The 71555-nt window shown below is 39.5% G+C and overlaps 5 protein-coding genes across 7 annotated transcripts in view; 3 read left to right on the plus strand and 2 right to left on the minus strand.

Annotated features, from left to right (window-relative positions):
* Positions 1-6190: 6190 nt before the first annotated feature.
* Positions 6191-27624, plus strand: kcnn2 (potassium calcium-activated channel subfamily N member 2). The gene is made up of 9 exons (XM_053339967.1): positions 6191-6961; positions 7311-7406; positions 17531-17949; positions 18262-18403; positions 18589-18699; positions 18789-18916; positions 20884-20892; positions 23839-23908; positions 27349-27624. The coding sequence occupies exons 1-9, from the start codon at positions 6191-6193 to the stop codon at positions 27622-27624; spliced, it is 2022 nt and encodes a 673-aa protein (XP_053195942.1).
* A 3298-nt stretch (positions 27625-30922) lies between these two features.
* On the plus strand, positions 30923-37299 carry drg1 (developmentally regulated GTP binding protein 1). The gene is made up of 9 exons (XM_053339753.1): positions 30923-31095; positions 32710-32833; positions 32968-33143; positions 33245-33314; positions 34110-34279; positions 35014-35144; positions 35717-35884; positions 36010-36132; positions 36954-37299. The coding sequence occupies exons 1-9, from the start codon at positions 31057-31059 to the stop codon at positions 37051-37053; spliced, it is 1101 nt and encodes a 366-aa protein (XP_053195728.1). The 5' UTR covers positions 30923-31056; the 3' UTR covers positions 37054-37299.
* Positions 37300-42580: 5281 nt separating this feature from the next.
* stard7 (StAR-related lipid transfer (START) domain containing 7) lies at positions 42581-48544 on the minus strand. 2 transcript variants are annotated; one of them, XM_053340321.1, is made up of 9 exons: positions 47679-48544; positions 46724-46887; positions 46494-46543; positions 45975-46085; positions 45749-45831; positions 45545-45644; positions 45366-45450; positions 44869-44911; positions 42581-44800 (listed from the first exon to the last, which is right to left on the minus strand). In XM_053340321.1, exons 1-9 carry the CDS (start codon positions 48131-48133, stop codon positions 44680-44682), a joined length of 1212 nt encoding a protein of 403 aa, XP_053196296.1. In that variant the 5' UTR covers positions 48134-48544; the 3' UTR covers positions 42581-44679. The 2 variants fall into 2 exon arrangements, with proteins under 2 accessions (XP_053196296.1, XP_053196295.1); XM_053340320.1 differs by having other exon boundaries at positions 42581-44911.
* A 3320-nt stretch (positions 48545-51864) lies between these two features.
* slc20a1b (solute carrier family 20 member 1b) lies at positions 51865-64554 on the plus strand. Its single transcript, XM_053339743.1, has 11 exons — positions 51865-52200; positions 53246-53958; positions 54426-54566; positions 55498-55583; positions 55877-55973; positions 59601-59720; positions 60990-61271; positions 61528-62140; positions 62305-62490; positions 62583-62667; positions 62893-64554. The coding sequence occupies exons 2-11, from the start codon at positions 53613-53615 to the stop codon at positions 63046-63048; spliced, it is 2112 nt and encodes a 703-aa protein (XP_053195718.1). The 5' UTR covers positions 51865-52200; positions 53246-53612; the 3' UTR covers positions 63049-64554.
* Positions 64555-69505: 4951 nt separating this feature from the next.
* The window catches only part of pcyox1 (prenylcysteine oxidase 1), a 5665-nt gene continuing 3615 nt past the window's right edge, over positions 69506-71555 (minus strand). Inside the window, exons 7-8 of one of the 2 annotated variants that reach the window (XR_008323466.1) lie at positions 70731-71555; positions 69506-70624 (exon numbers count right to left, since the gene is read on the minus strand). The exon at positions 70731-71555 is cut by the window's right edge and continues 565 nt beyond it. Coding sequence is in view for 1 of the 2 variants with exons in the window: in XM_053339660.1 (XP_053195635.1) it covers positions 71450-71555 (106 nt within the window). In the remaining variant the exon portion in view is untranslated. The other variant, XM_053339660.1, reaches the window with a different exon arrangement.

A 71555-nucleotide genomic window follows, 5' to 3' on the forward strand; every position in this document is an offset into this window, starting at 1 on the left:
CAATTAATTTCCAGCACAATGGAGACGAGTCACATTGGAGTCTGAATTTTCCTTTTTCTTTTTTTAAAAAAGATTTTTAGTATTTGAGTTTGACCAAATTTTTTCTTAACATGTTTAATTAAATAAAGTTTGCAGTTGAGGACAAATATCAGAAGTTCTCATTGGACTCAATGTAAAATTGATAACTTGTAAGTTTATTTTGTGGCATCAATTAAGACATGAAGGGGAACCTCCAAGCCTGGCAGTAGACTATAATTGTTGCCATGTTGTATTTACTGTGAGAAAATTAGACCAGTGGTTAGAGCATGGTTTGCTATGCATGATCTAGTGAGCTTCACACTATAGTGTGAGACACTCAGATAGTGAATTAGCCATCAATACAAGTGTTGGAGGCAGGAATCCCTGATCCTGGTCCCTGCTTCTTCCAATTTTCTTCAGTCACAAACTGGACCTCAAAAGTATAATAATGTGAAAACACTGCACTGTGGTCATATATAAAAAGAGGAAATTATCTATTACAGTTCAAATAAATCATTTTTCTAATGGTGGTAAAGTGGTTTGCCTTGACTGAAAATATAGTTTAAGTTAGATTAACTGAATCATGTTGATTCAACTTGAATATTTTTATGTAAATATCAAGTTGAGCAAAAGTTTAAAAAAAGAGAGTGCTGTCAGAGCAACTGAGCTGTGAGAATACCTGTAAAAATATATACATACTTACTATATACAGTATGCACTATATAATACTACATATCCTTTAATAAAAGTTACAAAAATAAATACTCAGTTGGGTGGAGTTTGACTTCATTACTAGTGTTAAAAAGCCATTAAGTGTTCATCCCAAATATAATAATAATGATTAATAATTATGTGGTACACAAACAGCACAAATAGCCATGTAGATATGGACTTTTAACAACCACAGACAAACAAACAAAAAAGTCACATCAGTGTATCAAACCACACATCACAAGAACACTAAATACACAATATATTTCTGCTATGACATGAACTTTATGCCGAGAAAAGGCCTTCACAGCAAAGCAAAAGATCAACATTTTCTGGTGCTTTTCTTTTAATACTTTAATAATTTATTTGGTGAATAGACAGTGTGAATATTTGGCCACAGAGCTTTCAAACTGTCAAACAACTATGTGACCATTAAAGTTCTGAGTGAAGTCATTTAATTCAAACAAGACGTACCTAGCAGAGCAGAAAGTTTTGTGAGCTTTTTAAGACCCTTAGTAGATGAAGCACAGGTCATGAAATTGAGGTCTTTCTAAAAATCAATGTTGAAAAACAAAAAGGCAGCCAAAGAAAAAAGTTTGTTTTTTTGTTTCATTACTTACAGGTATTGCACATAACCTTGAATGTCAGCTGCCTTGTTGTCTGACAATCAGAAGTATTCACACGTAGAAGCAATGGTAAAATAATACTCTGTTACATTGCTTTCAAAGTAAATGTATGTATGTAAGTATACTAAACTTCAGCTTAGTCCTATGGTTTCCCAACTAAGGGGTCAGGCCCCTTCCAACAGGTCCTTAGATAAGTCTGAAGTGTTGTGAGATGTTTGATGGGCTTCAAACTGTATTATGAATAAAATCATCTGAGAAGCTTAGAGGAAAAATCACTTCTGGCAGAGCAGCTACAACTCATAGACATCTGGAATATCACAAGAAGTCCCAACTAGACAACACTAGACAAGCCAAAAATGTTGGATACCACTGACTTAATCTTTAGTGATTACCGTACATTGCATTTTATGAGCTTTTTTAATGTAAAATCCTAATGTGAAAAGTAACCATAATTATCAAGCCAATGGTCTAAACCAAACCATTGGAGATAAAAATCTGTCTATAAAAACTGAGTGTGACACATATTCATTCAGAAGTTATTTTAGCTGATTTAAAAAAAGACTCAATCACGTCTGCAACCACCAGAATGGACCAACCAACGCTGGATGGCAGATCATACTGTATAGATCATAAACTGGATGCAGTCAAACAATGTGGCTAAAGAATGGCTGCTGACAGAGTTAAACAAAAACAACTGGTATTGTTTTAAAGTGCTGTAAAAGTACACAGATAAAAGATCGAATAGACTGTACACCTGTGATTGCTGCAGATGTTTATTGATAATGTCAGCCATCTCATTAAGTCTCATGTTGTTCAGTCTTGTAGCACTGGTGATCATTTAAGGGTCCAGTGATCACCTGGCAGCCCTACAGAAAATAACATCACAACAAAGGGGAAGAAAAACAGGGCAATATCTGCTGTTTTGCACTTTATCAGGATGACAAGGATGTGGACAGATGTCAAAGGATCAATATTGATCTGAAATGTCATATGACTGCAAATCATTTGAACTGTTCAATTAATCATTCACTTAAATAGAAACATAGTTGACAACATGCTTTGCTGTCCCCTCATTAATTGTATAAGACAAAACCATCATTTAGTATTTTAGAATAATTTACGTTCTTAATCTCAGTTGTGGTTTTGACCCCCCCCATCTTGAGTGTCATCTGTGGTTTTAATCATCTGAGGCCTTGAAGTTATTAAAAACAAATCCCAAAGCAAAATGAAACCTCTGCGCACAACATAGCAAAAGCAATTTCTCCCCTCACCGTCATGGGAATTTAAAAGCGATCAATGTTTTTCGAACAACTGAAGTTTCTTCTAATAAACAACGTGCAGAAATTTGTCATGGTGACATTACTGAAAGATGTATTAATAATGTTCAGAGCCACAGTGCATCTGTGCAGGTGCAAGAGTGCCTCCGATATGGACAAAGGAAGTGGTACTGTACACTGTGGATGATAAGACTTTGAAAAAAACATAGATGTTTAGATGTTTATATTCAATCAATGTGATATGTGTTATGTAAAAACAGGCTGTTCATAGTGTAGGCTCACCATAAGAATGAAGCTACTGGGATTGACATGGTCCTCTCTGGTTCTTGTGCTCCTTCCTCAGTCTGCTTTTCCCTCCACACCTGCCCTGCATCAGGTCTCATAAGCCCTGCCCTGCTCTTAGTGTTCTACCCATTCACTCATTAGCTCCTCAGTACATTTACTGGTCTCAGTCATTCATTACCCTGCCAGTTCGTCTTTCCTATAATGTTGCACATATGGACAATGTATACTCTGATCCTCTGTTATCTGCTCCTGCATTGCTTATAGTTTGGACCTTCCGCCTGTTTTTCACCTCCCACCTTTTTGGACATGTAAGCATTGTTTTATCAAAGCCTTTTTTTTCATCCAACCTTTTCTGCCTTATGTCTGCATCTGGGTCCTCTACCTTTCTGCCCTATCCTCATTCCTGACCGAGGTCAAGAGTATTCTAGGTGCTTGTGGTCTTAATGGACCAGCACCTTCATCCATAGGGAAATCTCCCCTGAGCTTCTGAGTGTTTGTTTCTGTCAACTAAGCAGGCCACTCACTTTGCTCCATACCTCACTCCACATTTTTTTAACTACTTGTCAAGATGATCAAAACACAGTCCACTAGGTAGACACATGTAGTTAGGGGGTAAAGTGGTGCTGACTCTGTAATTGTGTAGGCAGCGTTATGTTTCCCTTTCAAGATACATCAGAAGGAGAGCAGAAAGAGCTGCAGACTCACAGCTCTGATGCAAACGATGTATTTATTTATAAACTTAAAAGTCTGTTTCTGTACACTTCTGCAGGTCATTAACTTGACTGTAGAGTCTATAGGTGAGTCAAACCAACGACAACAACAACAACATAAGCAGAATATACCGTACATAGATAGAATTAGTTATTACAGGAACCAGAAAGCAATACAGAATCTAATTTCTTTCAGCTTAACCATAACATTTTGTGTGTTGGAGACATGTCAGTAAGCTTGATTAGGATGCATGATTGAATCATTTATTGACTTAAATTCTATCTAAAATTATGCATCCAAATATTTGTTCTATACCTTGTATGTGATTTGACACATCTGTCCTAAATATGTAATTTCATGTTGTGTTTTACAGTTTATCACTCTTTATGATATTGCGCTTTAAAAATAAACCTGACTTAACTTGATGAAATTAGTTTTCTGTCTTTAAAACAGACTAAATGTACAAAAATGACACTTTATGCCAATTTATGAATAAAAAAGTTCTCTCTTCCCTCCTCATTTTATCTTTCTTTAGGTGTTTGTTTTCACTTGTCCCTTCTTAAAGAACATCAGTCTATTGGTCCCGTCAGTCCTTTCCACCAATAGGGGGAGCATCAACATGAACCACAGACAATATTAATACAGTATGTGTGAATGCCAGGCATGAATGCACTTAGTACATAAATCTCTGATGAGAAAAAACATTACTTGGATGGGATAAGTGACCTTCTGCTGAGCAGATTGAGAGCATGTTGTAATGTTTTCTATACCTTTGTACTTTTCCTATACTCTGATGTATATTCTTCTTCTTCAGTGTCATGTATTATTTTTCACATCAACTCGAGCATTTCAATGGTATTTACCTAAATGAATACATAGATAGATAGATAGATAGATAGATAGATAGATAGATAGATAGATACATTATTGTATCTGTGTATAAAATCCTTCGATTCAATTACTGGGAAACCTGGACAGAGGGAAACTCCTCACATAGTATATGAAGAAAAAAATACAGGCTGCTTTGGGAGGAAGATTACTGGAAAATAAGGACATAACTGGGGTGTATTCATCCAGGTAATAGCGACTAGAAAGATGACAACTCGCGCTTAAATGACGCTTAAAACCTCTCCAGCAGTGTGTTCTGTGGCCGTGTCCCAGAGCATACTGACACGACTCAGAGATCGTCTGAATATGATGATGCGCGTCTATCCTGTCGGCGATACGTGGCTTGAATTGGTGTAGACTTCCTTCATTCATTGGATTCTCACACCGAGAGAAAACGGAGCTTCCGCCTCAAGGAGGTGGGAGGTGTCACGTGGTACGTGGATCCAGCCTATCGGGAGTAAGTGCGCATTGCGATCCTGTGCAGAGAGATTGTTTTATTAAAGGGTTGGTGGTGATCAATGAACGAGTGGAGCTGTCCACGGTGCTGAAAGTTAGTTTACGGTGGACTGACTTTCAGCACCGTGGACAGCTCGGCTCTCAAATTACCTAACAGCACAAACAGACCACTATAATATAACGTGTCTATATTTTAAACTCCAGTTAAGATGTGCCCTGTCGAACTTTGCAGATGTTTAGACTGTTGGTGTTTGCTGGTTTCATGGAGGATGTTCAGATAAAAGGGCAACTTTATGACTCCACTGCGACTGAAGCAGAGAAAGCAACCTGTGCAGCTCTGACTAAAATGCCAGTGCAAATACAAAAACATAACTCCAATATAGCCTAACAGCACTAAGACTAAATTTGTTGCTGCTGCAACGCCAGGACGTGTGGATGATTGGGTTTCAGCCTTTGGTTTATGCCTCTACAGCTGCTCAATCTCGGGCAGTTGGCTGTATTTCCTTGGGGTGATATAACTCTTCTACTCCATTAATAACGCAGCCACCAGCGGTCACATCAATCTGTGGCTGCAGACACAGGCCCATAGGTGCTACAGGCCTGCATGGTCACATGGCCAGCGGCCAATGAGCTGAATGAAATCAGCATCTTGTAAATCAAGGGTGACAGCGAGCTACGTGTGTTTCCTATGAAGTCAATAGCCTATATGAGGAATCAGTCAGGAAATTTATGAATAGGCCTGGCTGACAGGTGTTGTGTGCAAAACTGAAATTACATCTGTGGGAATGGAGATGGGTATTGGTGAAGTGATGTTTAGCAACAAGAAAGGGAAAACACACGTATTATACTTTCCATTACTGTCTTTTGGCTGCGGGTTTAGAAATAAGTGTTTTTATTAAAAATGTCAGGTCTTTGTGAGAGAATGTGTGAACATGTAAAAGTGCAGTTGGATCCCCCCTTAAAAAAAAAAGCAATAATCAGTTGTTTTTGTTAGTCCTGATCAGGAAAGGCTGGGCTTTTTATCCCATGGTTGCAACCTTTTCATGACGTCGAGCCAGTTGTTTTGGTCCCCTCTGCCCAATCGGAGGCTCCGCTCACATTCTACCGGAGCCGAAATGGATCTGTTCATGCAGCGGCTCTGTCCTCCCGTAAGTACCATAACGCCCTTCGTCGGGTGCTCTGTGGTACCCGACTGCTGCTTTAAACAGCAGCACTGACATGGAAACCCCATTGCAGCTGCAGAACGATTTCTTTCCAGAGCAGCAGTTCCAGCACTGTAAGTACCAGCACTACTGCGGGCGGGAGGATCGACTCAGCAAGCAGCACGACCAATGCTGCACCTGCAATAACTGCACCTGTGATGCGAGAAAAAGCCTCGTCTTTCGCGGGACGTCGCCGACCACTGTGGGAACTTTAAGGACACCTTCCGAAACGTCTTCGAGGCAAGGTTGCCAGTACAGCGTCTGCGAGTTCACACCCTCTAGTCATGGTAGTTCATCCAGACATCATCATCCTCACCATCAGCAGCAGCATTGCCGCGATCGGCAGCGGGGCAGCCTGGGCAGCAGCCACAAAGACAGTAACTCCTACAATGAAATAGCCATGAGCAGCTGCAGATATAACGGCGGCGTAATGCGGCCGCTGAGCAACTTGAGCTCGTCCCGCAGAAACATACACGAGTTTGATTCCGAGTCCCAGCCTTTGCAGCCCATCTCCGCCGCAGATGCGTCGGACACTTTAGTATCCAAGCCGGAGAATAATTCTACCACCCTGATGCCTTACGCATCGGGAGACGGAGGGGGAGGCTGCAGCCACAGCAGCGGTAAATCGGGTAAAAAGAAGAACCAGAACATTGGGGAAAAGCTCGGACACAGGAGGGCCTTGTTTGAGAAAAGGAAGCGGCTCAGCGACTATGCTTTAATCTTTGGGATGTTTGGGATCGTTGTTATGGTTATAGAGACTGAACTCTCATGGGGAGCCTATGGAAAGGTGCGTATCTAGAGTTAATTCAGGTGGCATGTGGCTGACAGAGCGATCCTTTTACATAAAACAACTTCTATCAAAATTGTTCAATTAAAGCAGCCAGGCAAGAAAAGTATGGGCTCACTATTAAGTGTCCCATGCAGTCAGTCACATTGTCCTGTCACTTACAGGCCAAAAAGGCCCACTGTTGTCCAACCATGAAGGGGAATCCCATAGAAGATACAAGATATCACATGTCAGCAGAAGAGAAATGATTATTATTTATACATATGTGTAACAGTTGGTTTGCCATGTAAAAATGTGATTTTATGCTATGTTGTGTGTTGTTGGCTTTAGTGTTGTCGCTCTCTTCCAGGAGTCCCTGTATTCATTAGCTCTAAAATGCCTGATAAGCCTTTCTACAATCATTCTCCTGGGGCTGATTATCATATACCATGCAAGAGAGATACAGGTAATGTGGAAATACATTTTCTCACTCTTTTTAATGTCTATGTTACTGAATTGGAAGGGTCTGCCATAACAGCAAATGTCTTATCACATTTAGTGAATGCTCAATTTGATATAATGTGTCCACACACTTGTAAAAGTGCAGTTTTTAGGATGTCACAAATTGGTTTGGTAGCAGGAAATCCTCCTGAGGATTAGATAAAATTATTGATTTAGCAAAGCAAATAACTTCTCCTGAAAGCAAGTGAAGTGTTACATTTGAGTTGCTCTGCAGAGTGGGACTCATTTAATAATAACAGGAGCATTTTGCAACACTTCAAAGGTTTTAACAACTCTATTTGATTTCTTTTTTTAATTCCAAGGATAATATCATTTGTTAAAAAATTTGTCGTATAATTATGAATGTTTTAGACTTAAAAAACAACCTGTGACTGCACAAATGACATTAGAGAGTTTTGTGCAGTTGATTGAAGTGGGTGCCATCATCATTTGAACCCACGTTAACAGTTAATTATATATTCTGATAAGATTTAAGGACTCCTTGCAGTGGTCAGTGAATGAATATAGATTGTCTGCCTCCCCCGAGATTTTCCAACACTTGGTCAGTTTTATGACCTTGCCTGTGAGCATTGTTGCATTACTTACAGTTGTGCTTCAGTACCTGTGTCTTTGTTGAAAAGCCACAAAATTAATGATGTCACTTTCAGCAGGGTGGATGTATAATTGCCAGAACATTTTCGTGTGTCCAAGGCTTTAATTTCTGTCTTTTTTTTTTTAATTATTACTTTATTAGACTTCAAATGAAAAAAAACTTGAAAAGAAATACAGCTCAAGCATTTTTCTGAATCTTGAATGACGCCACATTTAATCATGTTAATGGTTTTTCTTACTTTTAAAACGAGATGGTGATTTTCTTTAAAGTGCCTTGAGCTAAATTGTAGCTGATCCAGCTGTTTTCATCTGCTCTCCAGTTTTTATCTTTGGTGTTAAAAGTTGGATTAGCTATAGTGTATTAATCAGTCTTGTTGGTATGTTTAACACTTACAAGTCCCAGGGAAGTATCAGTCACTGAAACAGCCCAACAGTAAAATGTCTCACCCCCTTCAGATGTCTCATTGTAATCCTTTCTTTATGAGGGATGATAGAAATGCACAGACATCATTACCATATTTCAATGCCTAACAGAAGCATTTTCATTTCCCATGTTCGGTTCCCAGTAGCTGTTTATAAATTAGAAAGCATACGTTTGCTTGAGAGTATCACATTCATTCTTTCCTCCCTCAGCCTCCACACCTTTACTCTATTACGTGTGTAAATTATTCCATTCATAAACTGGGCTTTTTCACCTCTACCTTGCACTAACTTTCCTCAATGCTAAATAATGTAAGTATTTAGTTGTGACTGCTATATTGCAAAGGTGCCCTCCTCATCACAGCAAGTTTATATTAGTGACTTTCTAACAGATTGTGTTAAATTGATAGTTGTGCCTCAGTGGTATATTTATGGTCCCCTCTCACAATAAACCAGTTAAATGCTTAGGCACTGACATACTTTTAGTCACCATGCTGGTGCAATTTTTTCATATACTCTTAGTATCATAATATTTTTTCAGTTAATCCACTAATCGATTGCTGTAAAATATCAGATGACGGTGAAAAGATAAGATAAGATATTCCATTATTAGTCCCACAGTGGGCACATTTACATCATTGCAGCAGCAAGTGGATTGCAAAAATAGAAGAGCATCAACAATAAATAATAAGTAGGTACACAAACAGTACAACAAACAAACAATGATAGTAAAAACTGTAGTTTAAAACATTTTTTTAAAGTGAATATACACACACATTTGTAAATATATATATGTGTGTGTGTGTGTGTGTGTGTGTGTGTGTGTGTATCTATACATACATGGAATAATCCTTTAATCAACTATTTGTTCCAACTTAATCATGTGTATTGAAAACTGTGATAAAATGTTGACAATACCAAGTTTTACAAAGCTTGACTCTTCTATTTTACACCTTCAAAATGGCTGTAAAACCACATTCTGTCTTTCATTACACATGCTGAAATTCTGATTTTAGCTCCAAAACAAGCTTTTCTCTCCATTCTTTTAATTGTCAGTAGCTGCGCGTTTACCCACAGGAGGGTTGTTCATACCTCTTTGATCCAGACTCTTCTGACAGTCACATCAATATCCAAAAGAGTTTTCAACCCAGATCTGTCTTAATGATAAAGACATTTCCTCATCTGCTGACCTAGAAAACTTTATTAAGGCAACTGTTTGCCTGAGAGTTGATTACCACAATGCACTTATCACCAGATATCCCCTCTCAGTCATGATTTATGTACAATTTATTATGTATTAATGTAGCAGCCTGACTACTTTCATGAATCAGAAAGCATCATCACTTCACTGCAGTCTTACTCACTCCCTAGTGCTTCTCTCGAAATGTACAAGTTGATTATGAGTTCCCTCTTCTAATTCATTGAGTAGCCTTTGGAGTTCCTGGAAACTGACTCTGTCTTACTATTTAAATCGAGTTCATAGTGTTTATACTTCAACTTCCACCACACCAGCTGCTCCTTTCCTTCCCTGCCTTAAGGGCTTTTGTGCCTGTTGTTGCTAGTCTGTCATTACTTGGTTCCTGCAGGCTGACATATGTGCCTGCACACACACACACACACACACACGCATGTGCACGCACACACACACTCACACATTAATTCTAAATCTATCTTGCTAATGACTAATGACACACAGAAACACACTCGCTCTGGGATGTGTGTCCCTTTCTCATGTATTTTGCAATTCTGATATTTTCTGCTCACTACAGCACTTTGGACAAACCTGTTTAGCTGAAAGCATCTGATAAAAATGCAATTTGACTTCATGTGTATTAGGTCACAGCTAAATTTAAAAGACACTTCAAAGGTGGACTAAGACAAACAGGCTTTTAAGCCTCTAATATTCAAATAACATAAAGTATTAGGATTATCCAGGACTGAATAAAGGCTTAAATAGAACCTCAGAGATGGAAGGTTAAACTAAAGATTCACTTTCTTCAGTGATAATTGACTAACCACATAGTGAAGACAAATGCTCTGTTTGTTATTTAAACATAGATACTAGTCTGACAAGTATAAACTCAAAAAAAAATTTAAAAAGCTGCTTTCTAAGTGAATTGTTCATTATGTGTTAGAGAGAGAGATTTAAAAAAAAACATGCATGCGGTCAAAACTACTAAAAAGCTTTTTTTTCTTAAAAAAAGAGTCAATAATCAATTATTGAAATAGTTAGCGATTCATTTTCTGCTGATTGACTAATCGTTGTTGCTCTAGTTAAGCTAAAAAAAAGCCTTAGCCTCCTATAATGCAACCTCTTTTGTTAGACCCCTCTCTGTGACAAGTAAACTGATTTTAAAATTGGGGTTTTCCATTAAACCAGATCAATTTAGATTTATAACACAACTACTGACTAAGTGACACCATATTTTGCATTATCGGTACACCAAATATACTTTTAACACTCTACCCACTATTGCGTTTTTAATCTAGCATCCATGGTTTGTACCACTGACTTCATTTTATGTTAAGGATTTTAATGTCTGTGATATTAGTGTTGCTATTTCTAAACTGCACTTTTCCATGTGGGAGGTTGTGCTCCTGCAGTGAAATAGATTATGCATGCACATCCATGTGTACTCACAGATGCCTGTCAGATATAGAGGCATAAGTCACAATGATGAAATATTTCCCTACCACTTCTATCCCACCTTAAAACTGATTTACTTGTCAAACTCCAGTAAAGTTTGTGCCCTTTCATTTTTATAGGGTTTAACAACAGGATGTTTTTCTCCACAAAGTGACTGAAAACTCAAAAGGTCAGGTCAGACAGGATAGATGTTGTACACCAGCTGTCATTTGAATTGTTTAGGGATACATCTGCCGTGCTCCAATGGCAGTGATGGGTGACCTACTGAGCCAAGTGCATTAACAGAGAAAGACAATATGTCCATGTTCTGGGAAATGTCCTTAGATTTGTCCCATTGTCCACGGGACCATCAAGATAAGTAGTATTAGTCCTAATGAACACTATTAATGTTTGATTTTCTTTTGTACAAAGTGATGTTTTTCAGGTTTCTATGATGCATGTAAAGCACATACCTATTTATACTTCTCTTTGAAATGTTAGCAACCTGATTCAGTCCAAATGATGTCTTTTGATGACAGCTGGTGATCCGCCCGAGGAAGTTTTAGACTTTTTAGTTTAGTTGAGTTTGCTGTGTTGGCAGGAAGCACCTTACTGTACAGTATAAGTGGAAATGGAGAGGTTAGAGTCGGCAGCATCTCCCTGACTTTGATTTGTCATTGTCAAAGTCTTATATGAGCTACGAGCTGGGAACATCTTCTTGCTCTCGCTGCTAAGATGGTTGATGAGTTCACCTTATTCCCCGGCAGACAGAAACTGACATTTTGAAAGATTTCTATTGTTCTCACATCAAAGGCTCTTTGCCGAGGGGCATTTGTGTTAAGGCCATTGCTATGTCACTGTGCCTTATGATGACAGTTTTGCTGAGTTGTCTTAAACTAATGCAAAATGCTTTGGGGGTTGTTCTTGTCTTTGATGTGTACTTTTGAGATAAAAGTCAAAGCTGATGTTTCACAGTTGCACACTATTCAATTTTACAATCTGCAGAAAAGATAAAATAACAACACATAGCCCAAAATGTGCCAGCGAACCCTAACAGAGCCAAACTTGGCCATGCTTGTCAGACCGCCCCTGGGTGGTGTGTATGTGTCAGAGATATGGTGTAACTGCAGGAGACGCTCTGCATTTCTCACAGTGAAATCTGTCCTCTGCCCAAGAGTCCAGACTGGAGTCAGATAACCACCTCTGGCTGCTGACCTCGATGTTTTCACTGAACATACAGGCTTTCAAGGACAGAGACGCTTTCAATGAGTCAAGATCCCCTAAGTGTTACTTATTGATGGTATTTACTAAACCATGACTCTAAACATGCAGATGATTTTAGTTTATTAATGTGTGCATCTTGGCCGCAACAGCAACACTCCAAAGAAAGACCGAAAGATTTATTCAGGCTTTTACTTTTGGCTCAAAGAGTTCTTACTCTCCTTGAGTAGAAAAATGTATATGCAAATGTGCAACGTAATTTCAGAAACAAAAGCAAACTGAATCTGCAACAGCTTCAGATTTACTCAGCAAAGTGGCCTCTTAGTGGCTCGCTTTGATATCATAAATAAAGCATTGCATTAATGTCTAATTGGGCTGAACCTCTCAACCTAATTCACTAATGAGATTGAGCGATTTCATTCTCAGTGACAAGATATATGTTCCCATCTCCACATTACACAGATTAAATATTGAGCCGGACTCCATTAGTTATATTGAGCGTAGTGAAACCAGTAACCAACCCAGCTAGCATCGCAGGTGAGCTCATCTGAGGCTGTACAGTGAAGATGCAGGACAGCGGCAGGCACGCGATGATCTTAGGACATGCTAGGTTGTCCTGCCTTTCACCCTGACATAAATGAAATGTCCCCATGCATTCTTAATTATTCAACTCTGTCAGAAAACAAGCAGTTGGATTTGGTCTCATTTAGAAATGCTTGCTGTTTTGGCTTTTTGTTCTCTGATATCTGTGCTCTTCTGTCATTGTGACAGCCAATTTGGGTTTTAGACCATGAGAATGAGGTCAGTTTTGGAGAGTGAGGACATTTTAGTCTCCTATTACTCCTCCAAAGAGCTGTTTTGAGGGTAAAGACTTAAGGATAGGGTTAAGGATAGGATGTATTCTCATGTGCACAGAGGCATACAGTGTGTGTGCGTGTGCATGTGTGTGTGTGTGTGTGTGTGTGTGTGTGTGTGTGTGTGTGTGTGTGTGTGTGTGTGTGTGTGTGTGTGTGTGTGTGTGTGTGTGTGTGTGTGTGTTGATAAAACGGGATTATAGGAGCAAGATAAAAGAACATGAACAATTCATGAACAATGACTTAGAGGGTCATAAAAGGGTAAAACATTTCCTGAGGAGGTATCTGTTCATGCAGATAGTTTTTCCGTGGGTTTTCCAGAGTAACAGAGAGATTGTTTCAGGGAAGAGATGCTGTTGATGCTGTACATTTTTTAAATGTAAATTTTCAACACAAGTTTAAATTCTAAAAGAAGTAGGCAGGAATCTCAGAGAAAGCTATCCCAAAATTTGGACAAATAAAACCCATTGCATTGTAGTATATCTCTATAGTTAAGTGAGAAAATATGTTTGCAATTTGGAAGGACTGACTCTTTAAGTAACCAAATTAGCATTGCAAAGTGGCAAAGTGCAAATTAGCAGCATTTGTCAACTCCATTTATACTCTATTCCTTATGTTAATCACATCTGAGTTAGTTACAACTTGAAGAAATGGTTTTACGACACAATTTCTTTTGACATATTAACACATTTAGCAGGTTTTGCTTCCCCTCCTAGATTCTTTTTTTCACCTTGCCGTAGTTGAAGGCAGTGTTCTTGGTTTTCGGAGGAATTGTGAGGAGTATTTGATTCATCGCGCTATGACTCTAAGCGTGTCTCATTCTATCTTTTTTGCATCTGTGTGTAGGATCTCTTGATTTTTATGACTTCAAACGTGTAACAAAACAACAAGGCAACAAATTGATTTGATGGACGCAAATTAAATTTGGTCACGGATAATTTAGCCTCCTTGCAGCTCTGCTAGTTGTGTCATGTTGCTTAAAATACTGAATCAAAGTGCTGATTGTCAGACCTCTGCTTCGCATGAAAAATGCCTCGTAGACATATTTTTAGCTGTGATTAAATTAGTTAAAATCATCTTACTTGAAGTGTTTAAATTATTTGTCAACCTTGTATCTAATTTAAACTTTTCCTGTCTCATCAGCTGTCTGTTTTAATTTCTGTGTACCTTGACATGATTTCCAACACAGTTTTGAGGTTTCTCTCCTGCAGATGTAGTTTCCCCAACCTCTCTGTCATAACTGCTGGTTCTGCTGCTAGCATGGAATATTTGATGCTTGGAGGTAAAGAGCCTTTGAGTATTGTATTTCAGGTCATCCATTACCATAATTGCTTTTAGTCACCAAGTAGGCTTTCCTTATGCAACCTGGGTTTAAATGTTTAATTACATTGTTTTGAGGTAACAAACTTTGTAAATGCTTTTGACAGGACAGGTTTGTTGTTTAAAACGTAAAATAAGACGCAGCTTGTGCTGTGTGCAAACAATGGATTTAGCTGTTTTCAGAGCCTAATTCTGTAAGTAAGAAACCGAAGCGGCATGGAGTCGCAGCTTGTGTTTCCGTGTCTACATTACACTCGCTTGGAAAGCCGAACAAGACGAGCTGTGGTTAGAGTTACACACTTCTCTGACAGATGTCAGTTTGTCAAAAGAGCTCAGTGTCACTCATTTGATACGAACAATTGCAACTGAAAATTTAATTTGTGTGTTTTCTGTGTTTGGGGTGGGGGGTGGGGGTGGGGGACTTTGATTGTAGCTTTTAAATAAATACAAACAAGCTGAGCAGGCTTTGTGGGACGGTGTGTTCAGGGACATGTGTCAGTTGTAGCTTGTTGTGTTTTGGTTGTAATGTGCCAGCTTGTTGAGAGCTGATATTTCTTGTACAGTAGCTGCTGGACATATAGTAATTGGCTCAGAACAGGCTTTAATGAGCGTGCTGTGTTTGCTGTTGTGGGTTCAGTGAAGTTTGTGTGTTGAAGTGAAGCAGGCAGCTGCAGTGTCAAAGTGCCTTTGAAGCTGTCAAATTGTACTATGTGGAGCATCCATGTATGTCTGTGAGGAAAGTGGCAGTGCACAGCATTATTGATTTTTCTTTGTGCTTTCTTTGTCCTTGAGTTGAACATGTTGAATAGGAGATTTCTTTTCGCTGTAAGATATATGACTATTTCATCAATCCAATTTTATGTAACACATCACAGCTAAATTTACAATCTAGGTCACTGATCCCATTAGCCCTCCAGGATTGGGACAGTTTTTACTTCTATGAGAAATTCCAAATTAAAGTAAATGGAGACTCATTGGCAAGATGCCGAGTCGTGATGTGTGCCTCCAGTGTGTGTTCAATATTATGAGCATTGTATTTCTCACACACTTAACTGCTGTTATTTTAAAACTGCCTTTTAGACTGATATATCAGCATATTTCAGACTTGGACAATTTAACCTTAGAATACATGAAATGATTTACTATTCATATTCATAGGTAAATACTAGCAGGTATTTGTGGAGAGGGAAATAAAAGTCATGTAAAAGCCAAACTGCACACTTTAAACCAGTTATTCTCAAGCTTTTTCACATGAATCCCTAAAATAACACAAATTAGACCACAGACCCCCATCAGATAAGATTTTTGCTTTTAGGTGTTTCATTACAGAAACCCATGACCAAAATAGTTCTTTCATTGAGTTATTTATGGATGGAATTATAGTGAAAAAATGAATTATTCCTCTATTCGTTGGGGACCCCCTTTGAGAACTGCTGCTTTAAACATTTAAGATGAGCTGAGCCAAAAGATAAACTGTGTCACAGTCTTGCTCTGAGAGATGCTCAACTGTAAAAATATTGCATACATGCCTATTTTCATTTTAAAGCCTGAGGAGCCACTGGACATTGTATAATTCATTACTGAGCATATAAGGGAGATTCTCGACGAAATCTAATCATGTGCAGTTTTTCTTTTCTTTACTTAGAAAGGCTTCTGCTCTCATGGCAAAAACAGGCCGCCAGGAAACCTGGCACGTATTTGCTGACAGCAGCATTTTGTGAAATATCTACTGCCAGTTGTGACGGCCTGTACACCGGCAGAGGACCTTGAGGTGATTGAGTGGATATAGCAGAAGCTGTTGTGGAGGAATTTCAGTGTGGCGTGTCAAAGAGAAAAAAAAACTCAGACAAATTCAGGGGACGCTAATACAGTTTGATATTGCAGCATTTAATCTGAAAACCCAATATTTAGCAAATATGAAACTCAGTGGGAGGAGTAAGATTGAGATAGTGAATCTGCAACCATAAGCGTTATCAGGGATCACTGTGAATGAGCTGGTGATGGCTGTCATGGCCTGGGCCATTAGTTCAGGATGAGTACACTTAACCGTGAATCTTGGTAGATAACTGTAGATTGGATTGAAAGTGATGAAGAGGAGGAAGGGGAGGAAGAAGAGGAGGTGACAGCAGCAGAGGTGACCACATGAGGGAAGCTACAGTGTATGACAGAGGACAGGGTGGTGTGAGGAGTGATGAAATCCACCCACACTCATGTCCCCAGTGAAATGGCCTACCTTCTGGTCGGGGTGGCCAGGCGATCAGAGCCTAATGCTAATGTGGAGGCGGCAGATGTTCTCATCAGTACAGTGCTTTGAAGTTGAAAGTGCTTACTGCATACTGCTAATGTAACGCTTATTTTTTTTTTTTTTGTCGGGGAGTCTGAAAGTGGTGAGAGAAACAGAGGAAGGGAAATTTGTGGCAGAATTCAATCCTGAAGCAGAAGAGGCACACATGTAGGAAACTATTTAGCCTATTTCACTGCAAATCAAATATACTTTACATGAATATCCATTATTTGTAGAATTTAGCATTTTTGCTGGCAATTTATTGCAGTGATTTTGATACTTTACAGAAACTAATGGAAACAAGTTACGTAGAAAACATTAAAGCATATAACAACATGATATTCATTAGATTTTTTGTTTGTTTGTTTGTTTCAACAAATACATGTTTCAGCCTTGCAGTCTACAACCTTCATCAGACACCCTTATAGGCATCTAGGGCACATTTTGGACTTAATAAAGTGACTGCACTTCTTCCAAAGGTTGTTGTGAGCACAGTGACTTGGATCAATAGTATTTTCTGGAAAATGGACACAAATAATTTTATGGATATATATCAAAGTAGTAAATGGGTAACAACCCGCAAAAAAAAAGTTGAATAATGTGATTCAAAACTGGGATTTAATGACTCGAGGCCATTTGTGACTTATTGTTTTAATGGGTTTAATGATTTCCTGTAGCTTGCTGTGTCACCATGATGAAAATGTTAGCAGGCTTTTACCCTTCATCAGTCTCTCCGTGCCCTTTCTTTGCAGTTATTTATGGTGGACAACGCAGCTGATGACTGGAGGATAGCCATGACATATGAGCGGATCTTCTTCATCTGCCTGGAGATCCTGGTGTGCGCCATCCACCCCATCCCAGGGAATTACACTTTCACCTGGACAGCACGCCTGGCTTACTCTTACGTGCCATCCAAGACGGATGCAGATGTGGACATCATCCTGTCCATCCCCATGTTCCTGCGGCTGTACCTCATCGCTCGTGTCATGCTGCTGCACAGCAAGCTCTTCACGGACGCCTCGTCCCGCAGCATTGGTGCACTCAACAAGATCAACTTCAACACACGCTTTGTGATGAAGACCCTCATGACCATCTGTCCCGGCACTGTGCTGCTGGTCTTCACCATCTCGCTGTGGATCATCGCTGCATGGACTGTGAGAGCATGCGAGAGGTGCCTGGATCAGTTTCTCACGCTATGCTATACTGCTCAGCATGAAACATAGATAAGGCATAAAAATAGATAATGTACACACTTCTTAGCTCTTTCTGTGTCTGAGCATTAAGATATAAAGCTTAACACATGCTGTAAGAAAAGATTAGAGCTTTAGTGCTCTGCAGTATTATGACAAAAAATGTTATATTATCTACTGCATGGTATTTCTTTCTTTTTTATTATGATAATTACTTGTAAGGAGAAGAAGGAGTGCACCAGTGTCTGCAGGTGCATGAAAGATAGTCAACCTACGTTTATTATTTATTACAGGTACCATGACAACCAGGACATAACCAGCAACTTTCTAGGAGCCATGTGGTTGATCTCAATCACGTTTCTTACCATTGGATATGGGGATATGGTCCCAAACACATACTGTGGGAAAGGAGTCTGCCTTCTGACTGGCATTATGGTGAGAAAAGCAGACTGAGTGCTTCAATTTTCTCTGTGAGAACTGACAGGAAGCATTATTGTTAATGTGAAAGTAACTAATAGGTTGCTAATATTTAATGAGTGGAAAAAACTGTTGACAAGCAAATCAAATAAGTAAAAATCGATATTGTATATTTGTGCCGGTCCACTCCTATTATTTCACAGGGTGCTGGCTGCACTGCCTTGGTAGTGGCTGTGGTGGCAAAGAAACTGGAATTAACCAAAGCTGAAAAACATGTTCACAATTTTATGATGGACACCCAGCTAACAAAAAGAGTAAGTGAACCACTATCAGTTATACAAACATCAACAGATATTTCACCATCTGTATTCATGACTGAACAGCTCTTCATTTTGCACTTTAGGTGAAAAACACAGCTGCGAATGTTCTCAGGGAGACATGGCTCATCTACAAGAACACCAAACTAGTGAGGAAGATGGACCATGCCAGAGTCAGGAAGCACCAGAGGAAATTTCTCCAAGCCATTCACCAGTAGGTACCGAGCTCTGAACCCGCCACTCATGTTGGTCTAACACCTTTTATCCAGCAGTGTGTTCATTTCATGTACCGACTCAACACGAACCTGAAATCTGAATTGTTTGACACCTGTAGCAAAAAAAATGTGCTCCCATTACTGAAGGATCCTGTACTTCATTTTCACATGACTTGACTAACTTAAAATTTACAGATGTGGTAATGAGTTGGCCTGACTCTCAGTTGGTTCTGCATCATAAAGAGTGGTAGAATATGCAAAGGAACTATATAATTTATGTAAATTGTATTCCCAGATATACTAGAGGCTTGTAATGCATTTATATTAAAACAGGGTTGGAATGGTCGGTATGAAAGAGACATAATTTATCTGTGTAAAATGGCATTTTCTCTTATTGGCATTTGGAAAACTTGCTGTGTGAAATATTCTCAAGTTACAGAATTCACAGCAGTATATTGATCTTTCTCTCTCGCCTTTTGCTGTCAGACTGACTCTTGTGTGTCACTTTAGCTGTGAGTCAGATGTCCTGACCTGAGGGGTGACACATCTGGGTTTCTACTTTTCTGCCGGCTAGTCAGACATTTACCTGTCAGCTAGTCTTTTAGCGGGTCCCCGAAGACCCCTGAAGTGCTATCTAACAGTATTGATTTTAGCCTCACCTCATTCTTGTTTTTCTTCAACCTACAGTGCTTACAAGCACATCTACTCTGTGGCTTCTTTCAGTAACTGGTGATCATCTCTTTTTTCAAAATAGGAAATTAGATGTACAATGATTTTGTTTTGATGTAGTCAAATAAAATGTCCCCTGTTTGTATGTTTGTTTGCTTTCTGTAGTTTTATGTATGTATATGGCTCTTTGTGGTTTCCTGTGTGCAACTTTGATTTGCTCATGAATATTTTGAACATACATTTATGTTTTAAAGACATTAGGATGTTTAATTACAGGGTAGAGAGACACATAAATTGTCTGTTGCTGCTGCAACCCACATCCAGATTTGTGCTGTATAATAGCCTTTTTGTTATGGTTGCTTTGTCAAGTCATTATGTCCTTGCTGTCGCGTATAGCCGATTTGCAGCGGTGTGATGACGAAGTCTCATGTCCACCTCCTGTTCTCTAGGACAGCCTAATAATGGAAATCCCTTGGAGCTAAAGCTAAATCTATAAAGATCCAGATTCAGAGGGAAAAAAGTCACGTCTAACTCTGTGTGCAAGGACAATTACTCAGCATGGTGTCATGGTGTTATAAAGATTCTGTTTTCTTCACAAGGTAGTGGGTTCACAGACCTTATCTCGAGAGTTTTAAGTATTGCCTGTGGCCTATATGCAGGATGTGATGATAAAAATCTGTATTGAGTTGAATATAGGTCAGGAATCAGCCTGACAGCAAGCAAATCACTGAAGTGGAGGGTTGGAAAAGAGTCGCAGCCGTCTTTGACCTGTTGTTAGGCAATAGTAAATCTCAAATCAAATATCATCCTGCCTGTTTCCTCCAGTCAAAGCTGCAAGACAGCATACACTGAGGTCTGCATCAGTCACAGTCTACGAAGTTAAAAGGTGTAAACAGTTGTTAAATGGGGTCATAGACGCTTTGAGGCTCTGTCTGTGTTGCCGAATGTGTTGGTCAGACAATTGACATTTCAGGAAGGTTGTTTTGATTCACTGTATTTCTGATAAGCAGGAGTAGTGTGAATAAATGGGATTAGACTAAGAGAGAAAGCACAGCTTCTGCTACCAGAAACGGTCCAAACACTACAAGGTAACACTCTGGTTGCAGGAAGATATAAGTCAAGAAGAACTCTTTGCTGCTGCTCAGAGGTGAAGTGACAGCGTAGAGATGAGGGTTACAGCAGCCAGACTTTAGCAAACAGATTTTACCATCTGAATATGTTTATCTGATGTTGTAATAATTCATTTGTCTACTTCATGTTTCCTTTTTTTCCTGTTTGTGTCGACACAATGCAATAGAGCTCGAAAGTAAGTGTTCGCCTCACACGTAGATACAGACCTGTTGTGTGCATGCTAACGAGAGCTTGTCTTTGAACCCAATAATGTGACTAAAAATTGCACTCCCTCATTTGATAAGTGAAATTCATGCCACAAAAAATGTTTGTAATGATAGAAATGTTTCACATGACACAATGTTGACTGATTGTTTTATTTAAGCTGCTGCAGTGGTTTTTTCTCACATTTTCCATTCAATTGTCAACATTTTGTTGTTGCAATCAGCTTTAAATAAAACCAACACCTTTTTTAATATTGAGTAGACACACACTTCATGTTGTGAATACACCCATAGATGCATATAAAGTGAATTTCAATTATCAGTGATGGAGGGTGTTTTTCTTTCCATTTCTGCATGGATGTGATGAGAATTTGATCTTTAATCAGAAAGCCACTGATTAAACTCTAATAAACTGTGCTTTCACGTGCCGAAGGATGATGATTAGAGCTCTACAGGAGAGAGACCTCCAGTAGCACAAGTATATAATTCATAATATCCTCTCAAGTCATGTTATAAAACTTAGCGGTCATGCTCATAGAGATCAGGGCTCAGGGTCATCTTTCGGCGTGTGGAACCATTGTTACGCCTGTTACTACATTTGCAGCCACATTTCCTCCATTTCCCTGTTGGATGACACACTAGCAAAGATCCGCATTTATCATGGCTGGTAAACAGCATAATAACAAGGACATACAGCTGTCATCAGTCTCTATACTAAGACGAATTTGCAGATTTTGTAATCAGCACAGCTGAAACGCTCTTTAAGTCATTTGGATGGTGCATTTTACTACACCACAGCAGGCATGATGTTGCACGCACGCAACCAAATGTCTTTCATTATGTTTCAAGCCATAACAGCTGTTAAGTCAAGTGTCTCAGTGCAGCTTGACCACCCCTCTGGGATGGCCGTCACTTTCATCCACAAGGTTGAAGTGGGAATCGTAGTGAGACGCAGAATAGGCAGTGTCGCTTGTTAACTCAGAGATCAGTGGACTGATGAAACAGGAGAGTGACCTAATAAGAAGGTCAGGGTAAAGCCTCCAAGCAATCCTGTTTGTGCCTGAGAAGCTGCAACTGTGACCGATAGCATGAAGCTGTCAATAGGGACAGACCAAAAAAAGGCTGCAGATTGCTCACCCTGTCCTTTACAGCACAAGATAAATTAGCATTTCCCTCCACAATGAGGTAAACAGAGGTCATGACAAAAGAAAGCAACTCACAGGGGTAAAAAATATGGTGCAGCACTAACTGAAATTGCTTTAACAGATTTAGTGGGGTATTGAAAGTCTTAGCGTAGCTGTTTTCCCCTGATGAATAGCAAGCAGTTTTAGAAAGCCCATTGAAAAGCTGAACTGCCGAAGAGGAGTGATTGAATGAGGGAAAGGGATACGTGCAAAATAAAAGCGAGGGCAAGTAAGCTTCGTTGTCTTGACCTCAATCTGCCCCATGCTTCGACCCTATTTGACAGCTATTGGTCATCCAACTGTGAAATGAATAATTCTAACAGGTCTTACATCAACTGCAAAGCCATTTAACATTAAAAAATCTATTATCTTTCATTACTTCAAATAGACTGCCTCCTTTTTGTCTTTCATGTAATCAACTGAATAATAAAAGTGCTATTTTGGAATAGTATCCTGTACTTGTCTGTAGATTCTGCTCTGTATGAAGCATTTCGGTCCTCCGTTGTCAGGACATCTTCCCTTGCCTGTAGTTTCCTTTAGTGACTCCTGTGGCACCCTCTGTCGGTCTAACCTCATCTTTGCTCCACATCTGCCTTTCTTCAGGAAACAGAGGAAATAATCCTGCATTGCATGAGAATGGGTATATCTGGGGCTAATTATCAGACTCCCCAAGGGCCCCTTGAATCCCTTCTCGATCTTCATTACTGTTTGCATTCGATTCACACAATCTAATGATCACCTCACACTCAAAGTGCATCAATGTCTCAGTTCTAGAAGGTTTCTTTATTAATGTCTCAAAATCTGAAATGTTGGCAAACCTGATATCATGATTTGTTCTGTGTATTGCGCCCAGTGTAATTTAGCATGCGTGGGTGATTCAGGAGAAAAAAAACTCCTTTAATATCTGGAAACCATGTGTGGTCGACACTCTACAATACTGCACAGTTGCTGTTTTTAAGCCCCCTGAGAGGATGAGTAAAATCAGGCTTTAGAGGCCTAATTAAACAGATAGCAGAGATAACAGGAGATGTGAATTATTTAAGCATGTTGTATGGTTATTTTTTGCAAACTTAAAAGAAGGCTTATTGGTTGATAAAAAGTGGGCTATATCGCAAGGTATTTCAAACAGTCATGGGGAAGATAATATTTTTTACTTTTTAACCAGTAATGTATTATTTTATATTCATGATTCAAAATGAAAAGGATTTCTTCTTCAGGTCAGATAGCTGCTGTCAAATAGTTTAATATTAATCTCTGTGCTTCTATAAAACAGTGTTTGATATCTATATCTGTGTTAACACCTAAATAATTCATAAAGTTAAACAGAGAAAAGTTGTTAAAGATAAAAAATTGGCTGTTTTTGGTATTTTATAATTTTATATTTCAAATAGCTATTGGACTTGATAAATGCTGTTTACACTGCATTGGTGCTCTGATATGAGTCCTCCTCACACCTTTAGTATAGTTGTATGTATTGGTTGAGTAGGAACGTACTGTAGAACCGATTTCATTGTCCTCAGTGGCAGCCCCCTCCCTCCTCCCTCCCCTCTTTTCCACTTGCATGCAGCTCAACCAAACAGACTGACCCCTGCAATCCCTGCATTCTCTACACACATCCTGTGCATGGCCTAGGCGTGCTCTCTCTCTCTCTCGTGTATGCCTTGTGTGTGCACAAATTCAATGATAAATTCTGATAGCGTTAATTTATTGGGTTCTGAATGGTCTTGTGTTCAGATTGAGAAGTGTTAAAATGGAGCAACGCAAGCTGAATGACCAAGCAAACTCACTAGTGGACCTTGCTAAGGTAAGCTAGACTAACAGTTCACTGCTGCATTGCACATTAGGATAGACAACTATCCTGACAAGTTTCTCTCCTGTGTGTGACTGACTTCAATGCATGCTAGTTCACTCACTGGATTAGTTATGTTTCATAATATAATCAAAGTCTACAGGTGTCAAATAAACAGACAGGCCTTTCACAAGGTGATAAAAAATAAATACTGTGCGTGTGATAATTCTGTTTGTATGCACTCACCTGAGATTCTGATCTTTTGCAATAATAACGTCATTTTATTTCACAGAGTATATTAAAATCCCCAGGACATATTCACCTGAAAATTACTGAATGAAAGCAACCACAAACCCTTTTGTGTATGCAAAAAAACCCAGTGCTGTTTTTTACTTGATGTATTCTGTGATGTTTGTCTCCAGATGCACTAAACAGAAGTTGACAAACCTTAGGGAAAGACCAGGCAGTGCGCCAGCCTGACACAGCAGAAACAGTAACCTGGGAAGGGAGACACACTGTGATCTGATGATTCAGCCAGAAGTAAAGACAGAGAAAGAGAGGAGAGAGAGTGCTTTGACATTCAAAAGTACACCACAGTCAAACTGGATTCAGGCCAGCATGTCATGAAAGGTATTAGTTAATATTGCCCAATCGCCTCATGCTGTAAAACAGCAGTGACAGTCGGGATGTGACATTGGATAAGATGGCTTCGAGCCAGTGTCACTCACACAGCTGGCTCTTTAATCATTGTTATATAAGTCTGTAGCCATAAGAGGGCAGTGTATAGCTTCAGTTGTGTCTTCATGCTCTCAGTGGAAAGATTGAACCAAATAGACCTGAACATACCACTGATTACACAACATTAAAACCACCTACCTAAAACTAGGTCCCCCTTGTGCCACCAAAACAGTCTGACCTGACAGTGCATGGACTCCACAAGATCTAAGAAGATGTTATCTGGTACCTGGCAGCAAGACAGTAGAAGCAGATCCTTTAAGTTATGTAAGCAGCACATCCCACAGATGCTCAGTGGGTTTGAGATCTGGGGAATTTTTGGAGGCCAAACCATTCCTGAGCAATTTGTTTGCAGTGTGGCAGGGTGCATTATCCTGCTGAAAGAGGCAACTGCCATCAGGGAATACTGTTGCCATGAAGGGGTGTACATGGTCTGCAACAATGTTTAGGTAGGTGGTACATGTCAAAACAACATCCACATAAATGCCAGGACACAAGGTTTCCCAGCAGAACATTGTCCAGAGAGGTAAATAATGCACACACACCACATGGTGATTCATCAGACCAGGCCACCTTCTTCTCCATGGTCCAGTTCTGACACTCATGTGCCCATGGTACTTTCAGCAGTGGACAGTGGTTAGCATGGACACTCTGATTGGTCCGCAGCTACACAGCTGCATACACAGCAAGCTGCGATGCACTGTGTTCTGACACCTCTCTGTCATAGCCAGCATTAACTTCTTGTACTACATTAGCTATTTTGTGGAATTGGACTAGATCAACGCCTACCTGCATCAGTGAGTCTTGAGTGCACGGGTTCACCCGTTGTCCGTCCAGTTGATCTCTGGACCAATTTTGGTAGGTACTGGCCACTGCATACTGGGAAACCCCCACAAGGCCTGACATTTTGAGATGCTCTGACTCAGTCATCTAGCCATCACAATTGGACCCTTTTCAAAGTCGCTCAGATCCCTATGCTTGCCTATTTTTCCTGCTTCCACATCAACTTCGAGAACTAACTGTTCACTTGCTGCCTAATACATCCCACTCCTTGACATATGTCATTGTAAAGAGATAATTAATGTTATTCACTTCATCTGTCAGTGGTTTTAATGTTGTGGCTGATCAGTGCATCATTGCCAGCTGCATTGCTACTGCAATGTCATGTGAAATTCCTGAGATCATAACATATCCCCTTAACCCATCATCTCTTCTGCAGTCTAATATAGGATCTGGTTTCAATCAGTGTGATTTAGGAGATGCAGTATTTGGTTGGATGTTACTTTTTTGTCCTCAGCATTTTCTTCACGTTTGCCTTTGAGGCTAAATTACATGTCCTCGAATTGCAAAAATTGCCCTCTTAAAGCTCTTACTTGAAACTATATTTTCCACTCTCCTCTCTCTCTTTTTCTCTCATTCTCTTGTTCAGAAATGGGCTGATAGTGTGAATTTGCAGTTTTATTATATGGCTGAAGTGGATCTATAATAACCGTATATAATCTTGCTCCATCAGTTCCATCATCCATCTGTAATATTTGTTCCCTTGTGGTTTAATAGGCCTAGCATTTTATGCCTTCACACAGACTTGAGGTAGTTTGGTCCAACATGCAGGCATGTGCCTTTTTTTAAGTTAGAGGAAGTAATAATGTATAGGATGATGTAGCCCACGTTTAAGAGTTAAATATTGCATTAATCCCCTGAAAAATCTACACATGACAATCAACAAAGGATTAGATAAGTGTTAACGCAGGTGCAGTGAAAGCCCTGTTTCCACTAGCTGCTGGGTTGAGCGATGTCAGCGCTACTTTAGTCCTCACTGATTCACATAAACAACCTTTCAAATTATTTCCACCTCAAATCAGAAGAGGACAAGGTAAGTGATGGATGGCTTCGCCTCCAGGCTGCCAGGGATTATAAGTCCTCCGCTGAGAAACCACCCTCCAGCAGCATCACTCCCACTCCTCATCCAAAAGTGACGTGTTGTTGAGTGTTTTTGAAGACTCAGACCTCAGAAGGAAAAAAAAAAAAAACCCAAACCATACAGTATATTTGAGATTTTAAGGTTTTTGAGAGGATGCTTAATGCATCAGAAGAGCAGAAAGCCTCATGCAAAGTCAGCAGCCCCCTTTCCTGTCTCCTCAAGGTCATAAGATAATGTACTCTGGTCTGAGTGGAAACATACTTGTAAAACGTTCATATAAAATCTGCCCTTTTACAGAAAATGTGCTGGTTCTCAAGGTTGTACTTGTTTAGCATAAAAACCTATGATCCTCTTTGACCTCTCACAATTTGTCACAATAACAGGATTTACTGTTCCTAAAAATCAGATTCTTCTACTTTACTTTGTGTTACTGATAACTGACATTTTCTCAGCTATTGATATTTTGCGTTAGGTGCTGAGATAAGTTATTTTGTGACAGGTGATAAAGACATGATGTTGGCTGTTTGATTTATATGTATGTTTTGATTTTCGGTTATTTATAGTAGGTCTGTGGTCTGAACTGAACGCATTGACAAAGTGGTTCTCTCTTGATGTCAAGCTCACAAGCTCTCCCATTTCTTTTCCTTTTCAGGATGATCTGATAACACTTTCAACTGTATTTAAGAATCAAAGCAGCCATTGTTTTTATCTATGTATACATTTTGCACACGCATGTTGTCAGTCAGAAATGAAATTGGAAAACAATAACGTTAAGTATGTTTCCTCTCCCCTGTTCCAGACTCAGAACATCATGTATGACATGATATCGGACTTAAATGAGAGAGGAGAGGACATGGAGAAGAGGATTGCCCTGCTGGAGACAAAACTGGAGACTCTTCTGAGTAACTTGCAGGCTCTACCAGGACTCATCAGCCAGGTCATCAGCCAACAGCACAGGGACTTCCTGGAGGTGCAGCTCCAGCCTTATGATAAACACAGCCCTGAGCGCTCACAGTCAGTGTCCCGACGGAGGTCGTCCTCCACAGCACCGCCCACCTCCTCCGAGAGCAGCTAGAGTCCAAGGGGAATGCCTCCACTGAAGACTTTTGCCATCATATGGCCACGTTGCATTTATCGTAAAGCCTTATGGTTTCAATAAGTATTATCCAAATTCTGATGACAGAATCCAAGATACTGGGGACAGTGCATTTTAATGGATAACTTCATGCTGTTATTTGTTTTTTATTACCTCAAAAGATGTTGTTATCCTTGCTCTGGTGACATGACCACAAATAATGGCGCTTCCCTCAGTAAAAACTAAAAGGCCTATCGATGGGGCTATGATAAGAACTCTTCTCCATCTCTATGCAGAGGTAGCCAGTTTTAGGTGGCAAGGTTACCAAGTGTGAAACTATTGCACTAAAATAGTGCTTCTCACAGACTTTGTGCTTCTGCCGGCTTGATTCGGTTGGCGTGTTCCTCAAAGCAAACTGAGAAACCACTGAGAAATCAGTCAGGGAGCATGGCAGTGATATTGAGGAAGAGTGCTGTGTTTGATGGACTGGAGTTGATATGACAGCAGAAGGCAGATGAAAATCACTCCTACACACTGTCACTCAGAGATAACTTAAAAAGCTTGAAATGAGGAAAAAAGCATATATCTTTTAGGTTAGAAACAGCATCAACTATAGCGGTTTTCTTTTGCAGAGTGCCCCCGTAGAATGACTATTTTTGGGGCAACATTGCAAATAATTTAATCCTCTAGTCGAAATGAATGCATCAAAATCTGTACTTGCACTTACTTTTTAATCAATGCACTTCAATGCTGACTGACGTATGATATAAAGATGCGTTGCTCATTAAAAGAAGAACATTTGAGATGTTTGGGCATGGGTTTATTATTGTCGATTCTCAAGTTGTAGCTAGTGTTGATGAATCAAGTCAAAGCCCTTTTTTCTGTTTTTCACAAGAATAATTAACATACAGGTCTACAGAAATGTATTCAGTGTTCACAATCTCAGTAATTACCCCTTGTCTTGCTGTGTCTCACCTCCTGTCCTTCCTTCCAGTGCTATTTATGCTTGCTGTCACCCCAGCTGGGCAACAACAAATGCTGAACAACAACTCGCTGAAACCGTATCTACCTTTTAAAAAGAAAATGCCTATTTTTATATATTTTGATGAGGACAAGCACACCTCCTACAATTCAACAAACAACAATGGGGATCTAAGAAGCGACAGATTAAGCATATCTAGCATGTGGTTTAAATTGTCTTGGACTGGAGTTCAGATACATACATAGTCTATAGGTTCTTTCCTGAACTTAATTTTAGACAGATTTTTTTAAAGTTATATTATTCTTCAGATTGCATTTATTTTTTACAGCAAATGTTTTAGACACCACTGTTGGCTGAGCTGGAAGTGCAGTACTTAAGAGCAGAACTGGTAAATCTACCTTTAGTGGATGGCATTTATTAGGTTGTAACATGTTAATGTCAAAAATCAAATCATACTGTTTTCATTTGATTCAGTACCCTCCTCTGCCTTTCATACAGTTGATCTTCACGTCAACTGTGTGAAAAGTCCAGTATACTTTCTAACCATATATATTCATATATGAACATTGTTGTCAATGCAGCCTTTGCGAGGTTCACAGAGCATAGCATGGGTCAGAGGACATCTGGTGGTCACTTTTCAAATCAGCAGCACTGATCTGGTTCAACCAGCCCACGCACAAACCAATCAGAAGGTCAACAAAATTACAGATGTTCAGTCCACAAACTTCAGCAACATAGATACCAATGAGAGATTATACTGTATGCGACTTAAACAATAAACAATTAAACAATAAAATTATACTATTTGACAGGTTTGTGTCATTTTTTTTATTGTGTGAGAAATTGTATTATAGGACAATGTAAAATGTGTGTTTGTGTATTCCCATTCATAAATAACAAAAGCAATTATATCAACATACTACTGTTTAAGATGTGGTGCAAGTTATTTTAGACTGATTTAATTTAATTTGGTGTGGAAAACTCTCTTGGATCCTCACTGATAGTGGAGATAAATTGAAGGAAGTATGGGTCAAACGTGTGAATATGGGTACATTTTGCCCCTGATAGTGACTTGTAGGCATTCTCATTTAGCCTGTACGGCTGAAGGTTATACCTTCAACCATTCATAGCCTAAGTCGCTAGTTTATTACTAGCTAAAACTAATAAAGCTGCTGTCCCATGATTCCTCCTTCATTTTATGATGTTCAGCTGTTTAGAGCTGTGTTGATTCAATTTTATGGTGATCTAGGAGGCTGTAATTGTGGTGCTACTGAGATTGGATTATATAGAGAGGTGCTTCTAGTATTTAGTCTAGTCTAGTCTCATTAGTGTTTTCTTAATGTACAATTATATAAATACATTATTCCCCATAACAAATAAATGTAGAATTCGTTCTGCAGGAAAATGGCCCCTCACTGGCATATTGTTTTATATGAGATTATTTGATTGTCACTGATGCACCAATCTGTAAGTATCACACTACCGTTGCAGCTGGTCAACATGTAGCTAGTTTGAACAACCTTATTTACAATTAAGTAGTCTTAATTTAGTCCAGTGGCTCCCAACCTGGGGTATGGTCCCTCCAAAGGATCACAAGATAAATGTGTGTGTTGAAGAGTAACTGAAAATTCAAACAAATGCAGTGGACAACTTTATATCGTGAATAGTAGAAGAAATATATTAAAAATATTAAAATTGTACATAAGTACAGTATTTGAATACATGTTCTTAGTTACTTTCCACCACTGACCCTCATTGAGAGAAGTGGACAAATTATAAGAAACATGAGAAGAACTATTACACCCGACCCACTGAAATATAGTTCAAAAGTCAATTAATCAAACTTGATCAGTATAGCACTTTTCGTACATTGTAATGTAACAGTGTTTTACATAGTAAAAAAACATAAATATTTTTTAAAAAACAGAAACTAAGAAAATACTATCATAACTCTAATGAATATGTAGTGAGGAAACACCAGAGGTAGGATAAAATGTTTAAAAAAAAATTAAGAATACCCAAATAAATAAAAAGTCACTATAAAATAAAATGAATAAAACCAGAAATGCTAGGAGGGCTATTAAAAAGGAAAAAAGGTAAGAGGAAAATAAAATAATAAAACAACTAGGCTATATATAATTGTTATTATATAAAAGGTCAGACAACAATATAGCCTAACGAAATTAGATAGTACTCCGAGGCACTCCTAACTTGTTGGCCTTTTTGCCTTGTCCTTCATCATTTACCTCCTGCGAGTCAACCCACTGGGCACAAATGAACTCATCATATCATCGCGAGATTTCCCGCGAAGCAGCGCGCAGTGGCACTTGCGTGGTGTTAGCCTGTAGCTCAGTGTGCATGCTAAACATCCTCTAACTTTGCCAACTTCCATGTAACATCTTTATAATCTCCTACACTAACATCGATTGCACACAAGAATCTCCGCCATCATGAGTATACTCGCCAAAATAGCAGAGATTGAAAATGAGGTAAGTTATGTTAGACACCTGGCGAACTCAGTGAATCACGTTGTCGCTCACTGTTAACTGTCAATGCTAGCACATATTAGCCTAGCCCCACAGCTGGAGCACGTAGTCAGTATTTGTGGCCTACTCTTTCTTTACACGCGTATTCGACTTAGAAATCGTTAGGAATGAAATTACATTATTAACAGGATGTTGCTATGTTAGGAGACAACAGCATAGATACGGCTAACGCTTAGAGTCGACTCTAGTATGTGAGTGGTTGGCAGCAGGCTCGGTGAGGGACAAGCTGTTCAAATCACCCAAACTTAAACCAAAATGAGTGAAATATGAGAGTCAACGTGTTTTTTTTCTTTACATGAGTAGGACAACAACAATGGTATTTAATAAAAGGACTTAGACTCTGATTAAGAATCAACATTTAAAACAGGGCTGTTAGGGCTTAGATAGAGATAGAAGAAGTTTTATAACTACTTTTAATTCAGATTCTTATATCTATATATATTAAGATATCTTAAAATACCAAAGGAGAAATCTGAATTACACCACTTAGGGTTAGCAGTAAGTTAATTTTAGACTATTTAGAGCAGCAGTGACTGGTTGATCAATCGATTAGTCAATTGTAAAATTAATCAACGTTTTAATGAGTAATTTTTTAAGAAAAAACAATCCAAATTCTCTGATTCTACCCTGTCAAATGTAAATATTTCCTGTTTTCCTCAGTCCTCTGATAGTAAATTGGGATGTGGACCAAACAAGACATTTGAAGACCGCCACCTTTGGCTCTGGGGAACTTTTCACAATTTTATAGACCAAACAACTAGTCAATTAATTTAGAACATAATCTACAGATGAATCAATAATGAAAAGTAATCGTTACTTGCAGCCCTAGGATTGTTTTGTCTTGAAATTGCTCAACAGAGTAGGTGGTGATAAAGAGAGGTCTGGTAAAGGAGAACAATTTACCTCCTATTCACTCTCAAAACAAGTCAGTTAATTAGAATCACAATCATGGATCAAAGTCAGTATATTATATCCCACCAGGCAGGTACTTTTAGTCCCAGATTTGGTGATGTGAATGAACACCAACGGAACATTATGTCTTTAGCAACATTCCTTCTCAAATGTAATTTGTCCAAAGTGATTTTCAAATCATTGAAAATACTAAGCACAACTTAACTTTGTAATTGTAACATGCCATGTCATTTTTCTGAGAAGGTATGATCTTGTTTAGCAGTGTAATCTTCAAATTCTGCCTGGGTGCAAGCAATAAAACTGTCAGTAACACTTCATTTTATAGATCCCTTCATTTATTCAAATTGTGTGAGTAATTTACAGGTATTTAACAATTAATTTCATCACACCCCTCACATACAGAAGGGACATGAAAAACACTAGTCACAGAGAAGAGAAAGAAAGATAAAGACATCATTTAGAGAAGAAGACATTAGGTGAGGCTGAACTGCTGTAGGAAATGGCACTGACTGTTAGGTAAGCGCTTCCCTGTTGGGGAGACAGAAAGAGAGGGGGCACATGGCTCAGACTGCTCAGTGATTATTCCCAAAATGATCATAAAAAGAACAAGAGACCTCATGCTTGTGTTGTCACTGTTAATTGTAGATGGCCAGGACGCAGAGGAACAAGGCCACAGCTCACCACTTGGGTCTGCTCAAAGCACGTCTCGCCAAACTCAGGAGGGAACTCATCACACCAAAGGGAGGCAGTGGTGGCGGAACAGGAGAAGGTAAGATCACAGTTTTTAACTACTGAATACTTTATCCACACTTACTACTCTTTCCTATATTTTATATGTTTGAGCCTCCTGTCCTGTAAACATCATAGTGAATATTTGGTTTCTGATGTCGTCTTTTCTTTTAGGTTTTGATGTAGCAAAAACTGGCGACGCTCGTGTTGGTTTCGTTGGTTTTCCTTCAGTGGGAAAGTCGACACTGCTAAGTAACCTTGCAGGTGTTTACTCTGAGGTTGCCGCCTACGAGTTCACCACTCTTACAACTGTACCTGGAGTCATTCGTTACAAAGGTGCAAAAATTCAGGTAAAGGCATTTATTTTTTTCAGTACCAAGCATAAGTGTTTTCAGGTTGTATTTTTCGCTAGGTTGCTTATTCTACTTTTACTTTCTTTCTTTCCTCTAAGCTCCTGGATCTCCCAGGAATCATTGAGGGTGCCAAGGATGGCAAAGGCAGAGGCAGACAGGTTATCGCAGGTAATTGTGTGATCAGTGAGGTTTCTGCTTAGTTTAAAACTGGATTTCAACAATATACAGCAGGGGGGTATTCAGTTAAAATTCACTCAGTCCAATTTGTGAAAATTTCCTCAAGTGAAGGTCATAATGGCTGTGGTGTTTTTCAGTACTTTGAAGTAGCTTTGTAGTTCCAGCATATGTGTCTAGTGGGTAGATTGTAGGCTGTCAAATAAATACAGTAGAATTCATTTAGTAGTATTTACTGAACTTATTCAAATAAATAATAAAAGAAGAATAAGGACATTTTTTAAATTATAAGTAAAGATGGCATTTAAAACAAAGTGCATTACAGAACACTTTTGATTGTGCTTCTTAAATTAGTTAGTTTTAGAAAAATAAAAAAGAATCGCCTTTTACTTTTTAACTAGACTTAAACCATAAACTTAATTTCACATCTAATAACTTTATAACAAAACATCTCACCACATATTAACAGATTTAATTGGCTGATTTGTGAGCAGATTCACTATGCACAGTGGTCTGTAAGTTTCCGAGGGCCACTCTACTTTCACCGTAATAGCTGGAGGAGCTGTGTCGGTTATCAGTTACAGGTCCAGGTCCGGATAGGACGGTGCGATCTGCCTATTAGTGACCTCTGATATATAGTATGACAATGCATTTAGACATTTTGTGCCCTTAAATGGTGGTAGGAAAAAGCAACGCAAGTGTTATTCTTGTGAAATGGTTAGTGATCCACACTTCATCCACATCCACAGCTCCATTAATGTCTGCTTCTCCCTCCTCCCTCTACTTCAGTGGCTCGAACCTGCAACTTAATCCTGATAGTGCTCGATGTGTTGAAGCCTCTTCTTCATAAGAAGCTAATAGAACACGAGCTGGAGGGCTTCGGCATCAGGCTTAACAAGCAACCACCCAACATTGGCTTCAAGAGGAAGGACAAAGGAGGCATCAACTTCACAGCTACAGTATGGCTCACACAGCATGATGGCAATTAAATACAGAGATGCAAACTGCTCACAATGTTCATGTCTAAGTTAGTGTCTGAAATGAATGATGTAGTGCAGAGAGGAGTTTTTGGTTGGTTTTAGCGACTGTGTGCCATGTTTGTGTGTGATGGTGTTATAAAATACTTGTCCTCTTGTTATTCAACAAACTGATGAGCTAGAAAAGTGAGATAATCTTAATAACTAGTCAATTAAGGGATGTCCTTAATAATGCCATTGTCTTGACATGCATGATTTATATTATTTGTCAGGGATATCTTTAATTGATTGTCATTGCATTGTGATGACTATTTTTCTGGTATCTCATTAGTTTAATCAAAACATCTGAAAGTTTTTGATCACCAGCACTTGCCATGTAGAAACAAATGAGTCTAATACTTAATATAAATGGCGTCTGATCTACTGGCAACAATCACTGAGACACTCTCCAATGCTGCCCTCTGGTGGACATATATAAGATTACACTTTACTAAGATTCTCTGACAGTTATTCTTCTGCCCTGCAAAATATCACTTCTTTGGTAAATTTGGAATTTCATAAAGATCATGATTAGCATTGGGGCTACATCATTTTATTGATGGATTCTCTTTATTCTGTACTTGATGCTTGAGGAAAATCATACTATGTGTTTAATATGTATTGCAGTCGTATGTTGAATGACATAACACCTGTTCTTTGTTCTCCTCTCTCTTTAGTGTGCACAAACTGAACTGGATGGTGATACAGTGAAGTCTATCCTGGCAGAGTACAAGATCCACAACGCCGACATCACTCTGCGCAGCGACTCCACAGCTGATGACCTCATTGATGTGGTGGAGGGAAATCGGTAAGCTGCTGAAGTGCCAGAATGGGCTGCCCTTAGTCATTCGCAGTGGGTGTGGCCTGCTGGAATCCGAAGTCTTACTTCAGCTCCCTCCACACCAATGCAGATGCATCTGAAAATGCTGTTCATGTGTCCGACAGGCTTCGAACCACGCTTGCATTTTTAGTCCATTTAAGGTTTTTCTGATTTGTGTGTAATCTCTAGTTAAGCAAGGGCATCTCTTACAGTTCTTGAATGGAAATAAACATAAAATCTCAACATATGCATTTAAATCTAGGATATGGATCACTTAAGAAGAGACACGCATTAGAAATGACCTTCCTAAAAAGAAAGGAAATTAATGATCTTGTAGTTTTGCCTGACAACTCAAGCCTGAATCAGCTTACATGCAGTTTTTACAGATGCTACCAGTAAAAGCAGTGAAAAGTTTAACACAGCTGGTTATTGTTTATTTTTCTTTTACAATTCTATCAGTTAAAACAGACATGACAAAGGTGTGAATTCATTTCAGATTGCTGAATACTGATGATTGCAGATTGTGCTCAGCATCCACTGACTCTCTCTCATCATAACAGGGTCTACATCCCATGCATTTACGTGCTCAACAAAATCGACCAGATCTCCATCGAAGAGCTTGATGTCATCTACAAGGTGCCCCACTGTGTACCCATCTCTGCCCACCACCGCTGGAACTTTGATGACCTTCTGGAGAAAATGTGGGACTACCTACAGCTTGTGCGCATGTAAGTGTTGTTCATACAGTCACCACCAGGGGATGTGCTAATGCTGCAGGAACAAGGAGTGTATTTAAAATTGTAATTATTGTTCAGACTGGAATATTTGACTGAGATGATGTGTTTTTCTGCAGCTACACCAAACCCAAAGGCCAGCTTCCTGATTACACATCTCCTGTCGTACTCCCTACTGATCGAACTTCAGTCGAGGATTTCTGCTTAAAGATTCACAAAAACCTCATCAAAGAATTGAAGTAGTAAGTAATCTAGATTTGGTTTATATTTTTACTTGGTGCACGGATTTGATCATGTCTGGTACACTACTCCCTAGAGAAGTATGGTAAATGTTTGTGAAAGGGACGATTAGTTATGATAATGTTTATTTAAATATATCTATGTAAGTATAGTCTTATACATAGTTTGAAATAGAAACAAAATCATCCAAAAAAAATAGTTTCTGTTTTGGATGATAGTGATTTTTTTTTTTTCATAAATGTAGTGAGGATCATTTAGAGCTCTAAAATGAGCTATCTAGTTGGAAGCCAATTTCATTTATTTATCAGTTGTGACATTTCACTTAAATACATCATAGATTACTTTTTTAACCAGAATGACATGTGGTGGAAAAATGGTTTAAAACAACACAGTCACTTCAATAATGCTCTCCCTCTCCCAGCCCTCTTTATGGCAAGGTACACCAGATAAGCATTAATTGGAGGGTTTGGATTAGGATCTGGGATGATGTGTTGTGCCACCATCTCCAAATGGGAGAGCTAAGATCATCAATCAGTCAATACATTGCTATTGACCATTACCTATCCTCCGGGGGATAAATGGGTCAAACAGTGACATACACGATTAGGGAGCCTTTGGCATTTCATCCTGTAGGTTACTTAATAGAGCAGAACCATTGTTGTTGTAGTAAAAAAAAAAAATAGATGGATCTCAGTTATTTTGTGGTGTGAATCACTGCATGATGAGCTGTCATCTTTTTTCTGTTTGGTGATGAAAAATGAAACGTGCATCCTGTTTACTGCCTTGAAGTGATCACTCACAAACAATAATTTACCTCTTTCAGTGCGCTTGTGTGGGGATCATCTGTGAAACACAACCCTCAAAAGGTGGGCAAAGACCACGTGATGGAGGATGAAGATGTTATTCAGCTGGTGAAGAAGTGAGGCTTGAGTCACTGCATGGCCTGTTCATCAAAGTGTACAGCAGCTCACGAAATCACAAAACGTATTCATCAGAGCATCTGTGTTATGTGGATCCTAGTTTTTTTTTTTGCTGTAATTTAAAATGACAATGACATGAACCTAAGTGTCACATCTAAAAGAACCCAACAGTACTTAACACCATGAATAGTTCATATTGAATATTGGTTCAAGCTTGCATTAAAACAAAAATATCTTCAATAAAAACATAAAGGAATCTTGCTGTTTCTTTCTTGTGCAACCTTTTTTCTTTTGATCCTGATTTTATTTCAACCTTCCACGTGAATGTTAGCATGTATTCAGTCTCACGTATGGCCAGACACACACTTTTTCTATTTAAATCAAAATTGAATGTGTTACATCTGATTTCCGATGATTTCACAGAAATGTTGCACCATTGCATCCCGTGCTCTATAACAGTTGTGTGTTTTCCATTAGAAACGCAACAGCATTACTGTGACCATTTCAGTCTGGCTCAGAGGAAGAAGTCTCATTTGAAAGCCCTGCCCAACTAAGTGATTTATGTGACATTGATGATGAAGGCAGTTATTCAGGCTGGTGGCCCACCCCCTCTCTCTGGTAGGGACGGCCACTCAGGTTAATCAGTTCATTCACTCAGACGCAGTTTGGGGACATCATACACCGGCTGTTCACAACTAACAAGACTCCATAGAGCAAAATAAAGAGCATTTCATCAAGGCTAGGAGCACTCTGGAGGCTTGCATTATCTAATGTCGATATGTCGCAACCTGCATGAAGTGCAGTGGCCATTTTGTGTCTGAGCACCTGATACTAGCTAGTGAATGCAGAGGATGGCGCCAGTGTATCCAGGAGTAAATATAGACCATTGTATGATTTCGTCGAAGTGGAAATTTGAAAAATAAAGACTCTACACACAACCAAATCCATCAATAAAAGCTAAAACAATTCAGCAGAGGTTTTGTAAAGGTACATATAGTTGTTTCATAGTATATTTATTATGCTACATCTGTGGTGGTAGTGGCTTTTTCACTTCGAGCTTTGCCAGGTTAATTAAACCAAAAATAATATTAAATGTATCATACAGGAAAAGATAGGTAAGATACACTGAACAGTGTCAGAGCAACAAAATATATCCCGTATACATAATTGCAACTTTAACGATCAAGTTTATCTGAATTTACTAAAAAATATCATGAAATCATCCCTTAAGTAAGTGGAAAGAAAAATATATCACAATACTGGATCCCTAATTAAATAAGTCTGCTCTCTATGGTCATTGTGCAAAACCAGCCATGTCCAGCCATATAGGCTATAAGACGCCATTTAGGTACTTGTCAAAAGTGCTACCAATATTGTCTTAATTAGTGGTTACACTGTGTCTGGATTGAACAATGTTAGTCTTGGATGTTTAACAAGCATTTAGAGATTCAAGATTCTAGCCAAGGGATGTAAAAAGCCAAAGTGCAAGAGAGGCAGCATGCTCACAACACCAAAATGGTCTAATATAAGTGTATGAGATATTATAGGTACACTATGAAGAGTGTATTTGATGTTGTAGAGTACAGTTTTTTTCTGAAAGAATAGCGACTTTTTTTTAGCAAAAAGCTGCAGTAGTTGAGGTTTTTGCCTGCCTGTCCAGCAGTAGCAGGATCAACCCTCTTCAGACACCGCTTCTACCCCACCCCCTTTTACCCTGTAAATTATAGCAGCACTTTAGCTAATGAAAGAGTTGAAGACCGGGCACTAATAAAAGCCATTAAGTGAATAAAGCACTTCCCCCTCTAACAAAATTAAAGAATCTACCCATTTGGAGAGGGAGGACTCTGTATTAATATTTATGAAATGCGGAACCGGACCCCCCCCAAACTCCCCAACCTACATCCAATCCGAGCCTGACCAAGTCCTCCTTGCCAGTGCACCTATCCCAAGAGAACATCACCAACCCCTCCTAGCTTGAAGGAGGGGCAGAAGATGGGGACTTGAAGGGTGCTGAGGACGCAGTCAGGACAGTCTGTCTCCAGTAGAGCAAGCTGGAAGACCCCAAGACACAGCTCAGAGCAGCCACTTGTCTTCAAGTCCTCTCAACCAGCTGCAACGTGCCGGTGAACAACTTCGGGGCCAGCGGATGGAAAGGTGGGTTTCTTGGAAAGACCAGACCAAGTTACTTTCTAAAGATAGAAACAATATGTTTTCTGTAAAATACAGAGAACATTTTGACTAAGTCTTATATTTGTAGTATTGTATTGATACCTTGTTGGGTTGGTCAATGTGACCCTTAATCTAAAGAATATTTTGTTGTAACTCCTTTGCCTTAAATCAGGCACTTTTCATCATAGATGATCAAGAACATTTAAACATTTTTCAGTCCAAATTTAGAGTTTGATTTTGCGACTCATGAGTTTGAACGGCAACTCCTAAAAGATCCTGACTGTGGTGATCCAAGAAGAAAACACATCAAAAAGAAGGTAAGGATGCCTAACTATGTATCACAATCATCTACGCATTAAAAAAAAAAAGATCACACCATCCCATCTGCCTCATTGCATCCTTTTGTTGTCATTGCTCTGAGAAACAGAGGTCTGTTTCACCGCCACCACCGACCATTTTCACCAAAAGTACTCCCATTTTCACGCCATTTCATCGCTACAAATGCAGAGTTTCTCTATGGTGCATTGATATGCATCATGATGTAATTTCATTACTCAAAGTGGTTCAGTTACCACAGTTCTAAGTTGATTATCACACCATGCCTTCTCATTTTAGTAAAATGTCCCAAGGGAGCTGAAAGAGGCACAAGAGGAGGTAACAAGATTGTCAAACCTTTAGGAGAAACAGCTCTTAGCTTGATGGTATCATGACTCTTGACATTGCACTAAGTGACCGTTAACACAGTTAAGACTAAAATGTCAGGAATGGTTGCATCTTTACTCTGAGGAGATGGAAAATGTCTTCAGATGGACTTCAGCAATATACTGTAGCTATAACTATCAATCTTCAGTCCATTGGCGTCCTTGGCCACCAAGACTTCTCTTTTAGTCAATTGCAAGCAAAATTTCATAGACTAACTCTATGAGATGCTGCGGTTCCTAACAAGGTCACTGAGACATTACCCAAACTGTGTTTCCATCGATCAGTTGAGGAATACCCAACAGACTGATGGAGAAACTAATTTGATTAAGTCACAATTTCCAAGGACTGGTGTAAGTCTTTTCTTGAAAATGTTGAATATTTACAATGTTTGTAAAACAGCCATAGAATTTTTGGATTTTTCTTCCAGTTGCGCCTGGTAGAGTAGATCGCAAAGAACGGGAGGGTGGGGTTTGACGCAGTTCGTGCGCAGAAAGGGTGTAGCCCCTTTTTCCGCAGTAAGTGTGACCTATGACTAATCTTTTTTTATTTTTTTATTCTGCAGATGTTCTTAACCTCAACTGTAATTTTCTAATCATTGTTTAAACCAGTGGTGACTTTTCCACCTTCGACTCTTGGACTGCAGATGCCACGACTATCCTTCAAAAAAGAACCAGAAAATGCTTTAATTATTTCTATTTTTTCAGGAGTTTTGCTTACAATTTTTGAACCACCAAGGATGAGTAAGCCATGTCTGACGAAGGCAATGAGATGTATTCTGTTTTAGTGGTTTTCTCCCCAGACTTACATTTACATCTAAAACGCACTAAGATTTCGAGTCCATTAGGTGCCTTGTACTGAGGTGGGTCCACTGCCATCTGTGTTTGTGGTTTTTGTCTTTGCCCAGGACCCCATTGTGCTTGATCTAACCATGCAGTGAGTCTTCTGTCCATGGTTGTGCCAAGCACCTTGGAGGCTTGTGAGCACTATCTTCTTTCTATTGTTATCAGTCTAATGTCAGGATTCCCCAGAGATTGAGAAAATGTGGTTTATGCTTTTCAAAGTCACTTCTTTACGTGTGCATTTTAAAATGTAAAAGTAATAAATGTAAGAGCAATAAAATGTGTTCAGTATGTATACAAGTGCAGGAATGAAGACAAAATGACCAATAATAAAATGAACTAACTTTATTTATTAAATGCCTGCTTTTATCGCTTCCAGTCCAGGGTCTAATTTTGTATTTATGTTCCATCTTTTTCTTTTATTTCATGATGAACTCTAAGGACTCTGACCATTATCCTGACTTATAATAAATATCTAAACCTCCTGTGTGTTTACTGCCACCTTTTTTTTTCAATGTTGAATGAAGGGCAAAAATTGATTTTAAAAAAGGGAGGGTGAGTTGGGTTCAAAGGGTTTATAACACTCATATAGACAAATCAGACTTTTCCTACAACTGGTTGGTTCCAATATGGCAGATTTGTAGAAACGATCAATTACAGTAAGTGCTCAGTGGCTTTTAACTATGGCTATTAATTGCAGCTGGTAGAGGTCATATATTAAAACAATGTGCACACTGTAAAGACTGCAGACACGTCACTGATCTGTAAATCAGCCCATGAGACATTGCGCAATGCCTGAGACATACAAGTCAATGTTTTAGACAGTGCGTCTATGTTTTTGAAATGATGATAAAATTATATTACTCTGAATTCAGTCTGTGCTGTCCCATAAATCAAAACACACGTGCATTTAACCAATAAATTTAAAATGTATAAACCAGACTCCTTTGTTTATATATAATGAATTCAGTCTTTACTAACACTCCATGTGCTGCAGACATTAGAGGATACAGCCCAAAAAATATTGTTGCGACAGTTAAGGGTATGAACCACTGTCATAAGGACCATTACAGCTATAAAGTACACAGCAAGCCATGTCTTGTTGTGTTGTACAAGGTCAATGTGTCCTGTCCTGAAGAATTATTTATTCATGCATTTGTCATAGCCTACATGTTCCAGGAAGTAAACAGCCTCCTGTTTTGGAAACTTCACTTAGGCAGCAGTGCGTGCCAGAATTTAAATGACAGATTGTCATTGTTTTGTTTTTAATTTTAATTTTGCACCATGGATGAGGTGGTGTGTTACCTAATTCCTCAGTTGTAGCTGCTGTCTTTAATGCAGTCAATGCACTGTTTTAAATACAATTTATCAAACACATTTAACGAGAGTAGGGGCAATGACTTAAAAGTCATGACCTAAAGCACAAGTGTTACTAATATTAATGATGGCCTCATTCTCTTTAAGTGTCCTGGTAAGCCATGGCAGTGTGACAGTGAGCCAGCATGCACAATACCAGGACCCTGAATCCAAACAGCCAAGTGAAATTTAGCCACTATTCATTTTATTATTTACATTATGCTTTTCCTGTTGGGACATGTTATATACAGGCTGATCAGTTGAGCAGACAGTGCTCTCAGCAGACCATAGAGCCTCCCTGTGCAGTCTGTCACTGACCTTATGTCCAGACAGGGAATATAGGGTTTACAGATTATCCCATTAGACTGGACTACACTTGCTGCCTTGCGCAAACACAACTCTAATTATCCTTTTCAGGGTCAAAACCAACAGTGCTTGGTAATCAACAGCTAAACACAGAAGGATGCACATGAAGATCTGTTTATTTTATCTGATTAGTTGCTCTTTCATTTTAATCATTCTTAAAATCACAAGGTTACAAGTGTGACAGCTCAGTTTCCCACACATTAATTCAGTTCTTGAAAAGTAATTCCCATGTGATAGCTAATCACAATAAATGTTATACCGCCTGCAGGAGGAAACAACAACAGTATGCAACAACTCTTTTAGACTACTGCAGGTGACAGAGAAGTCCACAACTGACAAACCATTAAAATGTTACATTCGCAAGCTGAACATTAGCAAACATTTCATAATGTTACTGGGGTTATGATCTCTCAAGTCTCACAATTCTGTTTGTTCACGAGATAAAAAGGTGAGCAAGCAGCATTTACTTCCCTCCCTCATACTTTTGACATAATCATATCTCACAGCCTACACTGCCATTTTTAAAAATTAAATATTAGTTCACTACAGAAAAAAAGATTGTTCATATTTGACACAATGGGAATATGGTAACCAGTATTGAATACAGAGAGATTTCCTTCACAACAGTGAAAGCCACCATACTGCTTCACCTTGACACAGTCACTACAGCTGATTCAGTCCAATATTCTACCTAAACTAATGTGACATTAGCTTTGAGTACAAGTTGAGATGTTTTTAAACAATTAGATTTCAAGATATTTGCTCCAGATTGTCAGGCTGTAAACAGTGTACTTTATTATACATAGGCGATGTTTTTTTTCCACAGCGTGTAGTGCTCTTTGTACATTCATAACACCCCTGCAAACTATTAATTAGAAAAGCAACACATCTGGAGGATGAGGTCTATGGAGTTTCAGTAGGATCAACATTTATGACAAAAACGATAGCGTCACAGTGCAGGGGACAAACATTACAGAGCTTGTTATACTCATAACAAGGTTTTTCAACACTCGTGACTATGGTTTTATGAATGTACAAGATCAACAGTAACAAATAACTTCCCTAGTGCGAACGACAGATTGCTACTACAACTGTTGTTAACACCAGAATAACAAGACCATTTGAGCAGAAATGGGACAACTTAACTTTTGCTGTGAAATGCATTTGGTTGTGAGATGGCACAAGTGCTCTGTGTATCTCTAAAAAGGGCATCAGTTTATCAAAATGTGTAACTGTTGGGTTGCCTCACTAGTAAAAATAAACTGCAGTGCATAAGTACCACTGTCTCTGAGGATTTATGTGGTTGTTATAAGACACTATGCCCCTACTGCTGAAGGACTGGTTTATCTTCAGAAGGCTGTTTTGTCAACGCTGGCAGTTTTTAAACAGTTACACAAACACGGTGAGACGGACAGTGTGAAACCTTGACTGTGCTGGCAGCGAAATAATGCCATCCACTAAAACAAAACCAGAAGCCCTACAGTTTTCATTTTAAATTCTGTGGACACATTATCTAATAATGGCATCATTTTGTTTTGTTTTTTATAATTTCCCCTCGTACAGTCATCTGAAGATCAATGGCTTATACTGCAAAAATATATTGGAGACCAGTTGCTTTTAAATACATGAAATGAACATGTTAGACAGTGTTCCCTGCAGAGGCCCCAGTCCTTCATCTGTCAGTGCAGAAATCTTGGCCACAGCTTTACGTTTCAGTCACAATGTCCACCAGAGTCATAGTTACTGTTGTGCGTCCAATACTGCGCAACAGAAATCAATCCAGTGGTGTGGCTACTGGAGATCTGAACAGCCTTTATAATCGAGTCATGTCAAAGAATGGAAGACAAGACATAGAACAATAAAATGAGACAAATACTGCTTTGGCAAAAGCATCTCTACAGTCAGGAATTTTGGCTCGATCTTACCAATGGCTGCAGTACAAGCATTATCACCAAAGGCGGCAAAAAATGCCGCATGGCATTGGCTCATAAAGCAGAAAGTACCAAGGCCAGCATCCTTTCCATGGCAACGTTTTCTCAAAGGACAGCAATGCTGTCACTCATTGTTCTTGTGACATCTCACCTACAACAAATATAACCATGTCTATGGATGGACATATGTTTCTCACAAATGTTGGTTCCATTTGAAGTTCACACAATGTACCCAAGAAGTTGGGGTTGGAGGGTTTGATTTGGGTTCAAGTGCAAGTGAAGACACACCAACATAACCCCTGTCTATAAAATATCCATTTCAAGCGTAGATCTGCCCCGGACCACCTGTGTGTTTGCTTTCTCCAGCGAGGCGCTCCTGGCTTGGCTGGCGGTTGGTGTCGCTGGATTTAATGGCACCTGCATAGTCGTGTATTCCCACTTCCAAGTTCTTGGCCCTCAAGGCAGCAGTATGCAGCTTGTCCAGAAAATCAGGCATACCTACATGGTGCAAAAGGAGGAAGATTGATTATAATCAAAGTAGAATATACACTATATTCAGTATGAAAATGTACATAAGGAAAGACACATATTCACAGTAGAAATTTGCATATGAATTTGTATAGTTTTGGACTGTTGGTTAAACAAAAAAGCTCATTTTATTAATTGTTTAAAAAAATAAAGCACACTGATATTTGCAAGCTCCAAAGTATTTCAATCGCAAGGTGTTCGTCAGGTCCTTGGTTTGCAGGTCGAAACATTGCAATAAATACTTGGAATCTTGAATGAATACATTTTAGCGTGCTGGCAGCCTCTCCCTTTCTATTGTTGCCGTTTTCTGTCTTGCACCTGAACAAGACTAGGTTTGGATGTTCACACTGTCTACGTTTTTTGTACTTGTATAAAGTATCATTAGATGCAGCCCTAACCAGTTTCAAACAACTAAACAGCTCACCACTTGACACCATCCAGCTCACACAGTAACGAGGAAAGACCGTCTGAGGGTCATCGCTGTAGGTTAGCAGGTAGTCAAATCCATTCTGTGAAGAAAAACACAAAATCAAACTCAGTGTCTACAAAACATGGGACCCTGCTAAATGATTTGTTTATGGTAGTGAGACATTCAACACGAACCTCATCAAAGGACTTGTGAGGGCGAATGACCATCTTTGACTGGTATGAATGGACTCTCACAAAATCCTGAGACTCTGGAACTCTGGGATGCTGCACAGCTCTGTACAACATAAATACAAATATACACGTTGAAAAGAGACTAAATGTAAGTTGCTCCTTTATTAATGCATCAAAAACATTATCACATTTGACATAAAGTCTCACCTTGATACCAAGACCATCAGGTTGTTGTCCAAGTCAACATCATAGCGCCGCACATAAACATAGTCCCTCGAGTACATGGGATACTGTGAGGGGAGATTGAAAAAGATTAAATACAACCTCTAAAGTCACGACTGATCATATGAAGGTCACTTAAAGTTTGCTTGATAAACAAAATGAATTCCTCTTGAACACACAGTCTCCTCATGAGAAACCAACTGAAACTCACTGGAAAGTGTGTAGCCCAGTGCACAACTTCAGAGCCTGTGTTGACATCTCTGTCCACCACGTCAAGCTTTATAACCAGAGAATCCCACTTCTTCCTGTACTCTGTGTCCAACTGGGTGAAAGGGAATGCATAAGTCAAGGGTAAGATGCTTAATATAGCACATGGAATAGCATGGTTGCTTTTGTGCTGCACACATACACCACAAACATGTTGATTGTGCAATATCAGCAGGGTAATAGAAGCACAAAACAGCTGCCCAAAATATACCCCAAACAGTGAAAAAATAAATACACTTGCATGTCTCAATGCAAAAAAAATTGCCAGGGCTCATAAGTATAGACTTAAGAAGTGAGGAGATTGGCATACACTAATAACCCCGAAAAGGAATAAAGAATACATCTTTCTCCGCACTCCTAATGTTGTCTTATTGCAAATCAGTACCTCAGTTTCACTGCATAGCTTCATTACTGAGACTGATGTACTGCAAATGATACTAAAGGAGATTTTAAAAGTCTGTACCTGCACATTGAAGAACTGTCTTGGTGTGACATCACTGTAGGAGCCCAGCACTGCAGGAAACCAGAAAAATAAGGGATACTGACTTTACAGATGAAAAAGCAAACCAACATAATTTCATTTTATCATCAAATTATTCTCAAAGTGGACAAATAACTCAGATAATGTTGAATGTGTGTTTTAACTGTGTATCAAAAACCTTGTTACACATGTGACATTGTTTGTTGACTGACCTCTGTATTCATAGAGGTGACTGTCGGGGATAGGCCGCTTCCATACTTTGAAGTCCTTTTTCTCCATCACAACTTCCCAGCCGCACTCCAGTTGTCCAACCGTTGTTCCTGGTGTAGTATTTTGACATTTCACAGTTTCCATTGCCTGCAGCTCAAGTCCACACCTTCAAAACAAGATGCAAATATCAGGAAAGGGTGTTTGCCATTACAGATAAAAGTCAAATATCTATGAGGGGCTGATTTACACAAACACATGGGTGACAAATTGAAGGATAGCTCATAGTCTTAGTGGGATGTTGAGCCATTGTGAGCATTGACATTAATTCTCTACATCTCACATGGAGCTATACTGGAGCTATGAAAACAAATCTTTCAAGGTACAGTCCTTTATTTGATGTTTTGATGGTGGTACACAAGAGAACTGAAATGAAGGGCCATAGTATATCAATCTCATTTTCATACTTATCAAACCACATGACTTCTGATCCTGGGCTAAAGGGGAAGTTGAGGGAAACATAAATATTGACATATGTTAGCTAATTTACATTAGACATCCTAGCAAAAGCCTTAATGTTGTTTACACCCATTTTAAGATATGGGAAACCTTTATTTTACTTATTAAAATTCCCCATCATCATTAGCATGTTAGACCAGGTCCAGATCAATACTACTAGATTTAAACTTGTTAAACCTGGACTGGACTGACTAGGAGACTGCAGACACTCATTAAAACACAGGTTCAGACTTGAGAAACCTTTAGTCTATTTGATCTAAATGGAGAAAAATTTGTATCAAACAAATCTTTTTACCAGACTTTCTCCTAAACTTTTCCCTTGACCTCCTCATGCCCAGTATTTAGTATGCATCTTACACGCATTCCCTCGCGTTTTGCCTCTAATTTGTCAACCACCTGCATGTCTCAGCATGTATGTGCAATTAAGAAGAATTTCCAAACCTGCGGATTTCTTCATCTTGAATCTTCTCGTTGTCCCACATGAAGACGCAAGCCAGGGCTGCGATAAGTTTCCCATTGGAGGTGTGCTTGCTCTGAAACCTGCGCCATATGCTCCCAACCAGGGTCCACCTGGTCCGCTCGGAGTACAGGTTTGAGTAAAGCTCGGCGATCTGACATGCACGCCGGAGCCTCTGTCCGGTCACAAAGCTGCAGTGGTCTGCAAATATGGAGAGCAAGCCCTTTCTATTTCGGCCAGATCCCGCGGCCTGGCTCGTATCGACACCTGCCCTCTGGAGCCAAGACAGCAGCAGGCCCATGTTCCTGCCCAGCCATGGAACCTTCTCAAGCTTCCCTCTATTCTCTTCCACAGTCCGCCTGAATGCTCGACTGCTCTGAAGCTTCAATGTACTCACACCGATGTCGCAGATGGGACGACGGGGCACGGAGTGAAACATGACGGCTGTGACCGTGACACAAGTACCCAAAGACAAAATAATAAATGTCCGAGGAAGCAACGTGCAGCAGCGAACTAACTAACTTCGATCATGTACAAATGTCTCATGCATCACCTCTACATAAATAATACATCATTTTAGGTTGCAAAACTGATCGTTAAACTCTAGTAGCCCCGTTATTCACAGCAGCTGTTTGCGAACACGCGACATGTAGCATTAGCTATCGTCTCTGTGACACGGACAAACTACAACCAGACACCGTCTCACTGGTTTCTGAGTCGACACTATAACACCTGCACCGCGAATTATTTTGTCTACTGTCACTTGGCACAATTATCTACCTCTTTACTGATCCTGGAGAGTGGAGACAGCCTCACGTTTTCCAAACTCTCGCATTTGACCTCCTCCTCCTCTTCCTCTAACGACTTACACACACACACGCCCACTTCGGAAGTCCCACCTTAAAGGTTGCTAAACCGGGCGTTCATTGGATAGTTCTTGCTCTGCGACGATTGTGATTGGACCCGACGGGAGCCTGTCTTAAAATGAGCTGCTCAGGCACTAGCATGTGCGCTCGTTTGGCTCTGCACGGCTCAACTAGCTCCTCTTTCTAGTTCCTGTATAGGGCTAGGGTCACATTTTGTGCTGCAGCGTGCTCATGTTAACGAGCCAGTTTCAAATCTAGTCAAAGTCCGCAGAAAAGAGCTGAACTGTGTAGAGGAGGTTCATTGCCCTCCAGCGGCGTCCTTTAAATTATTACGGCCATATCTCAGTATTATTATGAGTGAGAAAAGGGCTGCTCTGGGTGATGATCATTACTTTATGGTAGTCTGCCATAGTCTGCCTTACATAATAAAAATATTATGTAAGTCATTAAAATGAGAAACTTTCAATAACGACTCATTATCTAAAAAACTTAGTATCTCGAAAATAATGAGATACTGTCTAAATTATTTTTGAGATAATTTCTGATTATTTTTGAGATAGTTTCTGATTATTTTGAGTTACTAAGTCATTATTTTGAGAGGGTTTTCTCATTATGTATTACAGGATCTTTTTTCATCACATCACATTCACATCGGCTTTGATATGATTGGCTGGTTATTTATGAATTGTTAAAATGTTGTCAATATTGTTCTAATGTATTATCTGTATATTTGTCTTAGATGTTTCCATTCTGTCTGTCTCAGATTTATATGTGTGTGCTCACAGGCTGGTGTTATGTATAGTGGGTATACATGTTCTTTGACCTCAACTTGTAATGTATGTTGTGTAAAAAAGTATAATGTAAGTCAGTACTCACACTTGATCACACAAAACAGTCTGTTTTACTGACTGGAAATATCTATTTGAGTGCTGAAAACATGAGCCTGCATTGTGTGTTCTTGCAGTACTCTTGACGTTTCAGTGTCAAAAAGCAACAACCGATGAAGCTCTCCTGACAAAATAGCTTTTTATGAATTACTTTTTATTTATTGCAATTGGGAAATATGTAGATGTTAATTACACAATTAAAACACTTCCTCCAGATGGAAATGTGTGACATAACTGTTGAGAACAGGCAGATTTTGACCTTCAAATCACAATACAAGAAGAGACAGAGGGGACACATGTTAAAATGTTATTAAAGTAATATTAAGCCAGATGGCGCTGTTGAGCCATGCAGACAACGAGACCATGTCAAGATGAATTACAGTCAGTCATTTACTATTTTAGCCACTCTAACATAAAACAGAAGTATATACAAAACATTAACATAATCTATCACGTCATTCATCCGTGTGATCATCTTGATTAAGTCGGAGGTCTCATTAGGAAAAATACTCCATTTAGCACTGTTGACCCTGTGATGTTGAGTCATGTGTGTTCCTGATAAAAACTACGAAGGATTTCAGTATCATAGACCTATGAGATTATTTTTAAGAGCATACTGACAAAACAGCCTGTCTCGCTGCCAGTGTCCACGCAATAGTTTTCTGGCTGCTCTCGGAAGTTATTGTATTATTTACATACAGTATGTAGATTATATGACTTCAGGTAAAATGGTAATATCCCATCAGCTGCGCTTTCTGCGATTGTGCCAATTAGGTTACTATAGGTTACTATAGCATACTACAGGCCGATTTGAGTAAATAAGAACAAGCATCAGTAAACATGAATTCCGAGTCCTTCTCTGACATTGATAGTCCCGCCATAATCTGATTTTTGATTGGGTTGAGGTCACGTTTCAATAACTGGCCCTGCACACAACCGCAAGGAAGTAAACATTCAGACTTTTTTTCATTAGTGTGACTCACTGCGATGTTGGCCGATATGAGAATTAAAGTAAATAAATATTTAAAACTGTAAAACTTCCTGACACGGGTAGTTTTGAAACAGACGTTATCGCCACTCCCTCCTTTTTTAAATGCTGCCTTCAGGGGGCTGTGACAAGACTCGTAATTACAAGTGCTCCTCACGGAACAACCCTACACATTATCCAATAGATAGGGAGAGAGGAAAATTTTCCATGATCCCCTGAAGAGGTGACGTTAAGAGGGGGAGGACAATGGTGGGAGTGAGCTTGTAAAAAAAAAAAAAAAAGAGCTGGTCTTACAGCAACATTATGTGATGTTCAGTGTTTCACTCGTTCCTATCGTGCAAACTATTTGGTTAAGCTGTTACATAATCAGCCAAAACATACTTGACTTCTCTCTGTGCAGCATATTTACTCTGGATAAACAAAACAAGAGAGCAGTCAGAGAAAATAGCTTTTGATGGATACTGTTATCATTTCCGAATAAATAACAGAGTGTCCGTAATGCTGTTTTCCTGCACTGTTTGGATGTGGCATTTGTTTAAAGTGGGTGTTGTGGGTACAAGACGGGGTAGAAAGTAACAGTACATTTATTCAAGTGCTGTTCTTAAGTACAATAATGACTTACATGTACGCATGTATGAATGTTTCCATTTTATGATACTTATACTTCTACTCGACTTTCAGGGGGAAATACCGTACTTACTACTCACTTACATTTATTTAACAGCTTTAATAAAATGTGACTGACTGTGTAATAATCTGGTGATTGTGCAGTAACTTGAATGACATGTTGTATGTGAGGTGTGTGCTTGGTATTTATATTTATTTGTTTTTTTTATCCTAGTATTAATGTTTTATGTTTGCACTTTAATAATTTGCACTAATAAGGTGTTGCATCTCAATTTTGTTGTACAATGTACAATGACAATAAAGATCTATTCTATTCTATTCAGATGAATATTTGACATAACTGATAATAAAATAAGCTTTTGAAACCAAAATGAAATGAAACCAGTGACTTTTGAGTATGTGTTGTTTGCGTGTTGTCAGCGTCACATTTCAGATAACTGAGTTGTAAACAACTTTCAACTTTCATTTCAATAAGTATTCACATGATCCAATATTTCACCAAAAATCAAAGATCGGAGAAAAGGTCCAAAAACTGAAAACAGACGTGTATTTGTTGAGAGAGAGAGAGAGAGAGAGAGAGAGAGAGAGAGAGAGAGAGAGAGAGAGAGAGAGAGAGAGAGAGAGAGAGAGAGAGATCATATAGGTTTTATATAACAACTTGAAGAAAAAGGTTGGTAAAGAAGACTTGGTTGTGAGGTGGGATCCTCTAAAGAGCACTTAACACATGTTGAGTTAAAGAAAAAACGAAAAAAAACCAGACTCGTCCTGCTGACAGCTGAGGTGGGGGATGGGGGCGGGGCCTCGTGAAGGGGTGTATCCAATAAAAAAAGAAGTCTCTGTTCCTTTCACCCGGCTCGAGCGAGTTGTCCACATGCAGTCGTGACGGTCGCTCATTCAAACCGAGACGTTTCTGGACCTGAAGACACGGATCTACTTTAACACCGAATGAGATAAATACTCCGTCACTTTAGTATTATTATTATTTTTTAACGCTAATGAGCTTCTTTTGAGGAAGATACATTTCATAATCAGCTGAATTTTTCATTATCCCGCGCGCGCTTCTGTGTGTGTGCGCGCGCTCTAATTAGCTTACCGGCTAGCAGACCGATTCTTCACCGGACCGACAACTTAACGTGTGGTAAGAACTTAAAGCTCTCCTTTGGTCATGTTAGACTGTTGCTTGTGGTTAATTTAACACTTCAATCAAATGAATGTCGATGTGAGTGTTCAGCTAGTGTTAGCCGTATTTGTGAAGCTTTTGTATCCGCCACAGTGACATGTTAGCTAGTTACAATAAGACACAAAACGGAGACGTATTATTTGGTTAAACATCCGGTGTGACTGAAGGTACATTATGGTTAGTTAGTTGATGTAATCATGAGCTCAGTCAGGTTTGAACCAATGAATGAAAGTATCCGTTATTTTAATGTTGGCAGCAAACACTTCAGGTCATTCGGAGAAACACACACGACGTTTACTGCTCCCCCGAATTAAGTCACATCCGGTTGCGTCCCATTTTTTTACGGAAGAAAAAACACGTCGAAGATAATTAAACATGCGTCAAACACAATGCACAAGAGCAAAATGATTATATTCAAGTTGTTATAACGACATATTAAAGACTGTAATGTTACATCTAAACGAGCCGAGCTGTTTGTCACTTTGAACAGACGGCGCTCGTGTTCAGCTCGTGTTGTATGAATGGATGACGACACGTGCGCATGTACAAACAATTGTAAGACTTCTGTTATCGACAACATACTCCTTATCTCATAACAGCCTTTATGGTCACCGATATTCAATGAAACCGTACTCATTAACATGAGTGAAGTGTTTGGGTGACATTAGAGGTGTTAGTTTTCCGCCGGTTCCTTCTTCCTGCGACACTTAAAAATGGCTTCCAATTGGCTTTTCTTTTCTTTTTTTTAAAGGCATTGACGTGCTGCTTTTTGTACAAGTTTCCTCAACTCGATTTTTTAGTTTTTGGCCCCATGGCTTACTTTATTTTTAGTTTCGTTTTTAAAGATTTCCCGTGTAGAAAGCGAGAGGGGGGTGGGGGGGGGCATTGGCCTCTGTGCATCTCCTTTCCGTTGTCATTGTCTTTTGTGCTTACTTTTTCATGAAGGCAGAATGAGGATTAACTGTTATTAAAGTAAGCCTTGTTTTGTCTCTGTCTTTTTCAGGATGTACCCCTGCTCATCTGCAGTTACAGTTGCACAATGGCTGTCTGTTCACTCTTCATGATAGCTCAGCACCAAAGGAACAGCAACAGAGCTAGTATAATTACAGGATAGCAATAAGCCCACACCTAGACCTCTGTTTACCTTAACTGTTTACTGGGCAGTCCCAAGTAAAACCATTTCAAGTTTGCACTGCTAAATCTCAGAAATCCTGCTTGACAGGTGGGCCTAAAGAGAAGTTAATTATTTATTTTACCGTGTACCTCTTTATATTACTAGCTGCTGTTTAGAGAGCGTTATATAAAAAGCTATTTTGACAGGCATTTATTCCCTTTAAGATTGTGAAGCAATTCCTCCATAGTTTGCAATCATGGTGTCCACAACTGCGACGGCAATAATAGTAGCCAGCACAGCGATGGTGGCCCACACTGCGATGACAGAGTACATGTGGCTGCTGATTATTGGCTTCTTAATCGCCTTCATCTTAGCCTTTTCCGTTGGTGCCAATGATGTTGCCAACTCATTTGGTACAGCTGTGGGCTCTGGGGTGGTCACGTTGCGACAGGCATGTGTTCTGGCCACAATCTTTGAGACCCTGGGCTCTGTGCTCCTTGGGGCCAAAGTCAGCGAAACCATCCGCAAGGGTATCATTGACGTCGGCATGTACAATGGCTCTGAGCATGTGTTGATGGCTGGATCCATCAGTGCCATGTTTGGTGAGTATCTGCAGCTTATCTTGCATGTAATTGAATCCTGTGAACAGAGCTTGGTGACACATAGACCGTGGCACTGTTTGGTTGTTACAACAAGGAAATGCAGGTGTCAAACACACAGAAGTATGGCTGTAAATAATTGTGTAAATTACAAAATTGTGTTTCCAATTTTTTGGTATTTGTCATTTAGTTTAAATAATGCAGCACATGTTTAAAGCGGGTAAAGTTTGTAGCTTTTACTGTTTTGTCAACTTCTAGAATGACATTTGCATCTTGAGCAGCCAATAAACACATCGGCTGTGTGTATTTTCTTGTCCTAAGATGTAACGGCAACATATTAACCTTTTAACCTTTTTAGGCCGCTTGTAGTTCTAATGCATTCACATGTGTCTATATTTTTGGTTGTCTGGAAAGCTAAAATGAGGTTAGCATGTCAAGTCTAATGTGATCAATTTATTTATTCTCGTTAGGTTCTGCTGTGTGGCAGCTGGCCGCCTCCTTTCTTAAGCTCCCAATCTCTGGAACACACTGCATTGTTGGTGCTACTATTGGCTTCTCGCTGGTTGCCAGAGGCCAGCAGGGAGTCAGGTGGTTTGAACTCCTCCGTATTGGTAAGTCAGACGTTCTAATCAGCTGACCTAGAAATTTCCTCCGTGTTTGGATTGCATCACAGATTATACTTTATCGGGTGTGACAGGTAGCAGTGATATCATAAACCACTGGCCAGTATTTTGTCTGTGTGCTGGACCTTTTTAATATCTAGGTCAACAATCCAGGTTGAGAGCTAAATTTGATATGATTAAATGCTGATTTCAGTAGTTGTTGGGTGTTTTTTGTTTTCCCAAATATTTGAGTGGGCTGTCAAGATGGGCAGGGCATTTGATGAGCACTCAACCATTTCTAGACCATGAAGCAGTTTTACTTAGACCAATACAGGAATATACAGTAGCAGACTTAATTACACAACTTGTTTCTCATACTTGTTGCATTAGATGGTTTTCCGTTCTATCTTCCTCTACAAAAAGACCAAAGCAGATGGTTTTCACCCTTTTTTTTTTTTTTAGTAAAACAAATCATTCAGAAATCTTACAACTAGGTCAGAGTTGATTGTAAGGTTGAATTATTGAATAAAATAATCCACCTTTCCTGTCTGTGGGATAAATGGCTACGTTGCCAAAATAATCAAATACTGTCCACTTTACAAGGAAACTGTTTTTTACCACTTCATAGTTTACTAGTAAAACTGACATAACCGACAGCTGGTATAACTTGAGACAAACTGGGAGGGAAGTTTCCTGTTTATGACATGACATGTACTGATTGTTTCGAAAGGGTAATTGCATTTCCTTGAAAAGCAGGTGTTGTCATTCCTAGAATATAATGGTTATTTTTAAGTAATAGTGGATGTACTGAATTCAGCAGTTCGTTGAATTATTTTTTGTGTGTGTGGTGTATATAATTTGTTTTTTTTATTGCCATAAACTGAATGTAACACTACCACTAATTTGCAATGTTCCCTTTTTTTAAATTTTTATCTTGCAGTTAGTTCCTGGTTCCTGAGTCCCCTTCTGTCTGGTATAATGTCAGGCGTTGTTTTCTACTTTGTGCGCATATTCATCTTACACAAGGTAAACTGGCTGTCAAGTTGTTATGTGTATTTGTGTGAATTAGACAAGTGATTCGTTTAGGTCAGCTTCAACGTTGTACTAGTCCATGCTCAAAATATAAATGAGGAAGTGCTGTGACATGGCGAGAATAATGCCAGTGTTGTCTAAAGCCGTTCTTATCTGAATCATACAGCTAGGTTCAAATTTCCCCGGTGTCCTTATTATGCCATCATCTATAATCTGACAACAAAATGGGGCAGTTTTGTTCATATAGTGAAATCTGGATTTCTGACTGCTGTCTCTTGTTCCTGCAGAAAGACCCTGTGCCTAATGGATTGAAGGCCCTTCCTGTATTCTATGCCATAACCATGGGAATCAACCTGTTCTCCATCATGTTCACTGGCGCTCCGAGTGAGTATCATTGTTTCAGTCATTTTGCTCTGCATGCCTGCCCACAGCCACAGCTTAAAATAAACTGCTCCCTCAGACAGCCGGATGCCCACATGTATTCCAGACTGTGTTTACCATTTTCACAGAAGCTGTGTTTATTTTAACATGTTTTTTGGGCCTCTCTTGCTTGTGGTTCTATGTGGGTCATAGCTGGACTAAAATTTTAGAGCGGAGCACAACAGGGAGATGGAAATAAGATTTCACTTAACTCTTGACGTCACTGTCTGTGGCCTTCACACATGGAAGAGGAAAAGAGAAGTAAAGAGGGTGTTTTGAGGGGCTGGATTTGTCATAACTGTCTGGTGCAAGTTGTCATATTTCTGCTCAGAAAATTGTGTAGTGAATACTTGTTGGCTTTCTTGTCCTCAAGAAACTCTTTATTAAATGAGCAACTTTTGCTCCTTTTTGTTCTCTTCTCTCTGCAGGGCCTAACAGTTCAGCTGGCCTGGGCCATTAAATGGCGGCTACAGGCCAGAGTATGACCAGATTGAGTGCGCTGATGTGCTTGCACACATCAGTGCACTCAGAGAGAAGATCACTTGGTTCCAGCATAGCCCATAACCCAGCTTAGTAAGGCACATTCTGTACAGTTGTGTGAAGTCCCTCACACCTCAACGCACTGTACATGGGGACCTGTACTTGGGTGCCTCACATTTTCTTAAAAAGGTGCGAGATTGCATTTTAGACACATTAACAAAACCCACTGCATCTCCTATGTTTTTTTTTAATACTGTGGACAAATTGTCTCCACCAGAGGCTCATTAAAGCCTCAAGACTGCAGTGTGACCAGTCCAACATCAGGATAAACCTGGTTGATTCCTGCTTGACCAGTTCAAAATAACTTAACAACACAAAGTACAGCTAATTTAGCAGCCATTGTCTGATATTTTTTAAATGGTTCTTTTTGTCAAGTCAAACATGTTCATTTCAGGCCCAGTTTTGGATAGCATACTCCACTGGCACACACAACAGCGGCACATTATTGCAGATTTATGCACTCTAATGCAGCAGCAGTATCTGTAGCCAACTAAGTACAGTATGTTTGGTTTCCTGAGATAGCACTTAGCGTTCCCCTGATCTAAGTTCCTGTCACTGTAGTGCGATTGGACACCAGGCATCCCACAGCACATTCCTAAACTCAATATATACACCAGTGCAAGAGACTTCAAAAAGGATTGCCATTCAGGCTGAAGAATTTGAGGGTCAGCTGTCGGTCCTTTACGGATGAGTCTTGGTGTAACTTGGGTTCTTCACACCTCATAAATCACTCAGCTGCTGTCACTCCACTACAGCCCAATTCATTGTACGGTTAAATCTACACAGAGACTGAATTATGATTCCTACCCACTTAAAATGTCCCACAAGTGTCAACTGGATTTGAGTTAAGTCTATACAAAAGCACTTTTGGTCAGTTCAGATACCAGGAGCAGGTCCCTACATTTACTTAGTTCTGTCCATATTGTTGCAAAGTTGCTTTAATTTATTTAACCTGTCAGTAAAGCTATGCTGCCAAGCTTTAGAGAAATGTCACAGAGCCTGCTTCATATACAGGACTAAACAGTTAGGGGTTTGTTTGTTTGTTATTTCATACCAGTGTATGTTTCAAAGTGCTGAGTGTCATTGTGACAGTACATTTTTGACCCCTCACACCAGCCTCAATTGATGAACTTCAATGCATTTAGCTGGATGCCAATTTTCTGCCTGGGTTACCTTCTGAAAAACAAACACCCAGTAGCGTTGGTTGCTGTGAGGACACCAAACAGTCAGCAACATAAAACCGATGTTCGCGTCACAGTATGCGTGATTTATTTTAAGTGTCCTCAGAAGTTGCTTTTGTCAACTGTGGTACCATGGATAGATACTTTTGAGGAGTGAATGCTGATCTTACAGATCCCTTTTTAGTGCTGAGCCTTAATGCAGTTGTCACCTAATACTCTTGGTACGTGTTAAGCTGGGTTGTAGACAAAAGACAGGACAAGTAACTAAAGGTTCCTTGCCAAATAAGTCCTTAACAACCACTTGAACATTCAAAATTGTAATTGAGGTTAGCAGTGAGCTGCACGTATAGTAATGGGGAAAAAAACCAACAAACTATGTTATTGTTTTATGTAGTCCATGGGATACAGAGGTTTCAGGGAGGGGTTTGGAACGCAGCCGTGGTTAAATTCCATTTCCTGTGCAGTCCCATTCATCCCACTGCATGGCTGTGGTATAAACTCACCCCTTTTGTGTGGGAGTATTTGTCAGACCGCTAGACCTAAGCTAGTGTTTTATAATCCTTTCTTTTTTATTTTGAAGAAGTTGCTCACGAATGAGTCACAGTGACAAAGACTATTCATGTGAAGGCTGTCAGACCCCCTTTTCTTTGTCATTTTAGGGTTTTCTGTCCGATTATTTTTATTTTTATTTTTATTTTTATAACTTACTGGAGTGACTGCCCTGTAATGTCTAGCTGGACCACACCTGTTTCATGATGTCTCACTACATGTGAGCCGATGTACTCTAGTGAAGGACGGGAGGCTCAGCTGTTAGTCACCTTCTAGTTTTTCCTTATGCCTCTCCGTTCTGAAGGGAGTGAGCTTCCATTGCGTAACTAAATAAACATCAGTTAGGTGCGCTGCAGTCTCATGCTGCAGCGTGACTCAGTGTGGAGAGTGCACCGTGGACTCTGCCCTCAAATGAACACGGTGACCGAGACACTTATCGCTTAGCCTTGGCCCTTATTTCCTTTTGTTTATCTTAAACTTCCCAAACAGTCCCAGGCTGCTGGAAGTGTGTACGTTAATTATACGTGGCCACGGTCACCTCACCAGAAGTGGTGTTGGAATTTTCAGCGACTCTTGTTTTTGTTTTCTCTTAACCACACTGCTGACTTGCAACCTTTGTACGACAAAGAAGACTGCTTCCACAGGGAAACTCAAATACTTGCCTTCTGCCAGCATGCGCTGTTACATCTGCCTCTGCTGCACCAGCTTTGCTGCAGTCTTGGCAGAAGGTGCCCTTATTGCTACAGCAAACTGCTTTACTAAATGACTCCCCTTTCTTTTCTCCCAAAGTAATGTCACCTTTTAAGGAACTCTTTGTCCATGTGCAGTTGTTAGCTGGGTGCTTGGGGTCTTGGTGATATGCTCTTTCACTGTTTTTAGGTGTTGCATAACTGTTCACATCTAAGGGGTACACATGCTTTCCATATTTAACTAGGACATGGCACAATGAGGAAATGAGTTGCACTAGTTTACAACTAGAGCCAAAAGATGGAACAGATGGCCAGATGTCTTCAAAGTTATTTCTATTGCCCTAAAGTTGCTTTCCATTCATTGGTGCCATACATATTTAAATGATGTTCAAGTAACACCTAAAATTTAATTATCCTGATATGACCCATTTTTGACCTGTAAATACTGTTTAAAAATAGTGTCACAAAAATACTCAGTTGTACTTTTTTGTCATTTCAGTGCAAATGCAATGTAACTGTTCTGTGTTGTCCACTAAAAAAGGTGGCACCCGCTGCCCTGTTTTTTAAAACTGCCTTTCTCCATTTGCCTTTCTGTGTCTGATTTCTGTCTGTGGTACCTCCTGGTCCTTCAGTGCTGGGATTTGAAAAGGTCCCTTGGTGGGTCCTCCTCCTCATCTCGTTGGGCTTCTCTGTGCTGACTGCCCTCGTGGTCTGGTTTATTGTTTGCCCACGCCTCAAGAAGAAGATTGAACGTAAGTCACATTTACATTTTTTGATTTTGGCAACCTGATGAATCAGTTTTCATATGTGTCAACTGTTTTGGCTGACTGAGATGGTGGTATCCTCACTTGAGCTACTGGACTAGTGAGGGATTTTTGCATTGCACATGTAACCTCAGCCTATTCACACTAAGGGCTCGTATTAATCCAGTAAATGGAGCTTAGGGATATTGTTAAAATGAAGTCACACTAATGAACTCATCTGAAAATGTTGTCACTACTTCTATTCTATAATCCTGGATTACAGTTAAAAAGAAAAATCAAAAGCCGCCTACATTTTAAACACCAAGAGTGTGGTTTTGGTGTTAAAGGGGATCATCATTCAGAGGAACTACAACATGTTCATTAATGTATTGTAGTTCCCTGTATTACTAACAGTACAGAGTGTTTATACTCACTGGTCTTTCATAAAAGGTTTAATCTTGCCGTCTGTTAACTATTGTCATACTAGTCTAAATGGGCAGATCACAGAATTGTTTTATCTGACACTACTTTTTTATATTTAAAAATGTATATCTACTTTTAGTAATGTTGAAAAACCTGTCAGTGAGGCACATCTGACAGCAAAGGGGATTTTACATATTCTTTGACCAGAACTGTCAAGTTGTATCTCCGATAGTAACTTTGAGACAGCAAGCTTACCTGACCAAGCATGAGCTGTCTAGATCACCACCAACCAAGTAGACAAGCAGGGTAATTGGGTCATAGTGATCCACTAATTGGTCTTTTCCTCCTTGACTAAAATAAGTCTAGGTTGCCTTAAGTGGTTGACATGGCATTTGCGAGAAGGCCAGGAGTGACGGATTGCTCAGGGCTCTGGCTGTGACTAGTTTGGATGATGCAATGTGGCCAATTGGCCAGAGCACTGTTTGGATTATCACATAGAAAATATTGGCATTGAGTATCTGATTCACTCTAAAACCACAAACAAAATGTCATGTGAGCCACAGACAGTGTTTAGTCTTATCGTCTTTCATAAGTTAAGCCGCTAGCGGTAGTGTAAATATGTTCCTTAAGGTCATAATCCATTTATCTGATCCTGTGAACACGGGTTTGCGTTTGAACACAGGTAACATTGCATCTACAGGACAAAGGTTTTTTTGACTCTCTGGTTATGCAATTCTTGACTCCCTACAGCTTAGGTTGAAAGGAAACACATGTCATGTGCTAGTATTTCTCTGAACTGTGTATATGTTTGGACATGACCCAAGCAATATCTCACTCCCACTCCTCCCCTACTAGGAGATATGAAGTCTTCCAGCCCCTCTGAGAGCCCCCTGATGGAGAAGAGGGAGCTGAGAGAGGTCCACTGTCCAATCCTGAAACAGACCGCCAAGGAGACCTCTATACCTACAACTCCGACTGTCAATCAAAACCCCCCTGCACAGCCCGAGGCTGCCCCCGAGGAGCGCAGGGTGGCATTTGACATAGGAGATTCTGACGATGGAGACACTAATAAGGAACGCAAAGTGGCGTTTGACATTGGAGATTCTGATGACACAGACTACAACAATGCAAATGGTGGTAAGTATGCCACGAGACAGTACTTTTATAGGGATTTAAAATTATGTGCTGACAGACAAATGGTTTTCGTGCGTACAGTTTAGTATGCAGCTTGCATTACAACCAACTAGGCAGAGCTTATCATATTATTTTAACTTTAATTCTTAATTTAACTGTTGTCCTATAATCACAACATTACACAAGTTTATTTTTTATTTTTTTATTACAAGTGTAATTTAATTAAATGTATTTTTTTTTTTTTATCCCTTTTCTGCAGTGCCTAAACAGGTTCAGTCAAACAATCAACACAGTAATGGCTCCACAAATACCGCCAATCAGGTCCAGTTCAACAACCAGGTTCAGTTCAACAACCGGCCAGCACAGATCCCCAGTAACGGTTACAGCCAGTACCACACTGTCCACAAGGACTCCGGCCTCTACAAGGACCTACTGCACAAGCTCCACCTAGCCAAGGTTGGTGACTGCATGGGTGAGGCGGGTGACCGACCTATCCGGCGCAACAACAGCTACACATCCTACACTATGGCCATCATCGGCATGCACGGAGACTTCAAGCATAGAGAAGGGGAGTTCCGAGCCAGCGAGGATAGCGACAAGGCCCCTGTGTCAGGTGGTCAGGAGAGGAAGCGTGTGCGAATGGACAGTTACACCAGCTACTGCAATGCTGTGGCAGAGCACACGACTCCTGAAGGATTGGGAGAGGGTGAAGTCGCACTAGAAATTGGAAAGGAGGATGCAGGGAGCAGCCAAAGCTCTCTGGATGATGATGGGCCTGAGGCCGACAAGCCAGAAGTCTCAACTCTCTTCCAGTTCCTCCAAATTCTAACTGCCTGCTTCGGATCCTTTGCCCATGGAGGAAACGATGTGAGGTATGCACACTCCTTCCTGAAGGACATGTTATTATCAGGCTGATAGGATGACACTTGTTCTTTTGGCATGTTGTTGTTGTTGACATTTTTACTTATCACAGTTCAACTTAATGTGAGAATGTTTGGCTTATGATGAAATAACACACATTTTTTTTCCTCTACAGCAATGCCATTGGACCGTTGGTAGCTTTGTGGCTGGTTTACACAACCAACAGTGTGACTTCAAATGAACCCACACCCATTTGGCTGCTGCTGTATGGAGGCGTTGGCATCTGCGCTGGGCTCTGGGTGTGGGGTCGCAGAGTGATCCAGACTATGGGCAGGGACCTTACCCCCATCACCCCCTCAAGGTACAGATTGTAAACCACATCCTCCTCAGACATTACCAGGTCTTGAAATTAGGGGGCATGCTTTTATGAGCGTTGTTTTTGTTCGCCTACAGTGGTTTCAGCATTGAACTGGCCTCAGCCCTGACTGTCGTGGTTGCCTCTAACATTGGTCTGCCTGTCTCCACCACCCACTGCAAGGTAAGCTGGTCAAACTGTGGTCTGGAAACTAGGCTGAGACACAGGGGAAGAGATTATTCAGTGTGAGGGAGGCTACTGTAAACAGGAACCCAGTCTGGTAGTTATAAGTCTGGTTAAAAGTGAAGCAAGTTTCCTGATGAAATTGTTTTTAGGAATGCAGACAGATAATAAGTCACATTTATGGGGGATAATAGGATTTATGTGACAACTGCTGTATGTTTCCAGGTGGGCTCCGTGGTGGCAGTAGGATGGCTGCGCTCCAGGAAGGCAGTAGATTGGCGTCTATTCAGAAACATCTTCATGGCATGGTTTGTGACTGTGCCCATCTCTGGTCTGATCAGTGCTGCCATCATGGCCATCTTCATCTACGGCATCCTGTGAGCCTTCAGCTGCACCCCAAGCAGGGGAGGAAAAAGAAACCGCTCCAGTGCGCACCAGAAGAGGAGAAAAGTTGGGAGGCCAAAATATATCGCTTACCTCAAGCCAACCAAGTTGGGAGAAAAAGGAAGAAGGAAAAAAAAAAAAGGAAATGTTTTGAAGGACTTGTGATATGGGCCTGTGGTTCTTGGCTGCATCATTTTCAACCTAGAATTTGCTGTTTATTTTTGCATTACATTTCTTCGTTCTGACTTGCTTTTTCATAACTCATCTTACTGTAAGGAGTATCTAAAAGCATCAACTGATTTTTTTTCTAATCTTTCTTCCATTTTTTACATTGCAATTATGTATATACCACCATGCTGTTTTAATTTTGTTTTACAAGTTAGAAAGAAAAGAACAATTAAAATGCAGTATTAGCCTTTTTCAAATGTAACTCCAGTCATAACACATGCTGAAGGTAACATAGCTGCAAAAGCAGTATTTTTAGGTGAAAAAAAACCAAGGTTATTGGTGTGTGTGTGTGTGTGTGTGTGTGTGAGTTTCCCCCAATTCCAAGTTTTTTATTAATTAACTAATAGTTAGCATTGGGCCTCTTATATCTCCAAAATTGGGACTTCTGTTTCCCCCCTGTCTGATATGAAACAAAATTGATCATCAACTGAAGAACATTGACATGTTTTAAGTTTACCTGACCACATTCACAGCCCTGCAGAATAATTTACAAAGGTAGAAGCACTAATTGTATACACTGGATGACCACCTGCAGAATAGTGTTAAATACTGCACCAAAAGCATTACAAGGCAGCACACACGCACACACAAGTCCTCATTGTTGAAGTCAACGGATTATCTGTCCCCTATCCAGTTCTTTCATCTGAATCTCGTGAGGCTCTACATTCTTAATCGGTGCAGAATTAACTGCATGAAATAACTTTGGTTACTTGAATTTGAGAAATGTAACAGAATGTCAATTAATGCAAAAATGACCTTAAGTCTCCTGTTAAAACTTGATTGCATCATCCATGATGGTTAAATGCTTTAGTTCTGCTTCAGCCTTGTTTTCCTAGTTCACCTTGTATCAGCTACTTCCCAGTGATTTTTTTTTTTTTTTTTTTTTAATTTTCTGTGGAAACTGCACCTGCCCAGACAATTGGGTTGTTTTTGTTTTCTGCCCCTTTCTCCCTTGGCCTGAAAAACTGAATGAGGTTGGAAGTGAGGAGGAACAGGAACCTAAAACCTGGAAGTTATCTAACTGGGTGGTTTGGTGTTGAGCTGATCTGGTGTCTTGTTGAATGAGGACAGACATACAGTATGTTGTATACCACTGGTGTGTGGTCACTTGGTTGCAGTACTAAATGCATTTCAGACCTGTAGATGCTGTAGTTGCCTTAATTGTTTTATTTTCCCTTAGGTACCAAAGAAGATTTTGTTGTTTTTTTTAATGCACATCAACATAATCCAGTCCAGTGGATGAAAAACATGAAAAATAAAAATGGGAAAATACTAGTCATGTGACTTATTTGAAATGGAGGGATGTGCTACATACATAATCACAAACACATTTTTTTTTTTAAATGCTTTATCATGAGTCAAAAGCAGTTGTGAAATACCTTCATCTTGTACACCAGCAAGATTTTGTTATGGTATATAACATGAAACAAAAGAAGACTATACAGATAGGTGGAATGGTTCCCTTTTTATTGACAGTAAGCTCAATGTGGTTCAGGCACCAGGTGATGAGCGAGTGGTGGGATCCGCCTGCTGCCTCTGTGTTTTCTCACCCCAGTAAATCTGTGAAGCAGGGACAAAGAGGATTCCTTTACGCTAGCTTTACATTGCAAACATCACAATTCAGTAGTTTTCCAGGCCTCTCAAAGCGAGTGTATGAATCACATCTCCTAGGTTTTTCTGATGTGACTCACTCCTGTGCGGGTACTGATGATTGATGACTGACAGTGTTTTAGTTTATTACTGTAAAGCAGAGTGCTCTATCCCCAGAGGATTAGGATTTACTACTACAGGTTGAATTCTCCTTTTTAAACTAGTACATGAAGGTTTTCCAACCACAGAGAATCATAATCTGTCATCACATCAACTACCTTGCAACAGAATCAATTTAAAGATAATCCCTTTTCAGCATCTTTTAGGACAGGAACATCGCATCCTTAGTCCCAAAATAACCTGAAGCAGATGATACAGTATAAATCAAGTACAATAAGCACCAGGGGACAGACATCTCAGACTGCCCTGGATTTTTGTCCTAGATTTGCTCACATACAAGAAGGACTGTGTTCAAATAAACAATCCTAGCAGCTTATTTTTTAGGTCAAGTAGAAAACTTGAAATTTTGTCATCTTTGTGGTGGCTGGAATATTTAACCAGAATGACAATTGTTTTGACTGCTGTTTAAATTCAATTTAAGAAATATCACTTCTATATTTTTTTCAACAAGCTGCCAGGCTATAAAATTGTAATTGCTCTTGAGACATTTAACTGCTCCCAACCCAGCCCATAAAGGTTTTTGAAACTATTTAAATCTAACTGTGACCGGCTCTGACTGGCTCTTGTTTTTCAGTATCTGGTTCATTACACAACCTACAATTTTAACTTTTGCCGGCTTGCTGAAAACAGTACACCACACATCCACACTTCTTGCCTGAGCAGGTACTATGAGTTGGTCTTAAAAAAATGTTGTGAACTCAAATCGTCTGGAGATACTGCGCACTAGTAAACAACTGTGGACGTATTTAACTGTGTGTGACACATCACTGATTTATGTGTGTAGCAGGTTTCCACCTTGCTCCTTGGTTGAATCCTGACTGGTTTGCTCTGCAGAGACAAAAATTGGAAAAAAAAGGGGGAATTACAGCTGATACTTCCTGTGTGAGATTCATGAATAAAGTGAATTTTCAGTGACCATTTTATTGATCTTACCCAAATTGCTCACAGCCTCTGTAACTGCTTCATGGTCCTCTGGAGAGACGTTGAAATGTACTTTGAGTTAAAACAGGGACTGCAGTTCATAAATCCCATTTGGCTGCAATTATTATCCCTAATGCTAAATGTTTTTACAACTAACAGCATAAACTCAAACATATGTGCACAACTAAAGAAAAAGTAACTTTCATACAGCACAACTTAAAGCTCATAATGTGGTGTTTGTTTTACTACAGCTAGTTGTAGTATTATAGTGTAGTGTTACAACACTTACCCCGCCTTTGTCTCCCTGTCAGAAATAACAGGGGCAGAAATGATGAATTAATGAATGACTTAAAACCTAAATCTAAAACTGAAATCTTAGTGTAAAGAGTAACCTGCTCACCATCTGCTTCCTCAGAGGACTCAGACTCCGACTCTGTGGAGAACATTTCACATGGTTGTGGTATTTTACATAATTTTGAAATCTAGTCTTACAAATAGAGTTGTTTAAAACTGACCAGTTGTTGCCACCTAGAGGGTGATATTTGAACAGTAAAATCTCTCTTACCCTCATGGGCTGCTGCGTCAGAGTTACCGCCTCCCACTGCTGGAGGAGGAGGATTTCACAGTTATGTAATTTTGAATCTCAGGTAAAGAAGGATCACATGTTGTCTGTTTAAGCCAGTAGGAGGTTTTTACGCACCTGTGTTGCCAACCTCAACTTCATGCTCCTCCACTGTTGAAATAATTTAAAGGGTCATTCTGACATTTTACACATGATCAATATGCAATCAGTACTAACTGTAACTTACCAGATCCATTTTGAGCAGCCTCTGTAAAGACAATATTTGAAAGATTGTATAATCAGCTGAACCTGGATCAGCCATTATTAGTATTAAATTAAATCAAAGGTCTTATGGTTGCCCTCACCGAGATAGCGCCCATCTTCATTCTGCTCCTCTGTAACTGATGGGCGATGAAACAGAAAAACATTTAAAATTCTGTTCCCAACACAATAAATAAATAAAAAGGTATGTTTGCACTTGAAGTCACCTCATTTTGGTCTACGGTCATTGCCCCGAACTTTGGTCACTGGGTAAGAAACTTACCGTTCATCTGAGCAACTTCACTCTTTTGAGCAGCCTCAAACTCCATCTGATCTGAGGGGGACAAAGTGATAAAATGATTCTTAAAATGAGTTCTTATATTACTGATAAAGAAACATTACACAAAAAATACAAAAATAAAGAAAACAAACAACAACTAAATGATTGAACTGCATCGCTGTACAAAGCATCTCTGAGACAGTAGTGGCTTTAACATACTCATGAACCAGCACAGATTTTCTTTTAAATAATATATCATTGAATTATTCAAATTCCTAATGTCATTTTAAAACAATTAAACAACACAAGAGTGAATTTCAGGCTATAATTGGACAAATGCACAGTACCTATTTTTTGCAGTTCAGCAAGCCCATCTGCAAGAAGATAAGTTTTAATGCAACTGTCATCACCATTATCATTATTATGGCTATTGTTAATCACTGTTAAGATAAATAACAATCATTTCTCACCATAGGGAACAGCTTTTTCCTCTTTTTCTGTGGATTCCAGAGATGCAGAGAGAGCTAGAAGTCATGACGAATACATCAGTCAGGTTTCAAGTAATTACAGAATAAACATAACTGAACATGTACATATGCATAGAGAAGTGAAAGCAAACACAAAATAAAACAGACTGGAGATGTTCCCAAGCCATGTTGAACATGAGAATTCCACAACTTTTAACCTCTCAGCCTCCATCACTGGAGAATCACCACATTTTTATATAAAATCATTTTCTAATTCCATTAAAATCATGAACATTTAGTCTTCTTACCAGACTGAAATGCTGCCACAGCAAGGAAAACAAATAGCGGCACTAGAAATCTCATCTTGGCTCCTGGTGTGGATGTGGAAGGATTTCGGCGTCACCCTAAACTCTTTGTGTGTTGTTGTCAGTTTGCAGCCTCTTATATCTTCAGTCACATCACATGTTTCGCATGGACAGGCGGCTCTGGTACCATTGTCCCTCCCTACCTGAGAGGACAGCTGGGTGGCACATCACCACACAGACGTATCCTTATTCAGGCCATCAATGCCACCCATTGTTGGCTCTGCAGTCACATGGGCCTTTATTTGGGATGTTACTGTGTCTGTGGGACAAGTGGGACTCCATGTATCCCAACTGAAAACAATCTCCGTTTCCTTTTATGGATGGAAACGGTGATTTCACCGTGCAGCCTTGGCATATGAATGATGGGTCACAATGGAGCTCAGACAATTCTTCAATTAATAGCAAGATCAAAGAGATGCTGGTGTCATTTTGGCAACGCAGTTAATTAACATTTTAGCCTCGTCTCCTCGGTCCTGAATCTGTCAAAACATGAGAAAATCTGAATTTTAGATGATATATAAAATTGGAAATAAGATCAAAACAGTTGTGGTCTTTAAGGCCATAGCACCAATTGTATTAGGGCTTAATCAAAAATAATTGAAACCGACATTTAGAAACTTTAATCATCTTAATCTTGCTCATGTCAATTAATCGTGGTGTTCACTGTTGCTATGACAGTAAAGGTTGCATATCTTTAAGGAATTTGAAAACTTGTCTCCAGTGATGATTTTAACCCAAACCATGATCTTTACATAGTTCTAATCAAGTAAACTAGACATTAATCACAGCGTCACACCTTAAAACATCATTATCTTCACTCCCTAAAGATCCTCATGTGTGAGGGCAGCAGTGGAAAATACAAAACAAAAGAAACTGTGAAAATACATAATTTTTCATAAAGGGTGGAGATAGTCGTTCTTTAATCATAATCGAAGTTAAAAATTCAATTAATCATGATTTTGATTTTTGCCATAATCGCACAGCCCTAAATTGTATCATAAAAAGCTAGATCTACAGATGGGTGACAAAGTAATGGAAAACCAGTACAGGTCTGTATGCTTGACACCTACAGTGAGAGGATCTGGTGGTTCTGTTATGCCGTGGGGGGCATTTTGCTAATGTAGCTAAGGTCCACTGGTCTCCTCAGAGGGGAAACTCAATGCAAATCAATACAAAGTTGTTCTGAGTGATCACCTTTATTATGAAGAAAAAGGGATCTCCCAGGATAACATTGCCACCACCCAAAGGACACTGTTATGCTGTTGGGGGCATTTTGCTGGCAAGGATTGGGTTCAGTTGTCCTATGATTAAACATTTCTACACCTATGAGATATTTTGGGCCTTGTTAGACAACACTATCCACCACCATCATCAAACACAATAACGTTCATTCTTCCAGTAGAGGTCAGAGACTAGAATCAATCCAGAGGTGCATTGAAGGGGTTCTGGCAGCATGTGATTACCCAACACCTTATTAAGAGACTAGTTTCTTCCCTTCAATTTGTCATCCATCTGTATATGAGTGGAGTATGTTTTGAGAAGTGATTCAAACATAATTTAACCAGTCTTTAAATGAATACAAGAAGAAAACAGACAAGATCTCATCACTTTATTGTGATTGTAAACATTTTTAAAACAACTATACTCTGGGAGATTTAAGTATTGTTTAAAATCAAATCAAATGTAGTCAAAATGTTTTATTTGTTAAAAAAGTCTATACTCTTATTGTTTTTTTGGTAATTGCATGGGTCTCATCAATTAAAGTGCACTATTAATATGCTACAGTATGTCCTGACACACACTCAAGCTAAAAATCTAAAAAAAAAAAACACTTCTAAAAAAGCTTAAGAAACTATTAGCAAACTACCACTTCTTCCCAAAGTGGTTGATGAACATTAGAGTGGTTTAGGTAGGAACAGTATTTTTAAATCATTACATCTGGTAAACATCAGATCCAATAAATGAGAAGTACCAAACAGGTTAAAAGAAGAGTCTTCCCCACAACAAAATACAGAAATGCATCCAACTCCTTCTAGCTGGGTCCTGCTGATCAGACTTCTGGCAATGCTCAGTGACACAGGAAAGGAAAAAATTTTTTTTTTAATTAAAAAGGGAAAGTAATAATAATTTAATAAAGACATAAAATCATTACTTTGATGTTAATTAATTCAAGCAAAATCACAATTTGTACACATTATCTTGGGATTAGACTCTCCAATCATGGTTTTGTGTATTTAAGTAGTAAAAAAAAAAAGTTGGACTCATGAATGCTTTTCATCAGTGACATCAATAACATCCACTTTACTCAGAAATCTTCTTGGTTGGCACAACTCCCTTGCTGACAGCTGCCTGTACTCACTAACTACACATACAGTAGTCTGTTGAGGAGGTAGAGAGACTCGTCGGAATCATCGGAAGACACAGGAACATCTTTACATTAGCGAATACTACGCAGGAAGTTGGCCAAAAGGTGACAAAGGTTCTTAAAGGTTAGCTGTACTGTGTTCATAACAGCAGCAGGGCACATTAGGGGGGAGGGGAAAAAGACACTTTAACAGACAAAGGAACACTTATGTGTCTACCCTGCAGTCCAGTGTGGTTCACAGTGATTACAAAATTCAGCACAAGACAATGTTGTTCCACCTTTTTCATGTGATTTGTGCTGCTGTTGCTGGTGATGCCTTCAGGTTTCAGTACTGAGAATGATGGCCTGTGGCTACTATTAGGATTAATAAAAAAGGATAATTCATCTTTATTACAATACAGGGTCTTATTTTTAGAGTTATGTTCATCCTTCCCATTGTATAAAGTAAGATTGTACTCACTGAGTTTGCTGCTGAGATCTAGGTCTCAAACGTCCAGGTTAGACAGTTCATTAGGAAAAGAAAAGAAAGGCATCAATAAAATTATTAACTGTATGTTGTAAACATCCATCACAGTTTTCCAGGTCTTTTCTTTTGTTTTTTCATCCATCATAATTTACACTGGTAGCATATTAGAGAGGGATCTTCTAATGGCCAGTATGAAGACTATATTAAGGAAAAACTGTATTAATACTCATTTGGGTAACTGACTGTTGTTTTAAGACAGCCTTGAAAAACTGTGAACCTATCCTTTAACAAACAACCTTCTAATTTAACATTTATCTGCACACGGTTTTCCTGTGCCATGATGGATTATTACCAACCCATATAAAATGATAATCAGGCAAAACAGCTGCATTGTTTACAACCTGATATTCATAACTCTTGTCCTTCTATCCCTGTTTGACTTTCTTGTAGTGTTATCACTGATGTCCAAGATCTCAGTGTTTACTTTTGTGAGCATGTCACCAATAAAATAAAAATAAGACCCAAGTTGTAATGACACATGAATTATTCTTTATGTTTAAAGAGGGCATAGTACCCCAGATACCTGATGAAAGTGTTGGGCTTTCCCACGACAGGAGTGTTACAGTTACAGTGCAGCCTGTGTGTATCTGTGTGGGTGTATAAATGATAGTGTTTTATTGCATTTGGTTCTTATCTCAAGTAGTTCTCTCTCCTCAAAGTTCCCCTCTAAGGCGGGTGTGCAGGTCCTCCTGGTCTATCTTGCTAACCTGGTTGTGCCAGCGGTGGTGTGCCAACAGGGCCACGTTCCTGGCAGAGATA

This window comes from Scomber japonicus, chromosome 19 (assembly GCF_027409825.1).
Source record: "Scomber japonicus isolate fScoJap1 chromosome 19, fScoJap1.pri, whole genome shotgun sequence".
NCBI lineage: Eukaryota > Metazoa > Chordata > Actinopteri > Scombriformes > Scombridae > Scomber > Scomber japonicus.

Bases quoted from the DNA above. Each gene is read 5' to 3' on its own strand.
- kcnn2 (XM_053339967.1), top strand. From the start codon at position 6,191: ATGGAAACCCCATTGCAGCTGCAGAACGATTTCTTTCCAGAGCAGCAG. The intron at 6,962-7,310 runs GTGCGTATCTAG...GCTCTCTTCCAG, and splicing joins CATGGGGAGCCTATGGAAAG to GAGTCCCTGTATTCATTAGC. The intron at 18,404-18,588 runs GTGAGAAAAGCA...ATTATTTCACAG, and splicing joins GCCTTCTGACTGGCATTATG to GGTGCTGGCTGCACTGCCTT.
- drg1 (XM_053339753.1), top strand. From the start codon at position 31,057: ATGAGTATACTCGCCAAAATAGCAGAGATTGAAAATGAG. The intron at 32,834-32,967 runs GTAAGATCACAG...CTTTTCTTTTAG, and splicing joins TGGTGGCGGAACAGGAGAAG to GTTTTGATGTAGCAAAAACT. The intron at 33,315-34,109 runs GTAATTGTGTGA...CCTCTACTTCAG, and splicing joins AGGCAGACAGGTTATCGCAG to TGGCTCGAACCTGCAACTTA.
- stard7 (XM_053340320.1), bottom strand. From the start codon at position 48,133: ATGTTTCACTCCGTGCCCCGTCGTCCCATCTGCGACATCGGTGTGAGT. The intron at 46,888-47,678 runs GTTTGGAAATTC...CTTGTTTTGAAG, and splicing joins CAAGATGAAGAAATCCGCAG to GTGTGGACTTGAGCTGCAGG. The intron at 45,832-45,974 runs GTGAGTTTCAGT...CTCCCCTCACAG, and splicing joins ACTGGGCTACACACTTTCCA to TATCCCATGTACTCGAGGGA.
- slc20a1b (XM_053339743.1), top strand. From the start codon at position 53,613: ATGGTGTCCACAACTGCGACGGCAATAATAGTAGCCAGCACAGCGATG. The intron at 53,959-54,425 runs GTGAGTATCTGC...TATTCTCGTTAG, and splicing joins ATCCATCAGTGCCATGTTTG to GTTCTGCTGTGTGGCAGCTG. The intron at 54,567-55,497 runs GTAAGTCAGACG...TTTATCTTGCAG, and splicing joins GTTTGAACTCCTCCGTATTG to TTAGTTCCTGGTTCCTGAGT.